The following is a 72,089-nucleotide window of genomic DNA, read 5'->3' on the forward strand; positions in this document are numbered from 1 at the left end:
AGTTTCTAGAGATGTGAAGGCAATGAAGCAGTGTAAAAAGGAGATAGCTAAAGCTAGAAGAATGCTGGGCTGCATGGAAAGAGGAATAACCAGTAAGAAAAAGGAGGTGGTGATGCCCTTGTACAGGTCCTTGGCAAAGCCTCACCTGGAGTTCTATGTTCAGTACTGGAGCCCGTATATCAAAAAGGATAGAGACAGGATGGAGGCAGTCTAAAGAAGAGTGCCCAGAATGGTATGGGGGTCTGTATCGGAAGACTTATGAGGAAAGGCTGAAGGATCTACATATGTACACCCTGGAAGAGAGAAGATGCAGGGGAGATAGGATACAGACCTTGAAAGGTTTTAATGATGCACATACTTCAAAACTTTTCCTTGGAAATTAAAAAGTAGAACTAAGGGTTCACAAAAGGAAACTCCAGGGGGGACAACTCAGAATCAATGTCAGGAAATATTTCTTCATGGAGAGGGTGGTGGATGCCTGGAATGCCCTTTTGGAGGAGGTGGTGAAGATGAAAATAATCAAAGAATTCAAAGGGGCATGGGATAAAGGCTAGAGGATGAAAATGAGATAAACGTGCAGAGGGGTAACTTACTGGTACATTAATTACTGCCCTTAGCAGAAGGCATGGAGATTACTACCCTTAATCAATATGCTTCGATGCTTTTAATGCAACTGCAACATTGCTCCCCACTTATATTCAGGGGCAAAAAATGGAATTGGATTCAGACAACTGAAGGCCCCAACTTCCATGGTCTGGGATACTGATACGCAAACATAAGGAAAAAGCACAGGACTGCATTTATGGCCAAATCCTAATGGAAACGAAGAAAAAGTGTATAGAGGTAACTTGGTGGTGCAACAGTTACTACTCTTAGCAGAAGGCATGGAGATTACTAATCTTAACCGTTAAGCCTTGATGCTTTTAATGCAACTACGGCTGAGGGAGGATATGATAGAGGTGTTTAAGATCATGAGAGGTCTTGAATTAGTAGATGTGAATTGGTTATTTACTCTTTCGGACAGTAGAAAGACTAGGGGGCACTCCATGAAGTTAGCATGGGGCACATTTAAAACTAATCGGAGAAAGTTCTTTTTTACGCAACGCACAATTAAACTCTGGAATTTGTTGCCAGAGGATGTGGTTAGTGCAGTTAGTATAGCTGTGTTTAAAAAAGGATTGGATAAGTTCTTGAAGGAGAAGTCCATTACCTGCTATTAAGTTCACTTAGAGAATAGCCACTGCCATTAGCAATGGTTACATGGAATAGACTTAGTGTTTGGGTACTTGCCAGGTTCTTGTGGCCTGGATTGGCCACTGCTGGAAACAGGATGCTGGGCTTGATGGACCCTTGGTCTGACCCAGTAGGGCAGGTTCTTATGTTCCCTACTTCAGCAGGGGGAAAAGGGGAGCTGAATTCAGACAACAACCAAGAGGATCCCAACTTCTACGTTCTGGGTACTGACACACAGACAGAAGGGAAAAAGCACAGGACTGCTTCTATGACCAAGTCCATAAGCAAAGCACATCAAGCAGCACTGTCTACATTTTCAAGAAAGCTCAACACCAGGTAAAAAAAATGTTGCTGGCTGCAATTTTTATGGGTCAGGGGGTAACTACATGAAGCAGCAGTTACTACCTTAGGAAGCTGGATGGACCATTTGGTCCTTTTCTGCCATCATTTCTATGTATGTAACATAACATCTGAGAAAACAGGCATGCATAAACATTAAATCCAAGACACTGCCACTCATGGATTTCTATGTTTTTTATCTACAAGTAAGTGAAAGAAAAGTTAAATATGAAATGACCTCTGTTTAGAGTGAAACATGGATATTTCAGGGCAGTTATCTGGAGATGGACCATTCTGCTTATTAACATAGTAAATGACAGCACACAAAGACCCAAATGGTCCATCCAGTTTGCCCAGAAAGTTGCTTGCGTGGTGACTGCCATGCCCTGCAGGCTACAGTTGTAAGACTTAAGAAATAATCATACGGCCAGCTCTAGACCAGATTGCACCACAACTGACCTCTCTGCTCACATGCTGACCCGCTGCTTACATGTGGCAACCCCTGAAGGAATGAAGGAACAAGAAACATTATCATCATCCAATTAGAGAGGAGTAAATGGAGGCACAGAAGGTAAAGTGATTCCCTGAAGTCACTCAAGGAATCACCCAGCAATTGAGCAGGGGTTTATAACTCTGATTTTGCTGTGAAAGTGAGGGGACTGCTTTGCTTGCTCTATTGATAACAATGCCTTTAGACTATCATTTCAAAGTGTGTTCACTTCATTGGATGCATTCATTTTATATCCCAGTTCACTATCCATCTCCATGTTTGCTCTTTGCCTCTACTCTACCTGTTCGATTCTGCAGAGCCTTTCTTTTTCTTGGTTACCAACCATGGCCAGGATAGGGACCGGTTTCTTTCCTGTTGCTGCTAGGTTCCTTTGGTTCTGAGCAGCAGTGGTTTTGAATCATATTTGTCAGATTAGTATTGGCTTTTGGACTCCTGAAGAAAAGATGGCAGAGTTTTTTACTAGGAGTGGTAGATTGGGATTCCGAGGAATAAGGTTACTCTCCCAGTCTTGATGTGGAACTAAGATGCTTCAACACTAGTTCCAAGCAGTAAGCATGCAGTGTGAATAGCACCATATATCAAGGTGTGCCTTTCAGGTCTAATTCGGCATATATCAATTTGCTACTGTGACTCTTCATTTTTAGGATGCATTGAAATAGCAACGCATTATCTCTGCACGAACACTGCAAGCAGCTGGAGTACTAACAGTCTATAGATTGTATTAATGACACAGAGAGTAATTTACTTTTCATTGTTTTTACCATGTCAGTTCAGGCTAGGCATCCAGAGCTTTTGTGTTGATAGAGATCTTGTATCTGTCAGGATGTGGCTAGCACAGCAGAAAGTTGGATCATTAAGAAGTTACAGAGCACCTCTAGAATGCTACTTCCCTACTTACACATTGACTTTCTGACATATAAAGTTATAACAGGGTGTATACATATGCATCCATGTATTTGCTGCCTCTGATACTGTCTTAAAATTGAATTGGGTGGAACTCTGTACTCTTCTTCCAACTAACTTTTCAATTGATATCATTGGTCCCCCTTTCCAGCTGGATCTTACAGTGCAAGGAACTGCGTGGCGCACTGCATATTTCTATCCTTCCTACCAGTGACGTAGCCAGAACTGAATTTTTGGGAAGGCTCAAAGTTAACATGGGCAGGTAGTAGGCATATAGGTTTGAGCCCTACTAGTTGTACTCTTATAGATAAAAAATGCCTAAGAGGTGAATTTTAAGAGCCTGGCTCATGCTAAAATCAGGAGACATGCACACAAGTTGGGCTCCCTCATGCCCACCGAATTTTAAAGGCTGCCAGATGCACACGTATTTCTCACTCCGTGCACATCTCAAAAGTTTTCAAAAAGAGGCGGGGTGTGCGTGTGGTCAGGACGGGACATGGGCGTTTTGGGGCGTGGCCAAGAGATGTGCACATAAATACTTACTCACCTGGGCATGCACCCAGATCCCCTGCCGTGTAAGTTTACTTCTACTAGGGACAAGGTGTAAGTTAAAAACTAAAAAGAAAGCCATTTCTCAGAGGTTTAAAGGATTTGGGGTAAATGGGAGGAGTGCAGACTATCAAACCAGGGGGATTTGGAGGACCTAGTTGTTAACTGGGCGAACTGTTAGACAAACTGGTAAAACTGGCAAAGGCGTAGAAATGCACCTTTTTTAAAATTCCCCAACTTTCACGGTAAAAGCGGGATTTACGCACATAGGCATGCGCCCACTTAAAATTGGGTGCACACGTGCTTGCGGTCAAGCTATATTATAACATGCGTGCATATTCACGCGTAAGTTATAAAATGGCTGCGATTCTGAATGCGTGTCGACACATATGTGCCAAAGAGCACCCATGCACTGGTTTGAAAGTTACCATCCCTGAGTGCACCTGACAATGGATTTATAAATAGTCTGCAACAGCCATCATGCATCATCAGTGACGCTTTAAAATATTTTAATTCAATTGTTTCAAGTACTTACCAACATTAAAAATAGCTTACTGATCTGTTTTAGTTTATTTTATATTTATTGCAGTTTATAAATACACAAAACATGTGAAAAGTAAACAAGAAATACTTAGCAGAAATATCAGATCCAATCATGTAATAAAACAAATATAAATGTATTCTTGGAAGGCTTCTTACTTCCATGCTCTCTTTACATACACACACACACACACACACACAGGCATCTCACTCCCATGCTCTCTCTCTTCCACACACTCTATCAGGGCCTCTCCCTCTCTTCTGGTTTTCCTTGCTACGATGGGTCTCCTCTTCTTGGGCCGCATGGGATGCACTCTGTATCAGCTCTGTGACAGGTCACCTTTTCTGGGGCTACACAGGATGAGCTCCGCGATGGCCCTGTGACAGGGCCTTTCTTCTCAGCGCCACCTCTTCCTACCAAATCTAATTTTACAACCTGGAAGCAGCATCCACAGCCCCTGGTGGAGAGGGAGTTTCAGCCATTGCTCAATGGCGACACCTAGTGATCAAACCTAAGGTCCACATTAGCCAGCTTCATTAAGAAGCCATCATTTCTGACTCCTGGACAATGACTGTTCTTGGGATAGCTAGGTGGGGGATATAAAAATAAGGAGAAAAACCCCAAGTAGTTGTAAATAAAGACTCAAGGCTGTAATAAGAGAGCAATCAAAATCCTGAAATTCAATAAATTCATCTGGAAGGTTGGGTATAAACAAGCCTGTGATGGTAGTAGCCATAGCAGTAATTTGAGAAATATAATGGAACCCAAAGGAACATTCTTTGTTTTCTTTATCAAGATGGATCTTGAATGGTCAGATTTAATGTGGTTTCTCATGTCATCGCTATAGACAATTTTTGCAGTCTGACCCTTTGCAAATGCTAGTTGCTTTAGAAATGTCCTCTTTTAAATTAAGGTCAGAGCTCATAGACCAAAGGTCAAAGAGGTGAGAAGACTGGGTCTTGTTCGATACACTATGTGATCACAGTATCTGTCAGGATAACTTAACTAAATGCTTTATGTTCTGGGGAATCAGCTATGATAACTAAGGCGAAGCTTTCAGATAGAATCTCTGCTTGGCAATGCTTTCCTCTTCATCTGTAAACAGGTTAACTCAAAATGAACCTGCTAAATACCGAGACAAGTAGTCCCTCCAGAGGTCTGAAATTGGAATGGATGAATTACTCTTCAGTGAGGCTACTGATGGAATCTCATGCCCTTGTCGAATACCACAAAGATGGAGACAGCATTTACCATGGAGCTAGTAGCCGCTGTTTGCAAGTGTGATTTGTGTTCTGCTCATGGAAATGTCAACTGGTATCCAGAGGGATAAGTCTGCAGAAGAGTGGGTGCAGGGACAGACAGCTTGGTTTTCAACTGTACCTTTTCATAGAGAAACCAGATTTGGTCATCAACCCACTTCAAAAGTGTGAAAAACACTTAGAAAAGATATTTATCACTATTCTGTTTTAAACACTTCCATGTCAGATCATCAAAAGTTGCCTGAACCCAAAATTGTCTATAAAAAGATGATTCAGTTTGTTTTTTGCTTTTAAGAACCTCACTTCCACTTCAGTACTGCCATGTAAGTATTCTCTTTTCTCTAGGCTTTGACTTTCTGTTTGCTTTATACGCTGTTGTCTACGTTCTATGTTTCTGCAGGACCACTTGGACTGAGAAGCTATGCCTATAGTTTTCTTTCAAGGATTCTGCCCAGGTGACAGTTCGCCAGGAAGACTGTAACACTGGACCATAAAAACAAAACTTACTAATTTTCAGACCAACCAAGATTGTGCCTTTGTCAGCTGTGGAGGCAAACAAAGTGAGGAGGACAGGCACTGCCTGAAAATGAACCGACGGGAATGGCAACACAGAGACGCTTTATGGATGCTTGGGTGTGTACAGTAACCTTCTGGCAGCCGCAGGCCAAGCAAGGGCTGCATGTTGGCTGATAAATCATTTCTTACGGCAAATGATAATTTCTGTGAGTTAACCTTGACTTCGGTTTTATGATTCTCCATTCATCACCTCAGTAATTTGCAGTAGCACAAAAGCCTAGTTGATGGACGTTGGAATCCAAACTCAAAGAGCTTCCTTCTAATGAAGCAATAGTGACAGTACTATAGGTCCAGGCTTCCTGATCATTAGGGACGCCGCATGCATTAGGTGGAACCTCTTGTTTGTTTTTTAGCAGCTGCATGGATTTGGGTGGAGCTTCTTGCCGCTGACCGCAAAAGGCTTGCAGGTGCCTACCCTACTTTACATAGGAAAGGAAAAGACAATTTCCCCGTGCAGGCAACATTCCCCCAGTGCTCCATACTCTTCCAGTTTAAATCCTATGGAGCAAATCCCATTCTACAGTTAATCTCTACAGAGCAGCATAAATAAATTAACTTACTGGATATGTCAGTGAAAGGAAGCCATTCAATTTATTTTATACTTTAATTGTAAAGCCTAAAGTACAATTGATTGAATCACAGCAAAGATAGATATAAACAAAGTAAGTACCTGTATTGTATGTTCTTTGTTCCATGCAGCATTTATTTATCATGGGGATTTTTCCCACAGTACTTCAGAGACAAAATAGACAGAGGTGATGTTAATACTGGGCACATAGAGCCTGTGACGTGAGTCCCTTCCTTGGTGACCTGGGTCTCATTCTGTGAGTTTGCATGTGTGTGTGTGAGCCTATGAGAGTGAGAGCCTACACATATATCTGTGTGTATGCAAGGGAGCCTATTGGAGTGTGAGCCTGTGCGTGTGAGAGAGCCTGTGGGAGTGAGAAAGAGGGATTATGTGAGAGAGGAAGTACATGAGAGAGCACATATATGTGTGTGTGTGAGTGTGTATGAGAAAGAAATAGCCTGTGTGTGACAGCATGTGTGTGTGTTTATGACAGAGGATAAAGTTTGTGTCTCCCTTCCCCTCTTCCCCACTAATCTACGAGAGGGTGACTGGAAGTCAAAAGTTCCCAGATATGGACAGAGGGGAATTTTTATCCTTACGTTTTAATGGGTGATATTTGATGTGTCTGCTGTTTTGAATTATTTTATTGGTGTTTGGTAAATTTTTAAACATTTTTATAAAATTTCAATTATTGGATGTTATTCTATTTATCAGCTGTTTTGAAATATGATTATTTTTATTAGTATGGTTTTACTATTATCATTGATGTTTTATATTTCTTGATTTTATTGTTTGATGTTTTATGAGGAATGGGATGTTTCTTTTTTTCCACTGTTGCACTGCATACAGAGTCTGACTTTTTGAGTTTTTCAGTTCAGTTTTTGTCTGCACATTTGTATTTTTACTTTATGGTCTCTTTATTCTGTATTTGGCGAGAATCTGTCTGTGTTCTGCATGGGTGACTGAGGTGAGGTATTCTGGTACCATGCAGTTTCTGTAGAGGGATCTATGGCAGTCTGAATTTTGCCTAATAGGAGGTATATTTGGATTTTAGCACCTGGTATAGTATATGAGTGTTGTCTGTTCATAGGTAAGGTTGTTACTGTTAGTCTGGCAGTTAGTGTGTTAAAGTATGGCAGGTTTCCTATAGGTTCTGATTACATTTTTGCAGGATTTTATATTATTATACAAGGTTCCTGGTAGTGGGGGAAGTTTGTATTGCTATTACTAAGGTAACACCTGAATCTGAATATTATTTTTCAATGGTAAATGGTAAGAAGAAATATCCTTAATCTGTTCTGAACCCTTTTTTTGGGGAGGGGGGGGGGATTTCTGTGAATGCAAGGTACTGGAGAACTTGAGGTACAGGTTTTATATTGTGATTCTGTCCTATCCTGTATAGACTCTGGACTTTACTCCCATATAAAATAATTTTTATTGATCAATGCTTTAGTTTTACTAGATGGATGAAAATGTCCAGAGGCTTCTTTGTCTATTTATTTATTTATTTATATAGGGGTAGATTTTATAAATCTACGCGCACGCGTACTTTTGTTCACGCACCAGGCGCGAACAAAAGTACGCCGGATTTTATACGATATGCGCATAGCCACGCATATCTTATCAAATCCAGGTTCGGCGCGCGAAAGGGGGTGCACATTTGTGCAACTTGCGCGCGCCGAGCCCTGCATGTGCTGCCCGTTCCCTCCGAGGCCGCTCCGGAGCGGCCTCGGAGGGAACTTTCCTTCTACCCCCCTGCCCCTCCCTGCCCCTCCCTTCCCCTACCTAACCCCCTCCCCCCGGCCCTATCTAAACCTTCCCCCTACCTTTGTTGCTAAAGTTACGCCTGCCAGAGGCAGGTGTAACTCTGCGTGCGCCAGCGGGCTGCTGGCGCGCCATCACCCAACCCAGGGGCTGGTCCGGAGGCCTCAACCACACCCCCGGGCCGGCATCACGCCCCCGACACGCCCCCCAGAATGCCCAAAATTCGCGCCGCCCACCCGACATGCCCCCGACATGCCCCCCTTGCGAAGCCCCGGGACTTACGCGCATCCCGGGGCTTGCGCGCCCCACCAAGCCTATGCAAAATAGGCTTGGCGTGCGCAGGGGTTTTTTGTTAAAGGGTTACGCGCGTAACCCTTTTAAAATCCGGGCCTTAGAATCTTACTTAGAAAGTCTTTCTGCCTAGAGATGCCACTGACATGCATGCCCAGCACCTTGCGCCAATGGTACAAAATGTTTGTAGTGGTGCCTCCTGCTTTATGAGCGGGGGTGTCCTGTCTCTGCATGAATGGAATTTGGAAAGAAGTAGATGTGGAGAGATCCATCAGAACTGAACTAACAGAGTGGTTTCCCTGATGACAGCTGCATGGGAATGTAGAAAAGAGATTATTTCTGTGACGTTTGTGTGGTTGTTCCTGCAGGGAAGGGGAAGCTGCAGATCAGGATTGAGTTAACAAAATCTCGGGGGGGTACAGCTCTTACAGGTTTGTGCCCTGGATTTTTACAAACTTAGCAACACCTCTGAAAGTAGGGGAAGGGGAGACATGAGAGGATGAGTTTCCTGATAAAGAGGGGTTTTTTTAAGAGACAAAGATGAACTTGCTAGAAGAGAACCTAAGGCAAAGAGTGAACAGTACATTGTCAAAGAATTATCCGAGAGTATATTAACAAAAGCATCATTTATTTGGTGTATGTATGCATGTGTCCTTAGCTACGCAACCAAAAAACTTTAACTCTCAGTGCAAGCATTCAGACAAAATAACTTGTAAAGCAACTGCTGGGCATCCGCCAGCCACATCTGCAAAAGGTCATCAGAAAAAAAGAGTTCCCGTCTCCATCCAAGGTAAATGTGGTACAAGCTGATTTATTGCCGTTTTCTGCTGGGGCAAAACTGAGCGGCTGTGGCAATGAATGCCAAAGCTGAATCACTGGGACGCACAGCCTGGCCTTCCAAAAAAAGGCATATCCAAGGTCACATTAATGAGAAGAAAGAGGAATGTAGGTAAGCGCCTGCGGGTCCAGTTACAGGATAAAGAGAGGCCTTGTACCGTCAAAACCATCCCCCCCAGTGAAAGGACTCAGCAGGATGCAACATCAGAGATGACAGCAAAGGAGCTCTGGCTCCCCGAGCGAGCGCTGTTTGCCAAAGGGACAGTATTTAAAGCAAAATCATCCTCCTTCTCATGTGTCCTTCCAGCACTTTCTGCAGGCAGCAGAATTAGGAGGCGGGCTGAATTGTACAGTGATAATGTCATCTTAAACAGCCCCCGTCCATTCCTTCCAAGGCTCCTGTCACCGTTTCACTGAGAAGCTAAAAAGTTCTCCTCGTTTCCTGCATTTCGGCTCTAAGTTTGAATTATTGGCACACTTGGGGGGTCAGCAGATGGCTCCAGGTCACCGGGGACCAGCTGAGTCCGTTCTGTTTAGCTTCCATCCCAGCGTTGGGCTTTGTACTCTCCCTGGCTACAGATCCCAGAATGTAACTGGCGCAAACACCAATGCTCGGCACTGTCAAGCTCACTGTAATCCAGAGGCATCCGCAGAAACGTGATAACGACACTGATAACGCCTATGACGGCGAGGAACGTCGCTTCCGTACAAGCGCGGTGTTAGGTAAGCAACTGCTTATTCCCCAAGACACCATAAATTATAAAACAGTGCTGTGGAACTGTAAAAAGCATTTTAACATATCCAGCTGTTTAAAAGCCAATGCAGTTTGCACACAACAGCTGCACATGCGTAGAGAATGCAATTTTCTGTCCTTGCTTCAGAGCATCTTATTAAGGCAAGGTAACAGAAAAGGGTGTGGCTTGTGCCACATGTCCCAAGCGGTTGAAGATGAGAATAGCCACAAAACACCTGGGGTTTGAGGCTACCACAGCACAAACCAAACCCTGCGGTCTAGTCCTACTTGCTTAAACTGCAGGCATAGCTGCTGTAAATGGACGCAGTACCTTATTTTTATCTCAGTAAAACTGATGTTAAAACCTGTGGGACATGCAAACATCAACATTTTTTATTCAGCTATAAATCCATGGTTTCTCTGTAAAATCTGTGAATCGTGTATTTATGTCCAAACTGAGGAAACGGCAGTTTGCTTAAAAAAAAAAAAATGAAATAGTTGGACCATCCTGGATGTCTCAGTGGCAATATTGTGGGCCGAGGACCTAGGTTTGAGTTTCAGGTGAGCTGGGGCTGGGGAAGCAGCGTTGTCTCAGCCATTGCTCAATTACCACACCTTGCGGCTGGACTCAGGGTCCACCTTACTGCGCTCCAAAGGGGTCCACAGTTTGTGGCCCCCTTCCCCTCCCCCCAGCCAAGGACTTTCACTTTGATGGTTGGGCTGAGTTGCGTGAGAGATATAAAATGGGGGATGGGACGACTGTAAAGTGAAAAATGGAGGTTCAAGCAGTTATAACCCAACGTAGCAGGAAGGCCAAAAAGGAGCAGAAAGAAATTTCTGTACCAAATAAAATAAAAATGCAAGATCTTGTTACAAAACCCCATGGTGTGTTGGCAGAAAATGCACGGCTGTGAAATCAACTTGCAGTCTGATGCAGCCATTTTTTTCCACACAGTGATACAAATCCCCATGCTCGCTGTGGAAGAACGCGGTTCGCTTCTGCGGTAAAATTATGTAGCCGCCCCCTAGTGTTCACTGCCTGAATCTTGGTGGTAGATCTCGTGAAACAGCACAGGGGCTGGCGGGGAGGACAACTAGTCTGGATCGTTCATAGTACTGGAATAAAAGAATCAAAATAGTGAAGAAAATTAGAAAATCTTCACTAGCGAGCGAAACAGCAAAAAATATTTGGAATATAATTCATTCAGAATTATATTCTATATCTTTCACAATCACTGATGGTCGTTGATTGCACAAAAGAGTTCTCGTTTTAAGACTCCTCAGCAGGGACATGCAAAAATGTTTTAAAATAAAAAGTAAAACAGATAGGCCTGTTGCTTTTATAGAATAATCTGCAAATGTCATCTTCTAAATGTGTCATTCTGAAATTTTATGAAGAAATAAGGAAAACCATCAAATGTTAGCGAAATGTTCACCAAACCTTTCATTAAATTTAAATGCTTACCTTTTGCATGTCACTGCTCATTTTCATATGTAATATGTATATTATAAACTTTACAGAAAATATTTCCTAGCATGAATCACATTTTTAATGTCAGATAATGTTACTGTTTGAAAAATGATAAGCACACCCCTATATTCTTTTTTTTTTTTTTTTTTTGCAAAATCATTTTTATTGCAAAGAAGTGCATTTCCACAAGCAAGAAAAAGTATACAAGATTCTATTGAATTTCCAATGGCATGACACCTTCTGCCACTGGAAACAGTTTTTCTAATGCTGCAGAGGCCATAAAATCTGTCAACCTGCCTTCTTTTGATGGCGGATATTTAGATTTTAGAAAAAATCTCTGTACAACCACATGCGAGATAACATCACATTTAAACTTCCCCAAATGAGCAATGATATAGCCTGATACCAGACCTCATACCATGGCATAGTAAGTAATGCTAATTTAGCATATATTGAATCTGCCAGTATGTATAATCATAGGTCTTTAACATTTAACATTTTCTTTTCATTTTTCTTGCTTCCGTGCAAACAACTTGTGAAAATTTGTGAAAAAATAAAAATTGCTTTAAAGAACGTGACTTGTTCCATTCATTTGATCAAGTTTTTGATCGTTTATATCTTATTTAATCAGCACTTAGCTTTAGTAATGGTAGTGAAGAAACGCCATATTTTTCTTCAGAGGCTAGTATGGAAAAGCCCGACACTGGATCCGTGTTTCGGCGCGTGCCTTCGTCGGGGGCCGAAATAACATGATATTGGAGCGGCTGGAGGTGGCGGCTTCTGCCGGTACTACGTTTCTTCCAAGAAACGTAGTACCGGCAGAAGCCGCCACCTCCAGCCGCTCCAATATCATGTTATTTCGGCCCCCGACGAAGGCACGCGCCGAAACACGGATCCAGTGTCGGGCTTTTCCATACTAGCCTCTGAAGAAAAATATGGCGTTTCTTCACTACCATTACTAAAGCTAAGTGCTGATTAAATAAGATATAAACGATCAAAAACTTGATCAAATGAATGGAACAAGTCACGTTCTTTAAAGCAATTTTTATTTTTTCACAAATTTTCACAAGTTGTTTGCACGGAAGCAAGAAAAATGAAAAGAAAATGTTAAATGTTAAAGACCTATGATTATACATACTGGCAGATTCAATATATGCTAAATTAGCATTACTTACTATGCCATGGTATGAGGTCTGGTATCAGGCTATATCATTGCTCATTTGGGGAAGTTTAAATGTGATGTTATCTCGCATGTGGTTGTACAGAGATTTTTTCTAAGATTTAAAGTTGGCTGTCTCCACAGTATACAAATATAAGTGAGTCTTATTGGATATTTAGATTTTCCATTTAGTGCAATCTGCCTTCTAGCACCAGTAAGTAGAACTTTTATATAGGAAACCTGAGTGCTGCTTGGATTTCATGAACCACTGCTCAGTTTCTTACACATGAAATGGAAGCCATATCTTCACTACCAGTGGCTGTCACAGCAGCAGAGTAGTCTGGACTTTGGTTCACAGTTGCATCGAAGCTGAACCAGCTCCACTTGCTACTTATTCCTTCAGTCCCTTCCTATCCACATCTTCCTCTCTCTCCCACCCACATGCAACATTCTTAAAAGTCAAAAGCCAAGTGCTGCCAGCAAGTGATAAAACTACAGGAACGTACGTAGCATGTTAGGTGACAGAAAGTCATTTCTCAATAACCAGCAAAATTATGAGAAAATCATATTTGTGATTTAAGAACAAGTATAAGTCTCAATGTAAGGTTAACAGCATCATTCTTATTTTTTTTTTTTAATATTACTAAGGTACACTATCAAAGAGGTATACATGAAAACACCAGTACATGGGTACAAGTACAGTGATTACTAGAGACTTCCTTCCTCCCAGGAACATTATAGTGGCCAGGTGCAACTTGAAATGGTGACAAACCCTTGTAGGCAGAGATCATACTTTTCAGGAAAAAACCTTCTCTGTCAGAGCTATTGAGTGACCTGGTTTCAGGAAGAAGAGTTCAGGCCAACACTGGATTTTTCATAGCCTTCTCCTGGTCCCTATAGTACTGATTTGTAATGGAAGAGGCCGGACGGCAAACACCACGATGCACTAGCAATGTATGATCTAAAACCAGCAATGATCAGAGATCCTCCCTCCAGTTGGCCTGGCAGCAGGGAATGGATCTTCCCCTGGAAAACCCCGAGGAGCCACATACAACCGCGTAAAGATTGTTTTCAACTATCCGTATCGCTTCATCTTACTGTTTATGGTACACCGAAGCATGTTATTTGTACTTTTCCTAATTAGTCTGGAAACAGATCTAAAGGCTGTGATAACAAAACGATACTTTCCTGTGCTGCCCAGCCATCTGTTGACTACAAGAGGTCGTGGAAGACTGACTTTCTGAAAAGTTCTCTTGAGCAGGAAATCACTACACAAACGTTCACTGTGCTTAGGCCTGACTGTAGTGTTCCCCTTTTGGATCTGCAGTGTATTCGTGAGCCAGTGAAGCAGGAGCCTGGGGAAGGAAGTCCTCCTACCCATTCCTAGCATACAATAAGCAGCGTTTCACTGCCTCCCATCTCTAACCTGCAACACACACGTTTGTGAAATCAAATTATTTCACTGCCTCAGGGTGTTGGGGTTGGTCTTATATCATGCCATACACTCAGCACTGCCACTGGATGCAGGGCTCAACAAGATGAGCAGAGATAAGTCCACATGGGGCCAGCAGAAATGATGAGCCCAAGTCAGGGCAACCAGCAAAGAGCAGACCATCCATATACATGGCCCAAGTGTAAAAACAAGCAAGCTGTACCTGCCGGATTGATGCATCGTCTGAACGTCACCCAGCAAAGAGCGGACCATCCATATACATGGCCCACCAAGCTGTACCTGCCAGATTGATGCATCGTCTGAACGTCACCCAGCAAAGAGCGGACCATCCATATACATGGCCCACCAAGCTGTACCTGCCAGATTGCTGCATGTCTGAACATCACCCAGCAAAGAGCGGACCATCCATATACATGGCCCAAGTGTAAAAAACAAGCAAGCTGTACCTGCCGGATTGATGCATCGTCTGAATGTCACCCAGCAAAGAGCGGACCATCCATATACATGGCCCAAGTGTAAAAAACAAGCAAGCTGTACCTGCCGGACTGATGCATCGTCTGAACGTCACCCAGCAAAGAGAGGACCATCCATATACATGGCCCAAGTGTAAAAAACAAGCAAGCTGGACCTGCCGGACTGATGCATCGTCTGAACGTCACCCAGCAAAGAGCGGACCATCCATATACATGGCCCAAGTGTAAAAAACAAGCAAGCTGTACCTGCCGGATTGATGCATCGTCTGAACGTCACCCAGCAAAGAGCGGACCATCCATATACATGGCCCAAGTGTAAAAAACAAGCAAGCTGTACCTGCCGGATTGATGCATCGTCTGAACGTCACCCAGCAAAGAGCGGACCATCCATATACATGGCCCAAGTGTAAAAAACAAGCAAGCTGTACCTGCCGGATTGATGCATCGTCTGAATGTCACCCAGCAAAGAGAGGACCATCCATATACATGGCCCAAGTGTAAAAAACAAGCAAGCTGTACCTGCCGGATTGCTGCACCGTCTGAACGTCTCCGCTCGGCAATGTAACATGCGGTGCACAGAATATGTTTAAAAACCACGGGCTTTGAAATGTGCAGTGCTGGAGTGAGGGGCTGTTTGTCGCTGGCTTTCACTCTAAATCAGCAGAGCGTCTGAGGACTGCAATGCAGACCCCCCTGCAGCAGGAGCTGATCATTAGACCAGGGATTCCCCTGGATTTTGTGCCTTGGCAGGTGAGCCAGAGAGTAAGGCCTCAGGGCAGGCAAAAGCGCCGAGTTGAAAGGACGCCCCTCATTATGGAGGACTCACCCCCCTCCCCCCTCCCCCCCAAAATGCCTACTTGCTCTCAGCTCCAGACTTCTCGCCCCAGCCAGTGAGCGGGACCTCGAAGCAGCCTGCAGCCAGCTGACCTCTGCCTGACTGCCCTCCATCTAATCCTGCTGCTGACTCCTGCAAACAAGGCAAACGTTTCAGCCCGGCATTTTAAGACAGTGGTTTGACAAAGCAGAAACAGACCGCGGGGGGAAAAAAAAATAGCTGGCACTGGGTGCTTTGTTTATCCGATCTTTAAATAATTCATTTTTATCCCCAGTCGGCTCATCACAGCGTGTCAAAAATAAACGTGTCTTTTTGGCCTATTGTTTGGTCCTTGGGATTGTCAACCGGGAGGAAAATATTACAGAGACCGAGGGAGATACACGCAAGAGAGTGACCTTTCTCTGCACTACCTATAACCAATCTCATCAAATTAAAGCACTGTATATTTTCCTTAATAATCTCTGATTAGGCTGGAGGTATGAGTGAGCACGACTACCCGCCGTTGCTATGCAGCGGGGATGCCTGCTTATCACCAGCAGAGCATTTGGGAATAAGTGAGCAAAGAGCTTTAATTTGATAGGGTTAGAATCCTGCAGGCTCTGGGGTGAAGGGTCACCGGCAGCGCCGCTCACACTGAATATGCAGAAATAAAAAAAGTAAATTGCGTACATCTGCTGCAGGCAGCAGGGAAAACGATCTCATTGGACAGTGTGAGGGCTCTCTATCTCTTTTGGGTTAGAGAGAGAGGTTTGAGGCATCAAAAGCTCGTAATTGGAGTAATTCTGAATTAATGGACATAAAAAACAATTTTGAAGCAGCTGGCTTCAGGATGCTGCATGTTTAGGAATTCTTATGGAGGACAAAGAAGTGTGCATGTGTGTGTGGGGGGGTAGGAATGCCGTTATTTCTAATGAACTATTTATGCGACATTTGGATTTCAGAACATGTAACAAGTACAGTAATCATAGTTTCTGTCCATCTGCCAGGCAGTTTAAAAGTCTGTCCGGAGGCAAGTCTTTTGCATTCCAGATAGAGAGACGGGAAGCTCGGTACAGTGGAGAGAGGTACATGTGCAGTTTACTGTGAGGGACGGTAGGTAGACAAGTACTGTAAATGTCATAGGCAGTGCAGGTGTGATACTCTAGGTAAGGAGAGAAGAAGAGAAGCTAGAGCAGAAGAGACAGGGTAAATCAAAAGCGAATGTGTATAGGGCACGCTGATGCAGTGATGGGGCAGTAAATTCATTCTGACTCGCCAGCTCCATTTCTAATTAAATCCAACAGTAGGTATTTGCAAAAAAAACCCAAACAAATTCACAATGAGGAAAGGCGGTGGCATTTATCTATGCAGCTCTACGAGGGCTGAAATGAGAGAAGGTGGAAAACATGTATGAAAAGAAAAAGAATCGATCAGACATAAACCAGTAAATGACGGGGCATGGACTTCGGTGGAAGCAGCCTAAAACAGGAGTCCACTTCTCATGGTAAATAAACTTTCAGAAACATGAAATGAATATTTCTCACAGCTTCTGCAAAACGTCGAAGCTTTCGCCTTGCATGTGAAACCGTATTTAATCCATGTAATTGATCAAGAGGAATCAATGGCATGGTTCAAGGTCTTCTTGGCACAAGGCACACAGTTGGATATGTGATGATGTCACCAAGATAATGTGGTGCCACGCTAGTCTAGAATGAAGCTGCCTATTTTTTTTCTTTGTCTGTTGATAGGAGCAACATTTTCCTTCTGTCCCCACGTCATCAGAAGCTTTCCTAAATAAAGCAAAGCATGGTATTGCTGACTGATGGAGGGGTTGGACATCTCTGGTCAACAAAACTAGTCCTGAGACCAGACCAACCTACAAAGAAAAACTTCAGAAGTGATTATCCTCAAGCCTTTATTCAGATGGACATCTTCCCCAAAGCCCAGACCACAAATGCAAGCCCTGGTATCTGAAAGCTGATGGCACAATATGGGACAAAATTGTTTTCTAAATCAAGGCCTAGGTTTCTTTCAGAGCACTGCTGGAGAAATGTAGTGCATCTTCTAGGAAGCAACACGTGGAGCTCTTTGAGGGATTTCATCAAGAGACTGAGTTGTGCAGATCTCAGGCTGATGGATCTATCTGAACAATTTGTTCTTTTTCTGGCAGCCCAAGACTGAATAGAGTTACTTGGAATACCCATTGTGTACCCTGGAAAATTTCTGGATTGCTAACTCCAACCTTCCAAAAATTAAATTACCACAACAGTTCCACGGGTACAAGAGCAGACAAATTCTTTTCAGGGTGACAGACATTTACCTCCCATCAGTACCACAGTTTTAAAAGACAATACTTTATTCATATGTTTTTTAATAATTATAATTATTATTTATTATCAGAAGCCACAGTAGGAATATGATAAGGTTAGATCTAGGAGGAAATTGTGGAAGGGATAGATTTGGAGTCTGGTGATGCTTTGCCTCATAACTAGTTTAGTTCTGGTGTGCATCATGGTGAAACGTCTTCAGTCTGTCTAGGCTTGTCTTCTACGGTTTATTGGAAGGTATTTGTCAACAATTATATGTCTATTAAAGACAAGTCAATCAGTCCATCTGTAAATAGCTAGACCTCTCGGGTCTCTGTATTGACAGGAGCCGTCAATATCCAATCCAATCATTCTCAACAAAACACGAAATTAAACACACAGTTAAATTGCTGCTGCCCTACATCCCCCAGGATACCTTCAAGTGTATCTGTCCCTCCCTTTTATTGGCTAACATTTATTCTGTCTAAGCAAAAAAAAAAAAAAGGTAACCGCATTGGTAGATCTCATCATAGAAAGTCATTTTAAAAAATGCACGAAAATAATAATAGAATTAAGTATTCATGTCATGCTCATGGTTATTAATTCTGGAAACCGTGAAACCAGAAATGATTACCAGAAATATTATATTAATTTGACTGTAATTAATAACTATAAATTCTGACTGTTCAGCTCGCCTAAACTTTGAATTCATTGCATATTTGCTTAATTTACAGCAAATCCTACCTTCAGTATTAACCAATATTTTCATCCATATTTAATTTGTTAGTTAAACAGTTGATTCTGTAATTAATATTGTAAAGTCCCCCTGCAATGGAGAATTCTATATTTGCAGTTATTTATCAAAGGCTACAGTATAAAGCAGTTTACTTGGCTGCACACTTTGAAAAGGAAGTACTCATGGCGTGGAGTACTTCTTATTACATTATTATACAACAAACCCAGAAATAACCAGCAATATGTAGAGAGAATACATAGAGTAATGCAGATGTGAATTTGCCTTAAGACATAGAATTTTTCGCTATAATAAAGGCACATACTTTTTTTTTTTTTTTTTTTTAGGAGTGCCAAACCAATATTATTTCCTCTTGGATTTTTTTTTTCATTACTTTCCATTTTGAGGCAAACTGTTAGAAATGGCCTGAGAAAGTGGACAATTATTATGCCATGAGCAACTGTGAGTGACCTGACACCTACCACAGAAACAAGAGGCATGGCCGGTTCGTAATAATGTGCTGATCAAATTATTTTGGGCCTTTTTAAAAAAAAAACATTCTACAGGAGGCATGGCTTTTGCCTTATGAAGACTAGGAGAGAGGTATACTATTTTTTCTTAGCCGTAATGTAACAGTTAGTTCCTGATTTAGGCACAGAATAGGAAATTAGTAAATCAGGCCCTTGGACTGGTTTTGCAACAAAGACATTTGTCTGGAGAAGTTTTCAGAATTCAAGCTTATCACCTGAGCAAGGAAATTTGAGTCTTAAATGTTCTGCACAGAGGTGCCTCAGTTCTGTGACAGTCAGAACTGTGGAAATTGTGCAGAGGGATTAGTCTCGTCTCTGCAGGAGAGCGTGAGGAGAAATGCCACCTGCCAGGTACTTCCAGGCAGGCAGGCATTTGCGCAGCTCGGGGAATTTTGCAGCATTGAGGCCTTGGCGAATTGCACTGGGCTTGCCTTCCGCGTGGCTTCCAGAAAAAGATGAGGTGCTTTCTCAAAATGCAGACTTACAGGTCACCTCCACTCCGCTTTATGGTTAAAACCATTTCTGTTTTGCACATTGCGCTAGTGAACAGTTAGCAATCACTCAGTAAGACATTTTATGACTGTGGGTGCTGACATCATCAGACAATGCCTTCCCGTAGTCTAGTGATGTCATCGCAGCTCCCAAAAGAACCCTCCTGGACTCAGCATTCTGCTATTTCTCCTTTTTACCTGCAGGGCATCGCTTCAAAGAAAGAACAAAAGTTTCATACTAACATTTTTTTTTTTCAGTTTTTACTGACTCTCCCACTTTACAGTTAATAGCTGATGCAGAGGCAAAGATTCCTGGTATTTTGTGCGCCGGACTGAATAATTTGAATCTGTACAGGGCTCAGCAGTTGGAACGGACGCGGCTTACTTGAGTAGGGAGCTGAGCATCATCCCTGGTAGAAGTCGAAAAAAGTTTGATGTGCTGCTCAAATGTATAATAATTTATAAAACTTCCCCCCACCACAAAACGTTTGTGTGTGCTACCCGTTCTCACTCGCACCTTACTGAGCTGTTAAATGAGCAGCAGATATTTTAGTTCTTGAGTTTACTGAAGCAGCAACCTGCATTAGACAAAATATAGATATAGATTTTTTTTTTTTTTTAGTTAACATGATCTGTTCTCCTCTATGTGTTGTGTGCCATCACAAATGGCAGCGAACAAAGACCAATTGGCCCATCCACTCTGCCCAGTTAAAACTAAATGGATTGGAGAAAAACCGATCATATAAAAATATATGGTGTGTGGTGTGCATTTTTTTTTTATTTTCCTCCCAATCACACTGCAATCTTGCACTGCTCTTAATGGCCCCAGTCAGCAGAGGGGTGGAAACGGAGGACAGTAAAAAAATATATATATTTAATACACATTACCTAGACTGTGAAGTGTCCGGTGATACATGGTGACTCTCCATAATTACACTGAATAATTTATTTTTCTAGTTTTCTACCTAAAAACAAGAATTTTAGGAAAAATGCCTCCACTTCATCAGTGTTGTGGTAACTCAATCTGGGAAAATATTCAGACATCTTAAACAGCTGTAGAAAAACATGAAGCATAAGGCAACTTTGTATCCTTCTCTGTCTCGTTATTGCTCGGTGTATGTATACCGAAGAGAATATTACTTGACGGATACTCAATTTGCTCTCATATATTTCTAGCTAGCTAATTTACATGGGAAGGAAAAGTCCTTACACGCAACATAGGTTGAACGCTCCCGTCCTTCGATATCTGATGCCATAAACTGAGATTCCTTTCGCTGACTGCATTAACGTCAGTCTTGACTTCTTTTGCTGCTCGTTTTAAGCTGTTGATTCCGGAGACGCTTTTAAAAACTCAGAGTAAGCCTCTGAACCTGCCCTTCAGGAAATCTCTGACAGTGCACCAGCACTGGACACAGAACTGGATAAAACTCCTCCAAGAGATCGCCAGTAGCTCACTGAGGAAGAGGAAGATAGAAAAACCACCAGGCCCTTAACAATCACACCATAGGTGACATCAAATAAATCAGGTGATGCATGCTGCAAAATAAATAATTATCTTATACTCAGGCGGAAAGGATCATACTGGCTACTAGGAACATTTCATTTCTGTGGCTGCCCATGCCTCAGGGTGCCAACATTTCTTTTTTCCTGCTATGTATTAAATGGTTGTATTTCTTTCTTTCTGTGTGTCTGTCCATCTCGCCGTTGATAAAGCTGCCAGTCAAACCCAGCTCAGGGAACTAAAGGATCACTTTGAGAAGGCAAAAAAAAAAAATGCATTTATGTACAACTTGATAGCGTTTATTCTGTCTTGAAAGGTGCGCAAAGATTTTCAGTCTCCCTTAGAAGTGCACGTCCAAAGATCTGCAGATAGTAATATGTATTTCTAATCACTAAAACAATAATAACATATTTCTAAGTTATGGTCTCTGAAGCCTACTCTTTAGCAGCAATGGCAATAACACAAGGAAGCCTGAATCCAAGGTTTTATATATGGATATGTGAGCGAGACTAAGAAAGAATGCTGCGGGACAGAATGTTTTCATTTGCCCAATTAGGGGCAAAGAGCATTGCTTTCTGCTAGCCAAGCCAAGACCATGACTAGTGCAGAAAAAGTATTTCATCTCACTCATCACCTGGTCAGGTTGGGGCACTCCTTTGCTTTTGCACCACGTGGGCCCTCCAGTTGTCTGAATTCACACCAAAGCACTGCAAATAATGCAGTGCATGAATGTCCCATCCAGGCAGTAACCTGGCCGGCTATGCAAAACCCATTCTATTTGTGCAGGAGCGTCGCTATTACGATCAGCGGCCAGCAACGTGTGCTGTCCTACTTACCAAAAATTACATTATCACAAAAATTGAAAAAACATTTTTTTAAAGGATCGTACTGTATACAGCCAGTAACACTGAGACCTTCTAATGCGCTGGCAAAGAGCGTGCCTCCACAAATGCACTGCCCAGTCAATATTTATGGTGCTTTGAGAAACGCAGCGACTTTTCAAGGGGGTCTGGGTGGTCATACAGTGCATGGGGTTATATATACAGAGAGAAAAGGTGCACCGGGCTGGACCCCCGCTGGAAGGTGATGGAGCATTATTCCCCGGCTTTTCCCATACCACCGTGCCCGCGTGTTGTACCTCATGTCTGGCGTTTTAATGGTATGTAGCTCTTTGTTTCTCTGGGGCTGAGTGCGTGATAAATCATTTATCTCTGTTGTGCAGTCCCCCAGGGGATGGGACAGGGAGAGGAGAAAAAAAAGTCTCATGCAGATGAAAACCTATTCAGCTGGACAGAATCTAAAACCAAATTAAATAACGTTCATCAGCAAACAGACTTTTCCTTGCTGATTTCTCAGCAAGGAGAGAAAACATTTATATAGAAAAACACACACAAATAATGTCACTTCATTTATGTTCAGAGGGATTTTATTGCAAAAAAAAATAAAACAATAATAATGCATTATATTTTATTTATTTAACAGCTTTTTTATACCGGTATTCGTGGGCACATCATATCGGTTTACATAGAACTAGATGAAATATTATATATATTATATATATATAGAGAGAGAGAGAACTAAAATTAAAACCTCTAAAAATGAGAAGTTGGAAATTATTATGCTTCCAAATTGAAATTTTCTTTCTTTTTCTTTCAGTTTGAGGTCGTATCAGTGCATTCACTTCAAAATAAATATGATTCCAAATTGGCTTCATGGAATTTTTAAATTTCCAAAAACTACCAGAAGCCTTGGAAATATAGAAAGGAAGAAAGAAAAGACTTCCAAGGTCCTATGTTTTGCTGATTTCAAAATAAGTCTTATAGATCTGCCATTCCACATGCATTCATTGCCCCAGAGCCACTCATGCTTCAGAGGATAATGAGGATCTCTTATATTGTCAGGAACCCGATTCCTAAAGCATGTAAAATCAGGGGAAAAAATAGAAATAAATTCACATTTTAGAAGGGTCCTGACCAAAAAGTGCAACATAGCTGTACTTGTTGAAATATCTCCCTGGGTGTTTGCAAGGAGAGACCAGAAATGAGGAGCTAATTAAATGGAGCGCTTTTCCAGAGTTGACGATTCCGTCCTTAGCAGGGAAAAGCCCTAATCTGGCCACAAAAAAAAAAAAAACTGGGCCATTTTTCTGTTTTTGCCTTTCTAAGGTGCCGTCCTCTAATGAATTTCTAGAAGAGGTTACGGTGTCTCTTTCTTCCTGCCCTCATGTCTCCCTCTAAACAGCTCTCAAACATGTTCTCCGCTGGCAATGACACAGAAACTTCTGAAAAGAAGGATCCGTTTGTGCAGTACCTTAGCACCATCTACTGTCCTCGACTGGTAAACTTCCATTTAAAGGGATGAGCTTAAAATGCGTGCAATAAGTATAAATATTCTCCAAAACACAGTGACATCTAAGAACTACATTAAAAGATGATTGCCTTACCTCCCCATCTATTCTATCATGTGAGCTATCCAGCAAACAAAGGCAAACCATCAGCCATCGTGACTTTCTCATAAAGGATAAAGTCGTATGGTCGTCATGCTAGCTGGAAATAATGGTTAACAAAAACAAAACAAGAATATATAATAAAAAAAATTTTAAAAATACAAAATCTGGAAAAAATATGTTAGAATCCAGCTGCCTTCCCAGACTCCTTGGTGGCAGACGTTCACCGTGCTGCGGAAAGCCGCTACTAGACGCTCTGACGGATGTGATACTAAGACCCAGTGAAGAGATGCTTAGGGCGTGTGGGCGCATCAATGGGCACAATTTGGTGCACATTGGCGGGAGAGTTGGGTACTCGCCCCGAAAATGATGTCACACACTCAAGATTACTTAGACTGCCTGGAGTTGGATTCATTGCTTTAGCAAGGTTTCCTGGTTCTGAACTTCTGTCTTCCTCAAGCCCTACAGCTTGGTTTCTGCCTTCAGCCTGGTACAGTCCTCAGCCTTGCCTCAAGCCATCAGTTTTGTGCATGTCTGACTTTACTGCCAGCCTGGTCTTTGTATGAACTTTTCAACTCAGTCATAGTCTGGCCCGTGCCAAGACTCTCACTCACCATTGGTGTGAGGCTCAAGACTGTACCTACGAGGCTGCATCACAGCAGAGAGGGGCTCACACATACGCAATTCCTTATAAAATAAACTTTTTGAAATATTTCCTCAAATGTTTCAAAGAGACCAGAAATGAGGGAATAACTAAATGGAGCACAACTGTAATTTTCCAGAGTTTCGGTTTTTTTGTTTTTATTTGATAACTTTAATTTCTCATAGAAGAATCCGCTGTTGCGTCCGTCGGTCGCAGACGGCTGCGACCGCTCTGCCTTACCTCTTTTTCTCCTCTTTCTCTCTCCTTGGGCAAGATGGCTGCCTCCGGTGCCGAGGCTCTTGGTGTTTCCAAACTAGCATGGGCATCCCAGTCCGCCATGCTCACTCCTGTGGCCTCCTAGGGCACAAGCGCACACATTTCTTACGTTCAAATACATGACAAGGCGGGAACCTCGGGGGAGGCCCCACCGCATGATGTCAGTACCTCCGGGTATATCTAGTCTCCACTTCCGCTACCACCTTGAGTTAGCAAGGACTTCGGTTTAGCTACTCTGACCGCTCTAAACTGCACGCTTAGACGCCGTTATCACTCTAAGGGCCTCGCTCCTGTAGAAGCTCTAGACACTCGCTCCTCGGGGGGTCTCTCGCTTCCAAATACTCTTTGGGGTCCTCTCTAACTAAGACAACCGCTCCTCGGGGGTCTTTCTCTCTTTCTACATTTCAGGATATTGGAATTTCGGGTACTCGCTCCTCGAGGGCCTACCACCCATTATACCCTGCACCACAGACCTTTGGTCCCACCATTCCACCATCAGGAAGACACCTTCATTCCTGTGAGTACCTCTACGATCCAGTGCTCCAACTCCACCCACCAGCTGTGGCGGTACCCACACTGCGGGCTCCTGCCTATCATGAACATCTGGGTGGGACTACACTTCTGAACCTGTTGAATGTGCTGGCACTTCGTGGATCAGTGCCTTATCTTCCTGCTATCACCATCTATCTACAGCAGTACAATAAAGCCTCTATCTATACTGTGTCTACTATCTGAGTTCAGCCTATTGCAGTGGTTCCCCACAGGGCCCCTCCCCATGGGCAGAGTCATCTCCATTGCGACCAAGGGTCCACAATGCCACAAACACATCTGCACATTACTCGGTGTCCTTTTGGAAGAACAAGAGTAGACAGAATTCAAAAGAGCAGCAGAACTTAAGACAATGTGGTCAAGCATCCCATACTTTCCAGGACAGGCCGTATTTCCGAGGACTAGTCCCAGGAATTTTTGACTATAAAGAAGAAGATGTGGAATAGTCACATTTTATCAAGCATCTTCGTAATGGTTTATCATTTGCTTTGTATGAGGCCCCAAACTCACAGTCCTCAAGGCTCCTCCTTTCCCTCATCTTTTGAAGTCCATTGAAGGGAAGGAGAAGCAGCTGCATCCACAGGCTGTAGAGACCATTGGAGGAAAACATGCAGTGGTTCCTACCTTCAAAGTCAGAGTGGAAGCCCAGAGAGGGGGCTAGAGGACATCCTTGTAGCCCACACTGAGGGGGTTGGAGATGAATGTCCAAAGCTGTTTCCACCTGCCCTTCCCCCAAAATATAACTATTCTCTCTCTCTCTCTTTTCTCTTCCCTTCCCTATAACCTGTTTCTCCTCTCCCCCTTCTTATCCTCCACCTCTTTCTACTGCCTACTCCCTCTCTCCCTTACTTGCTTCCTCTCCTAATGATGAGACCAGGGAGAACCCCTGTCTGCACCACTCCTAACATCAACACCTCTCTGATGTCTATAATGCTACCTGATTCAGGATCATTTTTAAAACTTATGGTCTGGCTGACTTCGCAAAGCACAGTGATGGCTGAAGAGGGGGAGAGGAAGAATAGGCAGTAGATTAAGGTGGAAGAGAGGAGAAAAAAACACTAGTGGAAGGGTGGTAGGAAAGGAGAAAAAGGCTGCAAGTGAGGAAGAGGGTTGTTAGGATTTTGCCTGCTACGTAGCCTTATTCTACCTCCTTGATACCTCCCCACCAGCAGAGGCCCTCAGTATGCCTCATCACTAGTCTTGCCAAGCTCCTCCTCACTGCCCTTGCCACACCCAAATCCCAGCCCTATGTTACACTGCCTTGCCAGAAGCTCCTTGTTTTCTCATGGTGTTACTTCTGGCTCTGTGGTATGACCCTTTTTCTTGCCTTGCCTTGTGGCCTATGGGCCTTCTGCCTTGCCTTGAGGCCCTCGGGCCTATCCTGCCTTGTTTCCTGTCTTGATGCTATTTGGCCTATTCTCTCGTATCCTGTCTTGGAGTCTTCAGGCCTATTCTGTCTGTTCTAAGCCTTTCTGCTTTCGGACTTCTGTTTCTTTGTTCGGTGTTTCCCATGTCTGCCTTGTCTAACTCCTGCCCTAGTCTGCCTTGTTGGTCTGTCCTGCCTGTAGCAGAGTCTTGTCCTTGCTTTGCCTTACCTGTGTCTTGTCTAGTTCCAGGTCCTGCTTAGCGACCAAGCTTTGTCTCCAGCCTACCTTTTCCTGCCTGCCTTCGTCTAAGCCTTGTCCTTCCTGCCAAGCCAGCCTTCCTTGTCCAAATCTCATCTCCAGCTTGCCTTGTCCTAACCTTGTCTCAAGCCTGCCTTGTCCAAGTCTTGAATGTCCAGTCTTGCCATGCCTACTCATGTTCCTGCCTGTGTGGACTCACTACTATGATGAACTGCCACTGCAGAGACGTACCAGCCCCCAGAACCTAAGGGCTCAACATGTGGGGGGAGCAGAAGACTGGCTCTTGTGTTTTTTCAAGTCCTGCCTTGCAGTCCAGTGCCCCTTCCCAGGTGGGTTTCCCTGATTCTGGGACTTGAAACAAGGGTAAACAAGTTGTATTGTGGGTAATGTTGTATTGTGGGTAGCTACCATCTCTTCTGTTTCCGAGATGATTTGAGAGGATTTTATTTTTATGTCATGTTAAGATGAGTTATATGATTTTTAGGATATGTTCAGACGAGTTTTTACCTGTTTCCACTGTTAACTGGCACCAATGTTCCTTGTACCGCCCCTGAGCGAATGTTGAAGTTTCATTGTAAACCGATATGATTTGTATTTTTACAGGAATGTTGGTATAGAAAAAATAAAAATTAATTAATTAATTAATTAATTAATAATGGTGGGTGTTGACTGTGGGTAGAAAAGAGATGGTGGTTTCATATGGGACATATGAGAGGTGGAGTTTATGAGTAGGAGTCATGAGAGGTTGGAGTTGCATGTGGGGTATTAAGAGTAAGAAGGATGAGAGATGTGTTGTATGTGGGATAGAGGAAAGGTGAGATTTTGTGGGTGGGTGGAAAGCAGGGTTGAATTGCCTGTAGAGGGGAACAGAGTTAAAGAGTATTGTGAGTGGGATATGACATATGGGAGTTGTTTTTGGAGGATGAGAGGCCATGTGGTTGAGTTTGGTGTACCTGAAAGGCAGTGTCGCAGGCAATAAGAGATGAAGATTGGGTGTGAGAATTTGAGAGATGAAGTTTGGATGTTGGAGGGTTTGACAGATGATAGTTGTGGGAAAAGGAGATGAGATACTGGGCGACATGAGAGATGAGAGGTGGGAAGGTGTGAAAGACTGGAGAAGGGAGTGAAGTGTCTTGTTTTCTTATTCATATGAAAGAACGTCTGGTTTTTTTAATTCCAATTAAAACAAAAGCAATCCCAAATATAGGTTTAAGCAAAACTTATGAAGTACTAACAATACTTACAAAATGAATGAATCTTTAATATGCCTTCAAACTGAAGATGGAAAAAAAAGAATTTTCCTTTCACAAAACCATTATACTGTATAATGATAAGCACAGTGTCTGAAATGTTTAAGAATTTTTAATGCAATCAAAGTTTCAAATGACAGAATAAATCAAAGTTGTGTGTTATTATATTCTTAACATCCTCCCCATACTCTTCTCAACTTCTGACACAATTCTCGGAGAAATAAGATCAACTTATCTGTTGTGATAGTCTTCACATGGCAACTGGAATACTCAACTCTGACATGGCGCCATGTTTTGAGGTGAACTCAGATCTCTACTTCAGTTATCTGTTTGCGTATTTCACTTTTTAGCACTAAAGTTTATTTTCCAGACCCTTGGCCATTCTTCCAGTTTCATCAACTACCATTTTGTTCATTCTTTCTGCCTTGTTAAGGTTTGTTCTTTTTGAATGAGGCCCTTTGGTTGATGCCTCTGGAGGTATGAAGGTGGACCGCATACAGACTTAAGAAAAAAAGGACCACGATGCAAAACTGAAGAATTTTGCCTATCCGGTTTTGTTGTAGGCGTGCTTTCCAGGATATCCACTCCAGCCAGTTCGTTTGCTCCTGTATTGCATACCCTGAATGTACTTAATTCACGCAGGATGTTTCCTCGAGCTAGCAGGGAGTGAATGACTGGCCTGAATGACATGCTTTGAGCTTTGAGCTTTGTGACGATGCTTGGGCCCAGAAAGAGGAGGAGGCAAGAAATGCTGGAGACAATCAAAGGCCCCTCCTCCTTTTCCTGTTTGGCTGATAGGAGCCGGTGAGTGTGGGGTTCAGGTCAGGTGGCAGAGAAAGTACAAATTGGTGATCGCAGGGTGGAGGGAAGAGAAGAAACCTACTGGGGATCGGGAGGGGGGAGTGAGTGAATGAACTGGGGATGGGAGTGGGATTCTACTAGCACACATCTCAATTACACACTTCCTACACTTCACAGTATTTCTCCCTGTGGCAAGGATATGCCTCTGTCACGAAGGTCCTTCTGCACAGGGCACAGCAGGTAGAGTTTGCTGCAAGTTCGCTCTCATAGGGTTCCAGCGCAACATATGACCCGGGATATGATGAAGCTGCTGCAGACAAATGGTGTTTTTCAAGGGGACCCACTAGAGGAGCAGCTCCATTAGCTCAGGGGCAGATTCCCTGGCTTGGAGTGGAAAGAGGGCAAGCTCAGAGCCCAGGATACCCCACTGGAAAAGCAACTGTGGTACAACTTCACAGGCTGTAAAAAGAGCTCCTGCAGGAGCACCAGAGGAGAGCTGATTTCTGCTGGCCTTGGTGTTTCCGCTATCTGGTACAGCACGTGCATCCCTGTCCACTGGAGTGGAGAGAAAATAAAAAGCAAGTAAGTAAATGAAGTGAAAAATATCGCCATGTATCAAAAATGCCTTTGCCCACCACAGCAAAAATTGTTTGAAAGGATATACAGTAAAAGATGCCCCTCTCCAGTGGTGTTAAATTGTTAAGCCAACTGAAAATGCAAAAGTAACCGGATTTAGATGGAGTTGTTTTTGTCTTTGCACAACACCATCCAAAGCAACATTTTTTTTTTTACTACTAGGAATGTAACAAGTCACACAATTGCTCTGCACATGTCTGTCATTACCTTGCATGTGACAGTCACACTGTCCCAGGACCCACCATGCCCGTAAAAAGGTCTAAAACTGCCAAAATGAAAATATTTGTGCCTTTCAGCTAGGGCCCACTGTTGCCCTGTAGCTAAAACTTGAGTAAAGTAAAATCCTTCTGTAGTAGATTATTAAAAAAAAAAATAAGTCAGCATCATTTTACCCCATTTGCAAAGCGGTGGAACAATAGCAAATGTAAAGGCATTTTGGCCACTATTTAGCCAACTTTCCAAAGGGTCCCGGTTTGTCTTTCTGCCAGTACTATTATAGAAGAATGGCAATAAAATTGGAATGAAGTCGGGTAAAGCTGTTTTGAATGGTGGAATTATGAGAGACTGATCTGACGGGGAATTGTGGATGTATATGGCATTCTTGAGATTAGTATTCGACTGTGAATAAGAATTTGTCCCCCGAGGAGATTGAGTGTGTTAAAGATTTCCTCTGAAGAAGCTCTGGTAGGGCGAAACAAGGCACCTTGTTGGGGTGAACATCGTTGGAATAGGGGGGTGAACATCATTGGAGTGGAACAGCTTATATATGTATGAAAATATGTAATGTTAATGTAATGAATTAGAGGTTTAAATACGGGTGAACAGTGTTGGAATTGTGGGGATGGAATAGAGTAACATATGAAATGTTCAAAATAATGAGTGAATACTGAAATACTAATTGGATTTTATGGGTGGGTTTAGATTTTATGTGTATGAATGAGTGTAAATGTGGACATGGGATATTAAAGGCATAGGGATATGAGATGTCTGGGGAATATTATAGTATGATATTATGTGATGTAAATATGACACTTCCACAGTTATAAGATGGATGAGGTTTCTCATCTTGGCTGATCAAAGTGTATATTTTATGCATATTGTGTGAATTGGTAAAGTGCAATATAAATTAATAAAAATTTGAAAAATATTTTGCTCTCTTTATATGGGATCATATACATGTTGTACTATATAATGAATTGTAGCATTATGTAAATGTATGATATTAATTATTAATGATTCCTATTGTGTGATGATATTGAATAAGGGTATTATCTCCAGGTAGTAGCCATCTTTCCCGCAAGGCTCCCTCTCTTCATTCGCATCCTCTAGACTTTATGGATCCACAGTGTTTATCCCATGCCCCTTTGAAGGTATTAACTTTCCATTGTTGCTGTTTGAGTGGCTCTCTGAGGGTCATGCCAATGCCCAAGATGCATTACAGTAGGCCTAATACCATATAGGTTCCAAGTATTTCTTGCTTTTTTGCAGGGTTTTCTGGCTGGCACCTCAGCAGTTCATGTAAATATAATAAACATATTGTACGTGATATTTTTATCTTAGAAAACTGTGCTTTGAATGCCTCTTTTCATGTAAATTTTGTTATAAATGCATAATTTTTAATTGTGTGTGAGGAGGGTGTGATGGGATGAGGGATGTAAGGATGTAAGGCTGTAAGGTTTTTCTAGGACACCTTCAAAGGGGCATGAGATAAACATTGTGGATCCATAAAGTCTAGAGGATGTGAATGAAGAGAGGGGGCCTTGCGGGAAAGACGGCTACTACCCTGGAGTTTCAAATCGTGACCCCTGGTTCTGCTGATTTTTTTCCGACGGAAAAGGTTTGTCGTTGTCTTTGAATCATTAAAACCTTTCAAGTATCTGAAAGTCTGTATCATATCACCTCTGCTCCTCCTTTCCTCCAGGGTGTACATATTTAGATTCTTCAATCTCTCCTCAAGTCATTTGATGAAGACCATCCACCTTTTTGGTCGCCTTTCTCTGGACTGCCTCCATCTTGTCTCTGTCTCTTTGGAGATACGGTCTCCAGAACTGAACACAGTACTCCAGGTGGGGCCTCACCAAGGACCTGTACAAGGGGATAATCACTTCCCTTTTCTTACTTGATATTCCTCTCTCTATGCAGCCCAGCATTCTTCTGGCTTTAGCTATTGCCTTGTCACATTGTTTCACCGACTTCAGATCATTAGACACTATCACTCCAAGGTCTCTCTCCTGCTCCGTGCACATCAGTCTTTCTCCCCCCATCGAATACAGTTCATTTGGATTTCCACTCCCCATATGCATGACTCCGCAAAAAGACAAACCTTACCTTCTATCCCGTCCGCAATGTCACTCGGAATAGAAGGTAAGGTTTGTCTTTTTGCGGATGACACTAAGATCTGCAACAGAGTGGACACGCCGGAAGGAGTGGAGAGAATGAGACGGGATTTAAGGAAGCTGGAAGAGTGGTCGAAGTTATGGCAGCTGAGATTCAATGCCAAGAAGTGCAGAGTCATGCATATGTAGAAATAAGGGCCAACATTCAGGTTGCAGGTGATACCTTTTTTAGTTTAACTCAATGCATCTGTGACAGGCCTTCAAAAACAGTGCTCCCTTTATCAGATCACGAAGAGACAGCACAGTTACACAGAGTTTATTAAACAGTGCAGAGTTAGCTAAGCCTGAAGATGGTCTGCATATGTTAGGAAGTTACAGGTGACATTTCAATTGTACATTTGGTCCAACTGGAACCTACAGTTTTCTGGCATATGCAGACAACCTCATGCCTAGCTGACTCTGAACTTTTTCAATCCAGTGTAATTATACTGTTTCTTCATTAACCTGGTGAAAGTAGCATGAATCTTAAAAGCTAATCGCAGATGTATTGATTAGTACAAAACAAAATATCATCTACAACTTGTTTGACCCTTATTTCTACACTATGTGAAACCAGATTTTCAGCAAGCCAAAGGTGCTTTTCTTGGGTACCAATGGGCACAGTTTTACTACTCTTCCAATGCAGAGGAGGAAGGGAGAAAAGGAGGTAGAAGCTAGGCCAGCCAGGGGTAACCATTATCACCTATATGCAAAGAAAAGAAATAGCATGCCATTCAGTGTTAGGCTTTGTGAAGATATCTGTAATGCCACTGAGGTGGTTATTGGTTCCAGTGCCTACTCATTAGAACTCCATCCTGTAGATCCCAACTACACATATACTCATAGAGGGTGCTCTGCCTTAATATATGGACATCATGGTAGGCCCAGGAATCTTGGCCATCATATTCGTCACAGCACACCTGAATGTTTAGGCCATGATAGTGCTTACAGTTCCAGTAAATGGTTTCCTGGGCTCTTGGAGAAATCAAACCCATATACGTGCAATCAATAACTCATTTATCCAATGAGACAGAGCAGTGCTTTGCAGCCCTCTCCTAGAGACACACCCAGCCAGTTATGTTTTTAGGATTGCACAATGAATATGCATGGAAACCAGGTATATGCAAAGCTATCGCATATATAATCATTATGAATATCCTATGCCAGGGATCTTGCAGTAATAATCGATTCTGACCTTAACATGTGAAAGCACATTAACCTTGAAATCAGAGAAAGCTATATAATAAATTGCATTTACTTAAAAAACTAAAGCTTCTCCTCAATTACAATGATTTTTGCTCTGTGCTCCAAATTTTAATTTTTTCTAATTTAGATTACTGTTAACGCCCTTTTAATGGGCCTTCCAGTGAGTTCTTTGAGACTGCTCCAACTACTCCAAAATTCCCACAGCAAGAGTAAAAAATGCCACAGGTGGTAAAAAATATGACCATATTACTCTTACATTGATTGCATTACACTGGTTATCGATAAAATTCAGGATCGATTATAAAGTCTTATGCTTATTACAGAAATCATTGCATAACAATAAGGTTGAATGGCTAGATCAGCCATTCATTTGCATACCTCTCACTCGGAATGTAAGATCTGTCAATAAAGGCTTGTTGACAGTTCCTTCAGTTCGAACTGCACATTTGAGCGAAGTAAGAGTAAGAGTTATTTCAATCGCTGGTCCTAAATTATGGAATTCACCACCCATGGAATTAAGGCTGCAAAAAGACTTTTCTGCTTTTAAGAAAGTATTGAAGGCATGGCTTTGTTAACTAGCCTATGAGCCTAATGTTTAAAATAAGGTAGTTATTTACACTGGCTGGCAAGATGTTTTGAAACTGGACTTTTATCCTAATTTTATCCTAATTTTGAATTAATTTTTTACCTCTGATTTTATAGTTTATTTACCTTTGCACTGCTTGCTTTTATTGATGTTATTTATTTGTATCTCCTGATTTTTTTGTAACTTGCCATTATGTTATTATCATTTTATTTTGTAAACCATTGTGGTTGACTACAGAAAACCAGTTTATAAACACATTAAATAAATAAATAAACCTCTACAAGAGGTTCGGAAAACAATGAAATAAAGGCTATCTTGTAGAAGCCCCTTTGCACCTCCCTCCTCTCTTGCTTAGCACAGGGATAGCAGATATAGTCAAATATGTGCAAGAATGGTTTCCAGAAAGGAGTAGACATGTCTGTAGACAGAGGATTAGCTGGTGCCATTCATGTCTCCTGCCACTCTCTGTTAGGAGCCAGCATATAAATATCTGAGTGATGTCATCACTTTTACCTCAACAGATAAGCCATGAGGGTGGTGAATAGAGGAGGCCAGGTACCTAGAGAACTTACTACACACCTGGGAGGTGAGTGTTCTGGACAGCCTGAAGGTACTAAGGCACTCTCTCATCTAGCTTCTCTAAATCTGGCTGGGCTCAAGTGATTCTGCTACAGGAGGCTCAATGTCTACTATAATGTACTTTAAAGAGCAAGACACACTATTAGCGCTAACGTAGATCAAACACATATCCATTTTTCGACCAAGCGGAAAGGAAACCACAGCACTCAACCTGCTCCTTTTACAAAGGCACTGTTAAATAGGAGATATCGTTTTTCTTTTTATTGTAAATTGCTATGATATATTGTATGAAAGGCAAATATAATACAGTTTAATAAATTAAACTAAACTTTTAGCTATACCAAGTAACCATTGATAGCATGAAAGAGTAAAATGGCAACTTGTTTCATCTACATTTTCCAATAGGCCCAGTCAAAGGAGAGAAAGAAAAAACGTTCCTGGCTTTCAAATCTTTAAAACAAATTATTGAGGGACTAACTTGTTTCTATGAAATGCTCTTTCACCTCCCGGTGCTAGTAGAGGGCCAGCCCGTTAAGCATGTGAGGAAAGAAACAGATAAGAGCACATTCACATCAATAGAGCTGACCTTCTGGACACTCCGATGGCACTATATGTGAAATGCAGGTCTATTCAGATTTGCAGCTTTTACAAAATTAAACTTCACTGCATTCTGTATATATATTTTTGAGCATTTTTTAAATAATAGTTTGATGTCTACAATATTATATTACAGGCATAGATATTTACTATATCATGAAAAGTTATTTGACAGCCTTTCAACCAGCACCCATTCAAAGTGTGCAAGACGTGAGGATAGCTACATGTACATACATCTTCCAGCAGCACACTTTATTCTGAGTTTTATGTCCGAAAAACTCATCATGGCATCCATCTCTGTCTGCCTCTCTCAGTCTTTCTTGCTCATCATCCTTCCATGCCCATCAGTTTCTGGTGACCACGTTTCGCCTCCAACTAGAGAAAGTGCCAAACACAAAAGACATTTCCATATGCAAGATGTGTCCCGGGAAGAATCAGTGACAATTACAGAGTGGAAATTTACAACTGGTCTGAGACACTATTAGCATGCCAGAAGTAAAACAAAAAAAAAAAAAAACCCAGACCAAATGAGCTGTGGTGTGAGGTAAAAGATGTCATGCGGAAAATAGCATATGATAGGAGTGGGATAAAGAAACAATGCATAAAAGAGCAGTGAATAACAGATGAGGTATCAGAGCCGGTAGAGAGAAGACAAGCACTTAAATCAAAAAGACATCATGATGAGAATGTTCAAGTCGAGGACAAGAGCCTTGATTGAGAGGTACGGTGGATGGTTAGACAAAACAAGCAGGGATTCATCACCAGAAAGTGTGCAGAATTAGAGAAACAGTCGGAGGGAGGTGAGGCGAAGGGAAATCAGCATACAGCAGAAGAGGTAACCACAGGGAGACCCCCAAGGGGCCATGCCAGGCCATCCCCGAGGATGAGGGAAGCGCCTTCGCAGGGACAAAAATGCACTTTTGTGAAGAAAGATTCTCCTACCAGATGTACATTTGGGACAGCTTCCAAAATTGTTCAGGGAGTTGCATAGTCTATGATTATTTCTGCCTGGGGATTCTGTACCAGTTCTCAAAGAAAAAAAGTGGGCACACTTCCTTCGAGAACTGCTAGAGAACAAGCACCTGAGAAACAATGCATGCAATTCTGAAAATGTTGTCGCCCCTGACTTAACCCCCATCTCTGAGCCTGCCTACTTTCCCCACAGGTAACAGCGCACATGTCATTGATCCCAAGGAAGGAGTGAGCCATTTTCACTCTCTATTTACCACAGTAAAAGGCTCTTCAAAATTGCCCTGCCTATGCCAAGACTAAATCAGGTACCAGGGTTGCACAAGGTTACAGCCAAGTGCATGAAAAGAACTTCCTGCATGCTCAGTTTGAGAAAAAGGAGCAAGGGTTAATGTGGCATTTACTCTGCTCCTCCAATGGGGATGTCCTCATTAGCAAGGATTGCATTCTTGGACATGGTAAGGGGAACGTTACATTTCTGGAGATGTCTGGAAGAAGTTAGACTCCTAGGTAAAGTAAAACTGGGGCTACTTCAGAAACTTACAGGACAGCAAGCAGTGAATGGTGGTGAAAAAAAACAAGACAGAAAGCAAACATTGTAATAGTGTGGAATATCACACTCATCCAGTCTGATTTTCAAGATATCCATGATGAATATGCATGAGAGATGTCTTCATACAATGGGGACAGTGCATGCAAGTCAATCTCAAAGTGGAGGGGGCAGCTTACCCATCCGTCGGTGTGCGTTCATCGGTCAAACTGCAGATCCAGCTTAGGCAGCCAAGGTGGAGAGAGAGGCTACAAAGGGAGAGCTTCCACCAATCAAAGTTCCTATCCACTAACCATGTGGTTATGCACACCCAATGATGGAAGGAAAGGATTCAACCAATCACAACAAAAGAATTTTTGGAAGGAAATGAAAAAAAAAACAAAACAAAGTCCAGGAATGACGGAAATGCCTGCCACTCCACTTTACAATTTAAACCATCAGGCAGCATTGTTTTCCAACTGAAAATCCATCTCGGCAGGTTAAAACACGGGTGCTATCAGCGGAAGAATCTACCTCCAGGACCATAAAGTGGAGGTCCTCAGGCAATGAATCCAATGATCCACAAGTGGTAACTCGGTCCAAGAATTTCAAATGCAACGTACATGTTTCCCAATATGTGTCTTAGCTTTAACTTGTAGTTGGTCCAAATAGAAAGATCAGAAAGGCAACAGATTACATAAATAAATCTGTGCACTGTGACAATTTGCAAATGTCGTAGAGGTAGGCAAGGATGTTTGAAGCATTGTCCTGCCAGCGTTAAATCACAGGCAGAGCGGTGTCCACATGCGGGATGCCCAGGCTCATTAACCAGAGTGGTGAGGTCACTGCTGGACTTGGGGAATTTTTTTTCCAGGCTCATTAGAGCATTCCGTGTGTTGATTTTGTCAGAGTTAATAGCGTCAGCCAGTAACAGAAATAGTTGGATATGTTCTTTGTAAACAGTGAAAAACGTTTCCTCCTGGACTTACACAAAAGGACTTGTTTGCTGTTGACCAAAGTTTGTTATAACAAGTATTTTTCTTCTGGTGTGTTAGGATTCAATTGTTTTGCAGTGACACTCTGTCAAAGTTACGCGAGTCCTGTGGCCTATGAATATGCCTCTCTGACTTGTTTAACATATAACTGTTTGGCAGCCTATGTGTTTTTCTAAATAAAAATTATTACCACAGGACTTTTTTCTTTGCATTTGAATGAAATATGACAGGAGGTTTCTTGAGCTGCACACCCAGTTAGAGATGTGTAGAAATGTCTGCATCAACCACAAAAAAGCGACAACTAATTTATGCCATCCTTTTCAGACATCATGGAAAATACTTTTTCATCTTAACCTTTAACCTGAAACTTAGAGAAACACATTACCACCGAGCAAATGATTTGCATTCCTTTTTCATCATTTATTCAGATTTATCTGACATCCGACAAAGAGATCTACAGTACGTAGCCTCAGAAACCTATGAATGACAACATCTGGATAATTTGTATTTTGTTTCAATAAAAGTAATCCCAGCTAGCAAAGAATCCAGTTTTCTCTTGGATCTATACACCCACTGGACCTCTGCATTATTTTTCATGAAAAATTGCCATAGTTCACTCCATATTCCAAGGGTTTAACTGGCTAACTCCAGGAGTTAGTTAAAACCCTGCTTCTGAAAGTTAAATGGAGGCTGCCCAGGCCTTCCCGGGACACACTCATGCATGGCCGGCAACCGCGGCCTAAATCTAGCTGGGCACGGCCACCTGATAATCCCGCTGGCTAATATCTGCTGCTTATTTTCGTCATCCAGTGACTTTCTTAAAACTGAACCACCAAGCAACAAGTTTTCATCTTTCCCTGAAAGGTTTTGTCTCAGGGTTGACTGTGTTTGCCCCCAAGTCTTTGCCTGCAATCTTATGGCAATGAAGGAACGAGCCGTAGCAAATTCTCATGGAATTATTTATAGGTGAAATGTACATTTTGGGCACTGTTACTCCCAGCACCGCACCAGCCAGGAGATTTCCAGAAAGGGGATGAAAAGGCAAGGCCACCGCCGAACAAAATAACCCCCATGCCTCAATGGTGCTGTAACTCCAGCACATCACGGAGATTTTCTTTTGGGTGTGGGTGTGTGAGAGGGGAGGGGTGGACAGTAACAAACTCCAAAGCACCTGGGAGCAGCCCCCTTGAGGGGCCATCACCCCTCAGAAGGCAGTAACCTGGGTTATCAGCGTCAGCCGCCAGTCAGAGCAAGGTTGAGATGGGTCGGCAGCCAAAGCAAAACGTCTTCTCCCTCCACTTCTGCGGGCTTCAGTTTTCAGCACTTTGTTTGATTTCTGTTCCGCCTTTCAGCCCCTTCACAGCGGATCACATTCAGGTACTGGCAGAAGCCCTGGATGGGTTGGGCCCTGATTCGCATTAACAACAAACGAGCACATTTGGGAATGCAGAGCTGCTAAAGCAGGAGAGATGGGACCTATCATCTCTTTCAAGGACTTAAGATCTCACAGAGCTTCTGGGGTATTTGCAGACGGAAGGAGAGAAGAGCTTTTTATTTAATCTGAAAAGCATGTTTGTGGTTAGGAAGGAAGCACTAGAGTCCTGCAGAGGTTTTCCCTTCTGATTGTTGGCTTCTGGAAGCAGAGCTGACACTGGATTTCCCCCCTCGAGCTCCTACCCGGGATGAGCAGTTAGTCAGGGCCTTCTGAAACTTTAAAAAAAAAAAAGAGAAGCGTTTCGGTGCTGGTTTTTGCAGGATTACCTTAATATGCAATGTGACAGCCTTGGCACCTGTGGGAATATTTATGCGGAGGAAGATGCCGAAATCATTATCCTTGGTGACCGGCCCACTCCTAAGTTTAGAGGGAGGTAGGCTTCAATGTAAGAGGCAGTGGCACCTGGCAACCTTTTTTATAAACAAAAAAAAATCTTGGTTTTTCTCTAAATGCTTATGACCGTTTTAAACAAATGTTTGGGACATTTTAGGCCTGGATGCTTGGTACACAGCAAAAATAATGTTTGTGGTACTTTAGAATACAATTTTTGGGCCTTCCCTTTGCTTCTGAGGCCAGGATGAGTGCTTGGAACATTCTCAGGAGAGGCTGATTATATATATAAAATAAAACTCAGTGGTGGCTTACAGCCTTATTAATATTCAAGTATAATAAGCCCCTGCCCCCAGGAGCTTACAATCTAAGTGTGAGAAAGCCAGTGACTTGCCCGAGGTCACAAGAAGTGGTAGTGGGGGAAGTGGGATTTGAATGATGCTTTCCCCCTGGTTCGCAGCCAAATTGTTCTAAGCACTAGGCCGTGCTTCTTTCCGCTCCACCTTCTTACATACGTGAACCTGTGGTAGTGTGAAACCAGGAGCCGGCTGGCTTACACTGAGAAAACAGAACAGCTTAGCAGTAACTTTATTCAGGATTTGCTTCGTACTCCAAAAGAGAGACGTAATGGCATTTTATATCAGAGGATACTTACTGTCGCTTTCCCAACGACAAAGTTTGCTTGGCTTTGCCTCATGCCTCGAGGCCCGACGCACTCTCACAATGCACAGTACCCTGCCAGGCATTATTGCCTAACCTTGCCACATGTGGTCTGGGGGTTTTCTCCTCTCAGGCACCGAAAAAGCCTTCAAATTGATACCAAGAGTTTTCTGCAGGCTTCACTTTTTGAAAATGCCTATAAATAATATTTCAAGATCTAATTTAGGTTCTGCATCAAAATGATTTAAAAGGCATCTCTCACTGGGGAAACCGTATTTCAGGGTTTTATTTATTGGAGTTTTTCAAAGTGTGTTTTTAATGCACATTCTGACTTTCTGCCAAGCCTTGCCATGAAGACGCTAATACTGAAGAAATCCACATTTTAAGACGCTTTATTTATTAGACTTTTGCTAGAGGTGTGGTTCCAGAATAATCCATCAAAATAAATCTTGCCCAGAACCGAAGCATAAATCTCAGAGATCATCACGCGTTACTCAGTCGGGTATCTTCTGCCTATTGCATGGCCTCGGCAGTGATAAAGCTTTTTGATACAGGCACTTCCAAGGGAAATTATTTGGGGAGGGGGTGTAAGCTGCACTTTTTTCACTTGATATAATGTGATGTGCTCAAGTTCATCCTAACTGAGATTCTCTGTGTTAGGGGTCGCAAACAGCAAATGAACTGGTTTCTTTGACCAGATGTATTCAAATACGTTCGATGACCTGAAATCCAGATCTGCACGTGGCTCTCAAGAACCAAGGTCGTTTACTCTGCCCTACTCCCATGCCTAGAGGGACCATGCAGTGCCATGTGCAAAGTGACAGCGTGAGTTAGCCCTGCCCGGGGTGGCACTATCATGAGGCAGGGTGAGGCAGCGGCCTCAGGCGGCAAAGTTTTAGAGCGGTAACAGTGCCCCTCAAAATATCCCTATGGCAGCCTTTTGAAAGGCATAAAAAGCGGGCACTGAGCCTTTATTTATGGACGATTTAGGCTTCTCCCCTCTTCCTGGAAATTCCCTGGGGGAGGGGAGAAGAGAGAGTTTCAAATAACTCTGGGAAGAAGTAAGTGATCCTACTGACTAGAAGTGAGTGTTGTGCCCAGTGACTCCTTCCTCAGGAGCTAAGTCCTTATAATTAACTCATTCCTGGAAGCCTATCAGACACTGTTGAAATTCAAGCTGCTGAATAACAGACTTTTCTTTCAGTTAACTGACACATTACCTATTCATCCCAGAGGCCAGTAGCAGGCAAAGGGTTGAGTACTAATGAGGTTTATTTACCAATCACAGAGTCTCTGAAGCCTAGAAAGAAAAGGGATGGGAGTCAGAGAGAACAGGAGACAAAGAGACAGGGATGTTATGAGGTAATCCTTACCTGCAACCTGTTTTTGGGCTGAGATAAAAACGAAAGGAGTTTCCCTATCTGCAGGAAGATTTTTCTAGATAGTTAACTTGGCAAGAAATCACTTATCCAGAGTACAGATGATTCTTGAGGGTAAATGAACTAAAACAAATATAGTCGTTTGTTACTTTGTAGAAACAGCAAATAAGGCAATTTTTGCATAATTTGTACTAACATACAGGCCGATACAGTACAGTGTTAGCCTGTCGTTGGACGCACGTTTTCCCTTACCCCTTATTCAGTAAGGGGCGGAAAATGCGCGTCCAACCCGCCGAACCTAATAGCGCCCTCAACATGCAAATGCATGTTGATGGCCCTATTAGGTATGCGCACGCGATTCAGAAAGTAAAATGTGCAGCCAAGCCGCACATTTTACTTTCAGAAATTAGCGCCTACCCAATCTACGGCAATCTAAACTATAAGAAATAAGTGGAAAAACTGTTGCCATTTTGTTCAGAATAGAAAGATCATTTTTATTTCATATTGGTGAGGATTTTGTAATATTTTATTTATTTTATTTATTTCAAGTTTTTATATACCGACGTATAGCAATCTGCCTTCACACCGGTTTATTTTGTCCATAAAGTAAAGTGATCTCCTGGTCTGTGTGAAGAATTCAAAAGTCTTTGTGGATTTTTTGACCATCTCGCCACTGCAACATCACCCAAGCACTGCAGAGAAATTCATCTAAAGCATTCGGCAAACAGGTGAGATTAAATTGAAAAATCACATGCAAATTTATGGAACTTTAGGGACACAAATTTTATTTTACTTGAACTGAGAATTGGGAAAAGGGGGAGAATCTGTGGTTTTCTGTTTATAAATTTCAAAAAGATAATCTGTCTATCTTTTCCGCTGCTAAGCTATCTTTTCTGCTGCTAATCTGTCTATCTTTTCTGCTGCTAATCTGTCTATTTTTTCTGATGCTAATCTGTCTATGTTTTCTGCTGCTATCTTTTCCACATCTGTTTTTTTCTCCTGTAGAGTATGAGTCTAAATGCGGTATGTAAATGCGCATGTTCTGGTTTTGCTTGCACTTTTTGTAATAATAATATCTTTTCATCTGTTCCAGCTTCTGCTCCCCACCTCCAGGAGAAATTTTAGTTGGTACCCACGCCCATTCCAAGTTATACAGCTGAGAGGTGCTGAGGCGGGTTTAAGTGGTAAGGGATGGAGAGTTTGCATGAAACATGAGCGTACAGAGCTAATACTAAAATCTAATTCCGCACACAAGGCTCTCAGCTCCCTGTGGCAGCTCAAATGTAGATTCTGTGGCACCTTTGTTAAATTACAAGGTCAAGTCATGAATTTACATATGACTGTAAACCTAATATACACAAAAAATAATTTATACTGAAAATCCAGGCTCTAAAGAGTAAATTTTCAAAAGGGGCATGTAACATCAAAAGTATGCACATTCACTGCACAAACCCAGACAGACAGACTGCTACTGACCCATTCCACCCTACCCAGCCCGTCTCTGACTTCCTCTTTCTCCCTCCGCAGACAGACACCAGCAAACTTTGCCTATGTCCAATAACCCACACTCCGAAGACACCAGCTCCTACCTTCCCCTCTACCTCTCCCTTGCTGCCAAAAGACAGGGCTAACAGGACCTAATTGAATATGTGGGCACAGAACGAGGGGAAGTCCTTTTTGAATAAGGCCCATGGTGTCAATAAGACCTAATTCGGCAGATACAGTACACACCTGCCAAATGCACACCAGCAAAGAAGATATACTTAAAGGGCAGTGAAGTACTGTATACAGTAAGGATAATTCTAGTCCAAAATCCAAGTGTTCTGTAGCATATTTAATGAAAATAAAGTATATTAGACAACATATTTTGTATGTCTTGCAAGATGGAATTGTCATAAATCACTGCGGTTTAATCACTATGGTAAGTTACTCAAGGATCTGAGCAGAAATGATGGTGTCACTACAAAAGCAAGTGCTGCAGAAAATCAATAGCGCGTTATTTATTTGGCGATTCGGGCTGCTGCAGAGAGAGTATTAGAGTAGTGCTATTTTGTCAATTCATCTTCCTAAATAATAGCACGTCACTGCATACATTTCTATTATGTAGGGTCAACAAACGAGGTGTTGTTGCTACTTCTGTATTGGACCAGCCCATGATGTTTGTGAGGAGGCTTTGAGAGTTCTCCTCCCTTCAGCAAGCCAGTAGGCACTGAAATGGGGACAAAGGACTGACTCTGCAGAGCCACTTGCAGGTATCTGAAGTCTATGTCTCTTTCTAGCCACAGTATCTCAGGGCTCCAACAGAGCAACCTCAGCACCATTCACATTTCTATTGAAAATGTTCCTCTGTTCACAAACTTCCCATATTGCAAATCAGTAAAGGTTTGGACTGGGAAACTTAAACATATTGGACCCGTTGATGGATATATGCCAACCTTTCAAACCTATATACAGTTAAAGCTAAGCATGAGAGATGAGGCTGTGGAACAGCTGATTGCCCTGTTAGCCTTAGATTTTGAAAGTGAATGGCCTGATCTTCTCAGAAAAGTCCCAGTTTTAATTGCACGCATCTCCCTTGCCTACATTTCTTTTGCCATACAAAGGATGCATTTTCTCTGGTGGATTGATTCCATCTACCACTGATGTCGCGGGTGCTCTTCCGATGGAGGACGTCCTCCAAAAGGCCCCGAGCTGGCTGGCATGCTCATACAGCCCGACACCCAGTGCACTTGTTTTCACCGTGGGCTATGAGATGTGACCTTTGCTCTTGATCAAGTACGCCTAAGAAGTAATTTGGCTTTTTTATTTGCAGAATGCCACACCGAAAAAAAGTCGTTAGTGGAATTGCAACTTGCAAGAGAGGTCGTCCACAAATATCCTGTCCCTGGAAAAGAAAATATTGATTGCTAACCCAAGAGCATAGGAAATGGACCGAATGTTATTCTTTCTGTCTAAGACTCAAAGATTATAGATAGTATTTATGTACATTTACAGTGAGCTATTTTCTTCTGGGGGAGTTCTACAAAAAAAAATTTTTAATTCTGTATAAGCAAATTAACATCCTGTACACAATGTTTAAAAATTCTGCAAAGTTCTGCATTTTGTCTTTATCAAACAATACAATATAAGAACTTGCCATAATCACGTCTTTGAGTAGTAATTAATTTAAACTTCAAAACAGGAAAAACGATCCTACTCAAGGAATACAGGAATAGTCCGCAATAGCTAGGGCTTCTGGTTTTTTGGGATTTTAATTTAGCAATTGCAGAGTCTAAGGGCAGTGCTGACGTCTTGCAACCGCCGATACTTGCGACAGCACAGCAGCGTCCGTGGTTGTGGCTACAAACGTCTGCAGTTGAAAATGCTGACTGCACTTCCCCCTGGGCTCCAACACAGCCTAAATGAAAAGCCCTGAACTGCAGAAGCCTTAACCATAAGGGAGTAGGACCATTCTCTCTCCTTCCTCCAGCGAATCCCCTCAACACTTTCTCACTTCCCTTCCCTCTTCCCCAGCTTCTCAAACCCCCCCCCCCCCCCCCCCGCCCAATGCTCTTACCCCTTCCCCCAGCTCATCTCAATACTCTCTCTCCCCATCCCCAACTATATGACTTGAATGCTATTTCCTTCACCAACCTCCTGGAAATCCTGCTCACAGAGAAATATGCACAAATGAGTCAAATGTGGTATTTTAGTGGCCAGACTCGGGGTGCACACATATAAGGGGCGTGCGGAGGAGGGGGAGGTTCATTTCAATATTTTTTTCCAACAGTGAGGGGTTGTCATTTCCTATTTCATTTTAACAAAACCACCACATGCTGGCGGGAGCCACTGCCTGTAGCCCCCTATCGGAGGATTTGCACCGCAATTGCCGGGTTAGATGGGGGAGGGGGGGAGAATCCCCTAGGAAGTTGCAAATGAAGGCTTGCGGTTCCATCTGAGCCCAGTCCAGGCAGGTTCTGGCTCAGCACATAGCGGAAGTTCAAAGAAGCAAGAGGAAATCACCAGAGCTGATGAAAAAAAAAAGCGCAAGCCAGGGCAGCACCGCCAAGGTGTCTTTTAAAAAAAAATGCCAATTCAGCAATATCCAACCGCACCTCTCAAGGATAGTTGCCAAAACGCGGCCAAACTGACCGGTCAACCCAAGATTTTCCTGCAAATATTACTGAGCTGCCCAGTATATCAGGCCCAGGTTGAGTATTCGTAGTCACCCTCTATAAATTGCATGTGTCACCTTGCACTAGCCTTTTTTTTTTTTTTTTTGCGACTCTCTGCGTGGTGATCTGATGCCACTACAGATGAGTGGGATAAACAGGCTTCTGTGTGCAGTTACAGAATGGCCCTGCCTGCATTTCCTCTGGAGTGTGGCCGTGAACGGCTTAAGCTTTCAGCGGTTAGGCGTACTGTCTCCAGGTGAAAAGGCTGCTTTATATCTTAATCAAATGCAAAGACGTCGATCCAGGGACCCTAAAGAGCAAGGAGAGGCTGAGAACCTGCAAGGTTTGATCTGACTGAGCCTGGCAGGTCACAGGCCCTTGGTCCTCCACCGGAAGCACCTGCCTTGTACATTAATGTGAGGAAACCGTCCTCCCACATCACTGGATCAACGCTGAGCAGCAGGCAAAAGAAACCTGAGCTGCTGAAGGCTCGCTCTTTAACAGATAAAAGAGCGGGGAAATCCATTGTCCAGTCTCGGATCCATCTTCAGAGCCAGCCAGTCGATAATTACAGGGCATAAGAAGCTAAATAAAAGGATGGGCTAGGAACCGGACCACGGAGGGCTAATTCCCTAGAAATGCCTCATTTTGGCCACATGAGCGTGTGGAAAGTTCATGCCTTCTGTTCCTAATTTAAAATGTTAGAACGCGTAATATGTTTTCTTTTTTTTTTTGCTTAGAATAACAATTAGCCCCTTGGGACAGGACTTTTATGATCACTCACTGGCCTGCCAGGGATAAAGGGCCCTGGCTTCAGCTTGGGTCGTGCCCGACTAGTGAGCAGTAGCAGCCAGAAAATGCCTTTATCTACAGGGGATTATGGCTTAATTAAAAGTAGATAATGCATGCAATTAAGCTATTTTACATCTCAGTCTTTGATTTAAATATGAGTCTGTATCTCCTCTGTCTAACATCTGAGACTACAGAGTATCCAGATCTATTAGCACTGTCCCCTTCCCCCGGTGATCTGGCGGCTATGGATTCCCATCCCCCTGCTGCATTGGGACACTAATGGCTCCCACCCGGAATAGGGACAGGGGTTTGGTGACGTAGGGATGGGGCTCAGACCCCATTGTCCAATTTAGATGTGAATAGATGCACTAAAAGGGACTACGGTATACTGGAGGAAAGTTAACAAGCCCATTCGCCACTTTGGCAAATCGAAATGTGAAGTCTTGAATGCAAACAGAATCATTTTGGATACTCAGCATCAAAGCATAAAATAAAACCGTAACCCTCGGCTCTGTAATTCCAGTACAGCACATGTCCAGAGGATCTTACCAAGCCTCTGTGCAATCCATTTGAAGCCAGTTTGAAACCCATTTCAACTGCATTCCATGATGGCCGAGACCATTCATTTAGCAACTGCAAAGCAAACTTAAAGCTAATTGGAAAAGATTGGTTTGAACCTTTTAGATGAGAATGTTATCAAATACATGTTTTAAACATGTGAATCTTTAACGTCATATCTCCCAGATAGGACTAATTACGGCCTGTATTCTGGGAACTTCCTAGGTGTGCAAAACATGAGCAAGGATTTATCTTTACAAAAAGAGTGACGTTTCCCTTGCTGCTGCCTAAATATACTGCCAAGGTATTGACTTTAAGTTGTCCCTACCTTCGCCTACATGAGCCAGTGATGGACATTTAAAAATAAAGTTGTATACATTGCTCCTGTATTAAATTTCACAGCGAAAAAATCTGTGACTTGCTGCTCAGTTTAATGAAGAGCTACTCTGTTTGTCCTTGATTGTTTGGAAAAGAATGCCTGTGCTATACTCAGCTTTAATTCAAATGTTTTAGAAAGCTTAGCATTTGTAATATTTGGTCGCAGAGGCTCTACTGCTGGGTAGCACTGGAGGAGAAGTAACCATCATTGACAATGCAGAAAAATAAAAATCCTTACCCCCCTGTTTTAGGTCTCTCAGGTGTTTTGAGAAATGTCGGAGGCCTCATTTGTCAAAAGATAGACATTAGAAGAGCAATAACGGAGTGCCAGGAGGGTCTCCCTCTCAGTTTCCAATCATTATGAATGCCCACAGCGCATTGCAAGTGATGTTGCCACCAGGTTCCGAGTTGCAGGATGATTGCGTGAAAGCCCTGGTAATGTTAATGGTTCTGGTGTTGGCTGATGTTGAGAAAAGATGAAATTGTGGAAAGGAATGACAGGAGCGCCGTGCTAAGAAAGGAAATAGTCAGCAAAGCTGAGAAATAGCATTGATATTGTGCAGGATTTCCCCATCGAAGCAGCTGCGTTCAGTTCTGAAACATGCAGACTGGGTCAGAAACACCGCAAACTCCTCAGGAGCTGTGCCCTAAGGGACTCAGACGCTCTTCCGGAAATGGAGGGAAGACGATGGAATAAAGCAGCAAAAATGGGAAAAACGATGCTCCAGTCTAGATACTGTACAAGGTGTGCATTTTGGGGGCACAAACCTCTCCTTGAGATTCCTTCTCCAAAAGTTGCATGATTGCATATGACCCACAAGTGTGCCTTTTCTGTTGCCGGATCCACCCTCTGGAACTCTTTTCCGATTGACATCAGACAAAGTGATTCGGTTAAGAACTTCAGTAAACTTTTATTTTTAACTTAGGCTATTTTTATGTGTTTTAACCTATATTAATATTACCTGTAATTTGTGCTATTTTATTCTGCTTGTTTTATTATTATGATACCTTTTTTTTTTTTATTTTATGTTTGCCTTAATTTTATTTCTGTTTTATTTGTTTGCTTTTTGGATTTATTATTGTGAATGTATTTCTGTTCATCGCCTAGGCCTATAGTGTTAGGCGATCCATAAATCTCAATAAATGTAAATGTACTCCACCTAGGGCTTACAATAGGATAAGATTTTCCCATTTTCTAATATTCTTTTATCCACATTTCTGTAGTATGCAACAATTTTAACTAAGGCATCTGATAACAGCTATGGATTTACAGGAATGTGTGTCCACGTACGGTAAAAGCCCCTTCATTCAGCCCTTCTCTATCCAGATTGCCCAACATCTTGGCTGGGAATTCAATGAGGGGGAGGGATGAGAGGAGGGCGGGGGGCGGGGTTGGATTAGAAAGCAGTGCTGCTTTTCTCTGTGCTGTGCTCCCTCCACTCTTGTACCACCCCCTTCCCCCTACATGGGACAGGAGAGAAGGGAAGGAGAGGAGGAGTTGGAGTAGGGAGCAGTGCACAGTTTATCTCTGCTTTGCTCTGTCCACTTCTGCATCATCCTCTCCCCTCTTGTTCCCTGCAAGGCACAGGAGAGGAGGGAAGGGGGTTGGATTAGAGAGTAATATAGTATTTCTCTGCTCTGTCCACTCCTACTGGGCTTGAAAAAGACACTTTTTAAACATGTCTAGGATGGGGAGGTTGGCTAGTTGCTCTACAGACCACCAGGGACATTTTTTCTAGGGCAGTGGGGTCTTTTACTAACATCTGTGGCCCCTTTAACTGCCGAGCATCAGTGTGCATGTTACCATGCTAGAGCTCCCAGGAGAAAGTTAACTGCTGCTCTTAAGGTGCAGTAAAACGTTTCTGGAATAACACGGCTTGCAAAGCTGAATGAAAGCCATGATATTCTGTTGGCAATGAGTTGCTTTGCATGCATTTGCGAGCGATGCGACTCATTAGCATGCCTGCATCGTGCTGGGTTTAGGGGCCTGCAAATTCCATGTATTACTTCTTTTCTTGCTGTGCTAATGTCTTTTGCTGCACTGTAAATACATTAGTGCAGCTTAGTAACCAGATCTCTTAGTTGACGATGGATCTATGTGCACGGATAGTAGAACAGTGGTTGCCAAATCTGTCCTGAGGGACCCTCAGCCAGCCAGATTTTCAGGATATCTGCGATGAAGATACATGAGTTAAATCTGCATGCAATGGACATCCTGAAAACCTGGCTGGCCGGGGTCACCCAGAGCAAGTTTGGGAACCACTGCAGCAGAAGATATAAAAAGCTAAAAAGATCCTATTTCCTCCCCTTGTTCCTTTATCTCCCTGTTATTTGTAACTTTATTTTCCTTTCCAATGATACTTTCCCCGTTCATTGTAAATCGATGTGATATGCAAATGAATGTCGGTATATAAAAGTTCTTAACAAATAAATAAATACATGTTATTAAGCTCACTAGGTGTTTTGTTCAAAGAAATGCTGACAAAATAACATAGAACATACTGACACAGCCTCCCATAATGGGCTGTGAGATTTCTTACTACAGGTGCTCTGGTAACATGTATCCCTCTTATTGATGCTAATCTAGTATTCCTCGGGCAGCAACCCAGTGGTCAGCAGATAAGGACAACTGGTCCATTCGGTCTTCTCCGGCCTCTTCCTTTCTTTGCTCTTCCCACTGCTCCCTGTCCCACGCGGGCCTGCCTGCTACCATTTCTGCTGCCCATCGCAGGCCCCCTCTCATGCCCTTCTCTTCGGGGCCTGAGAGCATGACTGCTGTGATATGCCCCATCCCCAGCCAGTCCAGAGCATCCGGGTGGCCTGGGACTGTGACGCTCCTTGGCAGCCGTGCTGCCACTCTTGGTACATCCGGCTGGCCAACTGAATGGTGACTTTTAGAAGCCCAAAGCAGATACTGAGCATCCGGTAGGTTAATCAATGTCAAAAAAAACCTCACATCCCGTAGGGCGTAAAATTCCAAAGCCAAAACTACTGTATGTGTGTGCCATCCACCACAGATTTTCACTTCTTTTGCAAAGTAGTTTGTGCCGCCATAGTTACTGCAACAAAATATAATCAGCGTTGCAGTAAATTCCCCTTTGCCTGCAGCATCAGAAACCTCCTTTTCCTGCTTTGCATGCTGCAACTTGGCAGAGAAGACCTGGAGGGGGAAGTAATTGGTGTCAGCGCCAGTGAACAGGAGCTCTGAGCATAATTCCAAACCAGCCCCAAGAGTTTCAGATACGTTTGCCCCCACATCTCCGTGCCTGCTAATATATTCACTTGCCTCTGGCTAAAAAGAGGTGCACAGCCCCTGTCACATCCTGAGATCGTAAATGAGGCCATGATCGATCCTGCCCGTGGCCAAATGCATGCTGCAGACCTTACTCGAAGAGGGGAGAGATTTTCTCTGCGTAAAAATGGAAATATTTTTCAATAAATAAGAGCAATGTTGTTCTTACTTTCAGAAAAGAAATCTCAGTGGCTCCGAAAAGCATCCAAGAAGTGAAGCACATCCGTGGTGGCACCCTGTGAGCATCAAAACCCGATAAAGCACTGGGGGGGAGGGGCACTGCTGGACAACCCAAAGGGGGACTCCAGGAACCAAATCTGAACCTTATTGGTTTCAAATTAACTCAGAGGGGCTGGCAAATGGTCTCTTGCCAGCAGGCGCTTCTAAGGTGCTACTCTGTCACCAGGATGAGAGACAGAACTGTCCTAAAAGCCAGGGCCAGTTACAGAAAGAGCCCATAGCCAGAACCTCAGCAGCTGAGACCTGCAGAGCTCGTTGTGACCAGCAAAGAGCTGGAGAGGTCTCTGTTATCAGTTAAGGGGCTCCAGTGTGTGCAACCACTGAGCCAGGTTCAGGAAGGGTCATCCGGAAACCCGTCCTGAGCCTTCCCAAAGAAATCCCAAGTGGATTTTCAAAGACCTCTAAGTGCATTTGGATTTTTATTTGAATCCAAGTCTAACTTTTCAAATGCTTTTTGGAGTATTCTAATTCCCAAATCCACCAGTAAAAATCTGACGTGAAAAGATTTGTGGATCCCATTCGTCTCAGAGCAAGTTGAAACGCATCTGCTTCCAGTTTCATTCTGAATTGCTTGCACCTCTCTGCGTAGAAACAGCAGATATATATTGTCTTGACTAAACTGTCATGTGTGGGGGCATAAACACCCCAACACAGCCGACCCGGGTCAAATCTCCCAGGAACTGCGCTGGATTTTCTCTCTCTTTTAACCGTCAGAGGCACCAAAGTTTATCCATCACTGGCACCGTCATCTAACTTCTATGACATATTTACAACGCCCTTTATCTCATGCCGTTTGCTTCCCAGAAGATGACATGTTATCAGCGTGCAAATTCCCTTTACAAATATAAATATGTCCACTAATTACCTTCCAAATTTCAGATCACACGTCTTCATTGCTATGTTTGCTCTGTGCGCAATCACTTGAAGTCACCGAGGGCATTACCTTCATTCTTTAAGCTGCAGAATTGGAGAGCTGAATTGCCTGTTCTGTATATTGCCTAAACTGATATGTTTGTACAATGACAGGAAGCTGACATTGTAATCACATTTTTCTAGTGCTTTACCTTAATTAGAAGTTATCTGAATGACAGCAGAGGAGCTAAAATCAAAGTTTGCATGACATATTTATCACATACGATTAATGAATGTGCTATTTACGGTGTTTTTATGATGTTTTGTTTAATTTGTAACTCTCCTAGAGTGCTATGTGCATAAGGTAGGGGAAAAATCAGAGAAAAGAAGTATTTAACAGCTAACAACACATTTTACACTTGATTGTGTTTTTTAAATTATGCAAATTAAGATACACTATATTTGCCCAGTGCAGAAATCTGTATTCCCCCCCCCCCCCCTCCATACACACAATAACAAATCAGTGCCAGATAGTGGGATGAGGACCACGGAAGCCAGGGTTCAAATCCCACCGCCGCCCCTTGTGACCCTGGGCAGGTCACTTCACCCGCTGTTGCCTCAGGTACAGACTGAGATTGTGAGCCCTCTGGGCACAGGGTGCCTGGAAGGCGGAATATAAACTTAATAAGTATGGTATTTATTTTGCAGAGCCTTCTGTGCACAGACAGGATAAACTGCCTGGAAGAGGCACCTCTTCTTCACAGAGATTGGTAGAGGCAGGATTATAAACCTGTCTATGTGCTCTTTAACTGCTGGACTGCACTACGCACCTCTGTGGTCAGTTCTGCTTAGCTGTGGTGCGTGGATCGCCTTGATCGGCCCTGGTTCCACCAAAAGCTGCTGCCATGCCGGAGGTCTCTTTAATCTCCAACGATTCATTAATCTCGTTAGGAATAAAAATCCCCCAAGAGCAGAATCCCCCACATTTTCCCCGCTGGAATTCTAGCTTTCATCAGGTTGCAGGCCAAAAGAGCTGAGGAAACCGGGCAAAAGCAGTGCACGGCGCGCTGCAAAACCCTGCAGGCGTGAATGAAGCGCATCGGATTGAATTTATCTTTATCAAAGCAACCGAAAAGGCGGATTTCAAAGGCCCTACGCTCACCAAAGCCGGGAGATGCGTATCTCGGCCCGGTGCGCGCGGCGCAGATTTTAAGAAGCACCAGAGTACGTGCACATCTCCCGGTGCGTGCAGAAATGGGAATGACAAAAAAAGGGGGCGGGTCACGGGCAGTCAGGGTACACAACACGAAATGTGCGCATAAGTATTCACGCACACAAGCGCGCGCCGGGGTCCCCTACTGCGTAGCTTTACTTCTGCTATGGATGGTGTGCAAGTAATGAAAAAAAAACAAAAAAACAAAACAAGGCCAGTTAGCGGGGTTTTTAAGGGTTGGGGGTAAAAGGGAGGCATCTTAACTAGAGGGGTTAGGAAGTCCTCTCCTTTACCTGGGTGAGCTGGGAACAGACTGGGGAAACTGGTCATTGCGTCGGCGCGCGTATCTAATAAAATCCCCCTCCCACTTGCGCACTAGAGCCGGCATTTGTGCACATGCGCGTGTCCATATAAAATTGCGCACACGTGTATGTGTGTACAGCCGATTTTATTTTATACGTGCATACACGTGCGTATGATCTAAAATGGCCACAAGCCTGGGTGCGAGCCGGCCCCCGTGCGTACATGTACGAGATGAGTTATATATCCTGTACTTCACTCATGTTTGGCATCCAATAAAATGATATAATATATTCCTTTCCTCAAATGAAATAGAACATGGAAGAATGTAGGGGGGCCTTGTAGTGGGAATATCCATTTATTTGAGAGACACAGCATGGAATTTTATAAAGATAAACTCTAACCGTAAATGTTCTCTTGTCAACATTTAATAAATGCGAAAAAAGAACGGGCATTGTAAACAGAAGAGTTTGCTCTTGATCTTTCTCTAGAATAACTTGCTCAAAGATGTCATGTGCAGAAGGCACATGTGACCAACCAATGTCACTTGGTGGCCTAGTTTGGAATAAATACACTGCACCCAACTTGCAAAATCTCACAAAACTTGGCATTGTACGCACTATTCTGATCATAAAAGGCTGCAACAATCGTAAGAGACTGTTGACGGGAATACTGGGTTTATTCTGTTCTGGATGATTAAATCTTTAAATACTAACAACCAGTCACAATCACAGCAATCTTATGAAGATAATTCAATGCTAATATTAATTTTCAACACTCAATACAAAATAAATTACTAACAACATTTATTTTATTTAAAAAACGTGTGGCCTGCTACCTCCTATAGAATAGTTTGGTGTGGAGAACACTTTAACATTCCTAATAAACAACTTTCAAAATGGTCATATTCTTAAATATGGGAAACATATAACCAAAATAAAATATTCTGAAAGCGTTCTTGCTATCCACATGTGACCTAAGCATATGCCTTTTGGCCTTTACCAAATTTTGTTAGGTCTTTTTCCAATCTCAGTGCTTTAGGGAGAGCGTTCCTTAACACTGGAGCTGCCTACGTCACGGCCCTCTTCCTTACGAATTCAGAACTATATTCCTGACTTGACAGGAGTTTTAACTGACCAGACCCTTCTGACCGCAATGAACAAGCAGGCTTGTTAGTCACTGAACACAAGTTCCCTGAATGCAATAATTTATGCACAATGACCAGCAGTTTAAAATGCAACCGACTCCTTATCGGAAGCCAATGCAATTCTTTAAATACCAGGGATATATGATCTCGATAACCCTTTACTGCCTATAAATCTGGCTTCTGCATGCCGTACGAACTGAAGCACCCACAGTTATTTTCAGGTAAAACGCCCCATGATCTAATTGTCTTATCACCAATGTCTGAAGCGCTGTTGGAAACAACTGTGGGGGTGAAAGTGACCTGAATGGTTGCACTAAACTTCAGTTTAAAGAATGCCATCTTGGCCATCAACCTAACATGAGCCTGGAGAGGAAGCCCTGAGTCCAATAGTAATCCCAGATTTCTGGCTTCCAAATGAACGGGTAAGCCAATCCCTCCGTGGACGATTTTCATATCAGTAGGTAGAGCTATTTTCCCAACCCATAGAATTTTAGTTTAGGTAACATTAAGAGTCAAACCACATGATCCTAGCTGATCCTTAATTTTCCCTTAACAGTTTCACAGAAAAAGTAGGCGGGTAGAGCTATTAATCACGTTCGGAATATAAAATTGTATGTCATCGGCATAGATGAAATACAATAACCCCATTTTTCTCAGGAAAGGCCCTATCGGGGCCAAAAAGATATTAAATAATACCCTGTGGTACCCCTGAATGCAGTACTTTCCAAGAAGAGCAATCCTTCCCCAACTGAACTCTCATTTTTCTCCCAGAGAAATGATGATGAGCAGATATACATGCTCTGCATTCAAGTGCTGGATCATTCTTTGTGCCCATGGAGATAAAAGGGAAAGCATTACATCATTTGGTCCCTATTCAAAAAGATTTGTCCAGCTAAGTTTGAGACTCAACTGGGCAAACCTGGAGACTAAATATCTCTCCCCACTGTGACCAGCTAAGTTTTTGCTGGGTAAGTCATCATTACCCGCCTAAAGCTTAGCGGGGAAGAAAAGGGGCGGGGCTTAAACTTATCCAGGTAGCGCTCGATATCGGTTTAGCAGAGTAAGTCTGGCTCTGGTCGTGGTGGAGAGCAGATTTAAAGTTATCCAGGTACTCAGCTTTATTAAGCGTAGTTAGATGTGTGGTGACCCCCTGGTCAGCCACTAGATGGCCCTACATCCCTGCAATAGGGGCCAATGTAATAAGCAGCGCTAAGCCTACCATGGGTTTTTACTCATGTTTTAACATGGGCTTTTCAGCGCTAACATAGCCCTAGTTTGTAATAAAGGCTTTAATGCCGGGAAAACGAACTCTAATTAGCTATTACCCTGCAATGCAAGGAGAACGCACTAAGCAGGAGACAGCCTAGCGAGTCTTCCACTGCCGTGGGAAATTTAACACTTGCTCAGAGGCAGGAGTTAAACTTCCTGTGAGCTGGATTAGCATCTCCTTCCTCCCTCCCCAGCAGGTTCTCGGGGTCCTTCATTTCTCCCTCTCTCTTACCTTAGTCCATCAATGGACTCTTGCATTTTCCCAGGGGAAAAAAAAAAGCAGGCCAGGAAGAGAAGGCAGCCCCCACCGTGCTGAGAACTCCTGCTACTCCCTTACCAATCCCCTTTCAAAAATTCTAAAAGGACAGCCTCTGAAAAGGGATTGGTCCTTTCCCAGGCAGGTGACAGTGAAAGGACCAATCAGCAGACAGTGAAGAAGAGAATAAATTAATAAAAAGTGTCAGGCAAATATCTGAAGGTTATTTGCACCTTCTTTTGCCCTTGGTTTGCCTCAGACTTAAATCTGGCTTTAAGCATGAAGAAAGGGAAACATGCAAGAGATGTGATGTGGGATGACTTGCACCTTTCTGCGTTTGACATGGAGTTCAGGACTGCATATCCTTTATTAGAGGGCAAAAATCCCAAAAAATTGCAGGTTCTCTATTTTCTAAAATCACACTAAATATTTACATTAAACTTACATTTTATGGCTCTTGGTTTAGAAATTATTTTACCTTCTCCTGTACCTCTGCCACACTACTAATAGCTCACTTCATTGGTCCGAGGCATGACCTGGTCTGCAGGATTAAACGCATTTCTTCAAGCAACTGATACTGCTATACAAGTTTGTTTTAAGGGGTTGGGTTTTTTTTTTACATTTATAGGCTTTCAATAAATACAAACTTAAAACTGCATACATAATAATAAGCCTTTGTCTTGCTGAATATGAAGACTGTGGGCTGCCGCTTTACAATAATTTATATCTGCTTTCCAGATCACTGATTGACCAAAGTGAGCATAAAACATTGAGCTTCCAATTAAACATAAAATCTCTAAAATTCAAAATAAATAAAGACAACAAACTCAAAACACAACTACCAAATACAACGATCACTTCCAAGTTAGTAGAGAATAGTGAATTATTCCTTTACAACCCGTCCACTAGCTCCTGTTCATTCTACCCTCTCTCTAAATTATGAATTCTGTCACCAATAGCTGGAGGTTTCACAGGGGGGCTTGTATCACAGAAAATGTATTTGTTGATCTTGGGATGCCTGCAGGCCAGAAATCTGGGCTACAAGTTAACCCTTCCCTCCAAAAAAAATAGAAAAAGACAAGATAGAAGAGATACAAGCATCTGGAATGAGGTAATTGGGCCCTTGTGGGCAACATGAGAGACAACATTAAAACAAAACACAACATCATATATTGTACAATTGTACTTTCAGGACCGGAATCACAGAGATCTGCACCATTAAAAATCTCTAATTATGATTACCTCTGGAGTATAGTTAGATGGTTTTCATCTCAAAAGAAAAGGGATTTTGCCTGTAAACCTGAAAAACCGATAGAACTTATTAATTAGCATGACTTCATTAACAGAATGTTTGGCTGTGATGAAGCCTACAAGTTATCTATCGGTCTTGCCCTTCAGTAAGTCTGTGAGGTTGAGAAATGTTTTTGAGACACCTGTTAGAAGCATTCACTCATTTGGGTTTAAAATGCACTCAATGTTGCTGCAGGAAGGATTGTATCTCGGTATATGAAATGTGCAATAGCAGCTCTTGCTCCAGTTTAGGACAAATAATAAACACAAAAGTTTGTTAACTTCGTGCGTGTTGATATTCCAGTTGCCATTGTTTTCAGGTGACATAATGGCTTCTGGGTAAACTAACTCCAATCCAACAGGGTCACTTGGAGCCAGCCCTGGTTTTTAAAATTGCCGCCCATAGCAGCTTGGGGTTTGTTGTTCTGCCTTATCAATATCAAAATGCAGGAAGAGAAATCCTAGAGTTTGTGAAGTTTGGAGCTGTATGAACTGGGGCTGATTCTCATTGCTTTTGATTAATTGGATCCAGTTGAGAGATTGGATTCTGGGTACCATAACCTGGTGCAAAATGTCAAATCATGGCAGAAACACTTCAATAAATGCATATAAAATCAGTAGGATGCAACATTAAAGGATGTGTCTCTTGGGCGACTGGCGATCAGCACTGAAGGTGCAACTGAAGGCAGATTAGCTCTTCCCAAGGGTGCTCAGTTTCGGGAATATCTGTCACCTAGAGGTTGCTTAAAACACTTGTTGTCATAAAGATCCTTGGCTCCACCAAGGGCCTTCTCCCATGCCTTCACTACCTAGCATTAATGTAGCCAACTGGGATGCCATATTCCAAATGTAGTGCTTAGTTATGCATCTGAAAATATTGCGATTTTCCCAGGTGCAGAGAAGGGATGCTTCAGGTCCCATTTAAATCAAGCTTTTTTGCAGAAAGGATAAACTGGGCAACTTGAGGAGCACAACCTTTTACTATTGGAAGCCAGACATGAAGAACAAAAAAACGGATCTGCTCATTCGGATTTGCTGACTACTTCTTCCTAGCAACCTGGATGGTCACTATCGGAGACAGGTTGCAGGGTTCAATGGACTTTTGGCCTGACCCAGCATGGCGTCTCTAATGTTCAGTACAATACTACAGGCACCTCTTGCTTGGTTTCTGGCTTCCCCCACCCCCTTCCCGCCCACTAAGGAGTCTCTGGACTTGTCCCATGTATTCTTGAATTCTGATATGATTCTTTCCACTGGGAAAGTATTCCATACATTCGCCAGACTTTCTGGGAAGAAATGCTTCCTTACATTACTCCTGTGCTCACCTTCTTCCAGTCTCATAGGGCTCTTTATGAAGGATGCAGCTGCTGACCCCTACATGCACAATATTATTTCTCTGTTAACAGCATCGACACTGAAGGGGGAACACCGCACCGTCTTTTTATGTGCACAGAATAAGCTCCACTGTATCCCTGTTCCATTACCGCCCGGTTTGTTCTTAACAGACCCTGGTACGGTCAAGCAGTTCTGCATTATTAACAAATTGTAGAGAGCAGTAACGATGAAGTCATTTAGACTTGGGATTTTTTTTTTTTTTCCGTAAAGTTTCACATCAAACTAGAAGAAAAGGAAAAACTGTAAGAACATAATTATCTCCAGGCAGCAGTTCTCCCCTTCTGCTAGTTCTTCAGGGTTTTCTTTTACAACGTGAAAGTTCTCAGAATTAATGCTTAAAACACTAAACTATGGGATGCGCGGTCGTTGGCCCTTCTTCAGGGATGCGGCCTTTTTATGACATATGCGTGCCTATGTGCGCATGTTATAAAATAGCCTGACTGCGCGTACAATTTTAAGTGGTCACGCACATAAGTGGGGGGATTTTAAAAGACACGTGCGCGACGATGCCATTACCAGTTTTCCCAGTTTGTTCCCAGTTCACCCAGGTAAGGAATAGGACTTCCAAACCCCCCCTAGTTTAAATGCCTCCCTTCTCCTGTTGGGCCCCAATCTTTAAAACCCCGCTGATCTGCCTAGAATTTTTTGTTTTACGCCATCCATAGCAGAAGTAAAGTTACGCGGCAGGGGACTGCGGCGCGCAAATTTCAAATCTGAATCCAGGAACACCCAGGCCCCGCCCCCTTTTTTAAAAAAAACTTTTCATTTGTGCGCGCATTGGCAAGGTCGCGCGTATCATCCGGGCAGCTTTTAAAAATCTGCTCGGCGCACGTCGGCCCAACATATTCGCACATCCCTAATTTTGGCGCGCGGCAGGTTTTTAAAATTCACTTTTTACTTATCAATTCTGAAGCACTATTAGATGTTTGCAGACAGTTCCTTCCCCAGGGATCTTACAATCTACTCAAGACATACAGATAAGACACAGGATGCTTCAGGTAAGTTATTTACTACAGAAAACATGGTTAAAATCAACAAGACTGTGATCAAGGACGGTTGCATATTTAAAACAAATTGGAGAAGGTTCTCGTTTACTCAACACGAATTCATTGACAGAGGATGTGGTTAAGACAGTAACGTTTGTAATTTAACTCCTGGGTCGGAGATGGAATAAAAGTTACCTCAACTCTGTCTAAGGTGATGTCAGTGTGGTCCCAGATCTGGGGGATCCACCCTGGACCCCGGAGGACACAAGTCCGAGAACTACTCAGCAGGATCTCCAGGCCAAGGACCACACTGAGGCACAGCACCGTCGACTAACACTAGTCCCAGAAATGTGAGTTAACTTGAATCCACCTCTGACCGGGAATTACATTTCCAGCATTAAAAAAAATACTTCTGTTAACACAGCTCCCTGGCATTGAGGAGGAATAGCTGATGCCTTCGTTAACATTGGATTTGGATGGGAAAGTGCTGCCGTGCACACACACACACTGCTGTGTGCCAAACCCCTTATTAAGTCAGAAGTAAAGCTGTACAAGCAAAACTGGGCACAAAAACTGAGCCCCAACGAATATAGGCAGCTTAGCGCACCTGGTTACAGCTGCACCTCAGAGCAGCCAAGCGTAGCTGTTTCAACAGGAAATGCCTATATAAGACACAAAGGCAATTTGGGGAGCCATTTGAAAAAAAAAAAACCATAGTTCTAACAAATCCAAAGGGTAGGGCCACCCTGACTTTAGTTATCAGTCCAAGGTTAGATACTAGAAAATGAAGAGCCTTTAACAACGACATAATCTCTCACTGAAGGTGATAAGATGCAATCAGCAGGCGATGGAGTCTACAGAAGATAATGGACAAAGAGTGTGAATGTCACAAAATTACAAATTAGGAACTGTGGAGGAAGGCCAAGAGAATTGAAAACCAAATTATCCTCAGCCTGCAGAAGAAGGGGTAGGATGTTCCCATTTTACTTGCCCGTGGTCACCCTCCTGATTTACAGGTAACTGAGAACAGACAGGAAATGTGCTTTATTTTCTCCGGGATTTCGGATGTGCCTCATCGATGCAGGGCGAATATTCACTGCACACGGGATAACACATGGAACCCGCACATGCAGGTTGCCTCGCACGCACCCATTAGAAACTGTAATTTTGAAGCGGAGTAATTTTATTCAGTGCTGTGAACTCTGGGGCTGTAGAAATTATTAACATCAGCATTTATTTTTTTATTTGAATTTTTATTAGCATCAACAGTGTAAGTGGTTACATCCAAATGTACCACACAATGCACAACAGCTAATACCAGGAGCAGGGTACACAGATGAAAGAATGAGATAACCCCCCCCCCACACACACACAACGCACCCTCCCCCCCCTCCCCCCAAGTTCGTATGCTTTCCAGATAGCCCGAAACTTAGAAAGTGTATTCTTTAAGAAGTGTTGGCAACTTTTCCCTTATATATATATATTGCGGAGGAGAAGGTCTTTTCCAGCGAGCTGCAATTGCACATCTTGTCGCTAGGTTGATTTGGAGGACTTGGTTCCCCTTGACTCCCATACGGTAAGACAGAGGGTCCCTACCTGGCTTGGAAGGGGGAATATTTAAAAGCTGGAAAAATCAGGAGGAAGTGACGTCATCCCGGGGCAATGGCAGCTTAAGTGCCTAGCTCGCCGTGGCAGCACTGAGAAACGGCATGGCTCTAAGATAAAAAGGGGCCCCGCTGGCCACAACGAGCAGGCTAAGCAGGGGAAACACCCGTGCTTTGAATCGGGGGAACCGCGGAGTGCAAAAGTCTGCCGGCCGTGAGTACGGGGCGGAGGAGGAGGGAGTCCCGCGGGAGCCCAGCACTTATTAAGATGGCGGCGGACCGCGTGTTGGAGGTCGCGATCGCGGCGGCTCGATTCCCCAGTGCCCCCCAGTCGGCATCAAACTTTTAATATTGCAAACTCCACCGGAGCCCCAGCACTGCAGGGAGGATCTTTTCTTGCCGAAATTGGCAGCAGGCAGGGGAAGAAAGGCGACGGAGAAGCGCGCTCAGCGGGACGAACAGGGAGCCAAAATGGCGGCGGACCACGTGGTTAGTCCCGGGGAAGAGGTAACACACTAAACCACAGCAAAATTAAAGACCCCAGTGACCCCGGAGTATAGCGACAACAGTGGGGAAGAAAAGTATTTTTCAGCCTTGGATGGTGGAACCGACTGTCAGGCTGGGTCTGAGCTGCACGGCAGTGGGTGAGAGTTGGTGTGCAAGAGAACCCCCCGGGGGGGATACAGCAGGCAGAGTGACCATGAAAGCAGGCTACTGAGACGGCGGCTATGGTGTAAAGGGGCCCTGAGGCTGGGGTAGACCGGTATAGCAAAGGCAAAGCAAATGGCAACCCGCAAAAAACCCATAGACTTGTCAGCGTTTGCCTACAGCGACTCCATGGAAGGGGAGAAAGGAGCCCCGAGTGGGGATGAAGTGGACACCGTGGCAGCCGAGCCAGCTGCTATTGGAGGGTCTCATTTGGGGGCACATCTTGAGACTAGCCCCACCAAGCAGGAATTGCAGACATGGTTGCAAGATATGAAACAAGAAATTATACAGACATTGAAACTGGAAATAAAGGAAAACATGGGGGCACTCCGGGTGGAGGTAGAAGAGCTTGGAGAACGCGTGCACGTGGTGGAGCAAAGTGTGGATGAGCAAGCTACTACCCTTGTGCAACACAATAAGGATATACAACACTTGCAGCAGGTCACAGAGGACTTACTCACTAAATTAGAAGACCTGGAAAACCGGCAGCGCCGCTGCAATATTAGAATCCGCGGTATACCGGAGGGAGAAGAAACCATCGATTATGGACTGGTTGTGCAAAACATATGCAGATCCATTTTGAGTTCAGAAGCGGAAAAATCGTATGGGCAACCAATTCTTATTGACAGAGCCCATCGCGCGCTGGGAAAGCTGGTTAACAACAAACCGAGGGACATTGTGGCATGCCTGCATAACTTCCACACTAAAGAACTGATCATGAATAAAGCAAGAGGCATGGGGCGTATAGTGTGGAAAGGAGCGGAGATACAAATCTTTAATGATGTGTCGGCGGTGACGTTACAAAAAAGACGGGCAATGAAAAGTATCACTGAAACCCTGAGAGCGGAGAATGTCCGATATCGGTGGCTGTATCCGTTTGGCGTTATGTTTACCATCAGTGGAAATTCCTGTGTAGCAAGGAGCCCGGAGGGTGCAGAAAAGTTCCTACGACAGCAGGGCATCGCAATCACCCCGCAGCCGGCGGGGCAGCCGTCATCAAGAGGCGTTCCCATCCCCCGATGGCAAAGAATGGGAAAGGGTGGCAAGCGGCTCCGGCGTCAGGAGTTTGCTAAGGAAGGGGGGGGAGCCAGTGAGGGATGAGGCGGACAATATGATGTATTGGAATTAATCTCTTCAGTGTTGGGGGGGAATCCATGTTCTGGAATTCTAATAATGTTGTTATGGGAATCGCAAGTTGACCGTGGGTTGAGGTACTCATGGGGTATAGTAGCCCAGTTTGGCAGTTTAGGTTTAACAAGTTAAGGGATAGAGGTTGCATATGGTTGTGGTTACGCTGGGGGGCTTTATGCTGGTTTAAGGCTTAATACATGCAATTGTTTAAATTATGATATGGAGCCACAAGGGATGGGGTCATTCCTCCTATGGTTTGGGTGAGGATGGGTTCCTCACGGATAGTGGTAGGGGTTGGGGGGAGGGGGGGGGGGGGGTGGGGTTGGGGGATGGGGGATGGGGGGTATACCAGGCTGGTGATTAGGAAACAGAGGGGATGGGAGTACTTCTCAATGTATAAGTACAGGCTGAATAGAGGAAGGACTGAATGGCTAAATTAAATATAGTGTCTCTGAATGTGAAAGGGCTGAACCACCCAAGGAAGCGGCAATTGTTATTCAAAGATGCCAAGGCGCAATAGGCGCAGATCTATTTTATACAAGAAACGCATATGCTGAAGCGGGATGAGCGATTACTGCGGGATGCGGCATATCCGCATGTTTTTCTGGCTTCTAATTGTGAGGCGAGGAAGACATGTGGGGTGGGAATTCTGTTGAGTAAAGACATGAGGGTCGAGATTTTGGATACTAGAAAGGACCGACAGGGCAGGTACATCGCTCTAGTGTTAAAGGTCGACAATATTGTGATGACCCTCATTAACGTCTATGCCCCTAATCAAAATCAAGGGATGTTCTTTATACAACTGGAGCAAGCACTCAGTGATTTTATTCAGGGTGCAGTACTAGTTGGTGGGGATTTCAATACCACACTGAGCCCTAGTCTGGATCATAGTGCTGGGCGAGGTGGAGGTAAAGGACACAGAGAGAGGCTAAAACTCCTGATGGAGCACTGGGGGCTTATTGATATTTGGAGACACCGACATCCTAGGGTGAGGGATTATACCTTCTTCTCCAGAGCGCATGGGGTCTACTCCCGCATAGATCTGTGGCTGGGTAGTAAGAAATGGGTGGTGGACTGTGAAGAGTCGCAGATAGGCCAGATTGTTTGGTCAGATCATGCCCCAATATCTGGGACTTTTCGACTGACGCAGGAAGAAAGGGGGATGAAATATTGGAGGCTCAATGATAAGCTTCTTACAGATGTGAAAACTTATGAGTCTCTGCGACTAGACATTGCAGAATACTTTGAGAACAACAATAATGGGGAAGTCCCCTCTCGGACGGTATGGGACTGCTTTAAATCTGTAATCCGGGGGCGCCTGATAGCTAGGGGAGCAGTGAAGCTGCGGGAAGACAGGATGTACAAGCAGGAGCTGATGAAGGTCATTGGGAACTTGGAAAGAGACCATAAGAGAGTAGGGGGATGGCGGGTCCTCCGAGAGCTAGATCGAAAACGTAATGAACTACGGGCCTTATTAGATGGGGAGCTTATGGATAAGTTGGACCATAGACGAGGGACCCACTTTTTGGAGGGTAATAAGCCGGGTAAATGGCTTGCAAGGCAATTGAAACAACAAATAGCACAAAGTACCATCCTCAAGGTAAAGGGCCATAATGGTGGCATTCTTATGGAAAACACGGGAATCAGGAATCGGTTTGCCCAGTTCTATCAGCGGTTATATACGGAAGAGTTAGATGTGTCTGCAGAACAAATTGATGACTACTTGGGGACAATTACTTTACCCAGTTTAGAGGAGCATCAAGTCCGAATTCTGGATATGCCAATTACTAGGGGGGAGATATCTGATGCTATTACCAGTTTAAAAATACACAAGGCCCCTGGTTTGGATGGATTTACCGGGCTGTTTTATAAAAAATTTAAGGATTTGTTGGTCCCACACTTGCAAACGGTGTATAATGATATCCTTGAGACATCGGCTCTCCCGGATACCATGAGCCTGGCAGGGATCACGGTGTTGCCCAAGCCGGGTAAGGACAAAACGTTGTGTGGCTCCTATAGACCAATCTCCCTACTTAATATTGACTTAAAAATCTTAGCTAAAGTACTGGCAAAGCGGTTGAATATGGCCTTGCCTTCCCTTATACAGCCCGATCAATCTGGGTTCATACCAGGCCGGCAGGCGGGGGACAATGTTCGTAAAGTAGTGAATTTGATGTGGGCCGCACAGAATCGAGGGGTACCCTTGGTCCTCATGGCGGTGGATGCGGAAAAGGCCTTCGACCGGGTGCACTGGGGGTTTCTGTTTGGGGTACTGCGTAAAGTGGGCTTAGGTCCTAATATTCAGCAATGGCTCCGAGCAATGTATACTCATCCCAAGGCCTGTGTTAAAGTGAATGGATATTATTCAGAGGCGTTTGCCTTGGGAAGGGGTACCAGACAGGGGTGTCCGCTATCCCCTCTGTTATTTGTGCTATTTATGGAACCATTAGCTGCTATTATACGTCAAAATGGGGATATAAAAGGATTGGAAGTAGGGGGAGCTTGTGCTAAGGTCACGCTGTTCGCGGATGATCTTCTGTTTACAGTGGCCCATCCTCAGAGTACCCTACCGATTCTAGTCCAAGAGCTGAACAAATTTAGTGGGATATCGGGATTCAAAGTTAACATGTCTAAAACCGAGATTTTGAATGTTACATTGCCGGCGGAGCAGATTCCGGTGTTACAGGCTAACTTTCCATTCAAATGGGCTACGAAGGGCATAAAATATCTAGGGATCACACTATCTGCAAAGTGGAGGCAGTTGTTTCATCTAAATTATGTTCCTTTGATGCAACAAATGACTAGAGATCTGGATATATGGTTTCCATATAGGCTGTCCTGGGTGGGGAGAGTAGCAGTGATTAAAATGAATATATTACCCAGATGGTTGTACCTTTTTCAAACACTGCCGATAGAGGTCCCCTCGAAATTTTTACGGTCACTGCAAACCAAGGTCTTTCACTTTATATGGAGGAGAAGGCCACCGCGAATAGCGAGAAGGGTGCTGTACTGTCCTAGAGAGGAAGGAGGACTAGCAGTTCCCAATTTTATTAAGTATTACCACGCGGCACAGCTCCGGGTTATACCGGAATGTGCTGCTGGGCGATGTCTCAAACTTTGGGCTCAAATTGAGCAAAGTCTGGGGGGGGGCACGCCTCTCCATACGAGGGTGAAAGGGCACCCTAAAGAGGTAGCAAATCCCTTTACGCAGGTAACGTTGAAAATTTGGAAACAATGCCGGGGGAGGCTGACGGGGACAGAGGTAGTAACCCCCTTGTTACCAATTGGGCTATATCAGCAACGATGTGCGGTTTTTGAGGGGGGGGGTTGGTCTGGAGAGGTGGAGTAGGTGGGGGATATTGCGCTATGGCCAATTGTTTCAGGACTCTCGCATAAACTCCTTTGAGGAATTACAATGTAAACATGACCTCCCCAGAGGGGAGTATTATCGGTACCTCCAGATTCGACACTGTATTCAAGACCCTTATATTGGAGTGAATGTGAGCAGACAATGTTCGGCGTTTGAAAGCCTGTGCAGTACACGGGATGACTTAAAGGGGACTATTTCAAATATCTACGTTTGGCTCTCTGAAAAAGACTTGACCGGTCATTGTTTTCAGCAGGCCTGGGAAAAGGACTTAAATCTGAATTGGACGGCGGCACATTGGAATGCTTGCTTTCTTCAGGCCTCCAGAGGGACTATATCGGCAAGTATCATGGAGACTAATTACAAAGTATTAACGAGGTGGTACCTGACACCGGCCAAATTGCATAAAATGTACCCAGCACAAGCTGAACAATGCTGGAGAAACTGTACGCAAAAGGGGACATACTTACATGTTTGGTGGGAATGCCCCATTATCTTACCATTCTGGAAATGGATTCGGCAGACGCTTATACAGATGCTACATGTGCCCCTGTCCCATGAACCGGCATTTTTTCTGCTGTCCGATTTTCCAGAGAAGTGGCCGAGGAGGGTGAGACAATTGGTGCATCACGTGTTAAGTGCGGCGCGTCAGGAACTGGCGGCCCATTGGAAGCAGGACAGGCAGCCGGCTGTGGAGTCAGTTATCCACCGGCTATGGCTTATGCACTCGTGGCTATATCTAAGGGCCACACAGCAGGATGCCGTGGCAAAGCATGTCCTCATCTGGGAGCCCTTTCTCCATTGGTATAATGCACTTTGAGCATCGGGAGAACATTGGGGTTGTAAAGGGCCAATTGGGGGCGGAGATCCGGAGAGGCTAGGCTCTATGGACATGGTGACATTGAGGGAGCTCCCTGGGGCTATGAAGGAGGCAGCCAATCTCAAGGCTCCCATCCTCGGAGTAAATATTAGCTGGTAGGGGGGGGAGGGGGGGGGAGGTGGGGGAAAACCAGAAAAGAATGGCAAGACATTGGTTGTAAAAGCTTTATTGTATATTTCAGTGGTTTGTATTTGAAGTGAATATGGCTATGTTATTGATCTTGTTGCCAATAAAATTTAAAAAGAAAAAAAAAAAAAAAAAAAAGCTGGAAAAATCAGAGTTGATGCTGTCCAAGGCGGGTTCTGTCTTATGCTTAGCTGCGAAATAAGTATTCACTGCCAAATGCAATGATCTTTTGGCCTTCTTCCAGGTTAGGCATTACCTTCAACAGGCTGTAGGGACATCTTCTCTAAGGGCTGCAAAAACAGTTTTTGAAGCACTGGGTGTTATCTGTCAGAGTGGATTTCTGTCCCACACAATCTCATATAAGAAGTGGCCTAATATTAGGCTCGGTATCCCTGCTCCAGTCTACTCTGCCAAGCTTCCCAGTCCCTTTAACCTCCGTCTATTCTGCTTATTTCAGGTAAGGCTGGCAGCACTGCCAATCCTTTGTTCACATTTCAGTGGCTCAGTTGAGACAGGTAATTACAAGCAATTATGAACCATTCACCAGCATTTACCAGTCAATCAAAGAAAATGTTTACCAACCAATTAGTTCTTACATATCTTGGGCTCTCTCTGGAATGACGGCATCGTGGCAGAGTCTGACGTTTGGCTATCATTACCTGCAGTTATGGTTATAATCTTATGCTCACCGTTCTGTGTGCTAAAGGGACTGGCACATCTGTGCACTCGTAGCCTAGGGGAAGGGAGAAAAGGTGAGAGCGGTACATGCGACAGTCATACCATACTGCCAACCTCTGAACACTGAGGTAAGATGTTTCAGTGCTCTCTCTCATTTAAGAAAGGTATCAGAAATCATTACACAGCATCCTGGGAAGGAAATATATCGACACATTTGCTCAGACTCTGAAGTGGCAGGTTGACTGATAGAGCAAACTTGGATCTCGGCCTTGTCCTGGAGGCACATTTAACCGGTCTGGGTTTCAGGATATCATGGTCCATGATGGCAGAAAAAGACCATCTGATCTGTCCTGTTAAGGATACATCCCAACTGCCAGCCACAGCATGCGACCACCGGCAAGATTTCTCCTTATCCAGGCCAATCTTTTTAGTCTTTCTCTTTTGTACTCCACCGTCTTGGGTAGAAGAGCATACAAGGTCCTTCTCTCCACACCTCACCTTTCCTGTGCCTGAACACAAGGCTCTGTAATAATCTAAACAGTAATCAATACCAGCATGGCCATTGCCCAAACATCTGGCCTACCAGGAATCTTGCCCAGCCTGCCAGACAGACCCAGTGCCTGTCTTTCTACCAGGACTTCCACTTACGGCAGAACATGCAGCCTGCCAGATGTAATAAATACCAACGATGAGAGGAACTATATCCTCAAATAATATAAAAAGGATCTTGCTACACAGCAAAAATAATATCAAAGATGCTACTTAAATGACCATCATATAGACACAGGATTGCACAAATAATTTGGGTCTTGATCCCTTCAGCATACACACAAGTAATGAATATGCATAATATAAATTTCCATATACTGTGTCTGCAATGTATGGAAATCTATGTCCTGCATATTGATTATAGGTATCTGGAAAACCTAATCCATTCGGGATGCTTCCAGGGCAGGGTTCAGAACTGCTGCCTTATAAGATGTCATTCACCATTCACGTATCCTACACTAGGAGAATCTCATCATGCAGACAGATCACAGAGCTGCAGAAACCTGTACAAAAATGCACAAATGTCACATGCACACCTGCACACAGCGCACATGCGGTGTCTGACATGAATCTCATCTAGGAGATTGTCCTTATCTGTCACAACAATCATACTAAAATATGTCCTAGATCAGGGGTCTTCAAGGACGATCTGACAGTCCAGTTTTCAATATATCTGCAAATATCTCTCAAGCATATTCACTGCATAGATTCTGAAAATCTGACTAGCTGGGTGGTCCTCAAGGGCCAGACCTAGACCCACTGTCCTAGATAATAAAAATGTCTGCTGAAGTTACTGCCTTCACCATTCAGTCACATGGCTATAGAGAAGAAATGCAATGTCTCATTAGCTATAATTATATATTACTCTATTTAAACTGCCCAACTCACACCCATTTTCAAGATGTTGTATTTTCTGTTTGACATAATCTTTGGAAGAAGTGAGTGACTTGCATTCCGAAGATATCTGTGCCTTGGCTCCACTTAAACATATTAAATAAAGCTGAGTGGGAGGCATTTTGCCATAGCAATGGTAGTGAGGAAAAGGCTGAAAACTTGCAGTCATTAGCCCTAACTCGGATCCAGGTAGTCCCCCCGAGGTTCAGGATGACTGGATCACAGCCACAGAAAATAAAAACCCAGGGAACTGGGGAATCAGTGACCACCTCTACAATTGCACTGGGGTCTTTGCAACCTGTTTCTGGTTTAACTTCTTTGGCACGCTGGCAATGTGTGACTGAGATCCATTAAAAACCCTGCCCACAGCTGAATAGCCAGAATTTGAACAAGGCTTTAAACATGGGGATCACAGTATTTTAGCCCCTCTCTAATAATATTTAACTTTAAAAATGTATATTTCACCTCTTCCAGCAACCACTAATGCAAGGCGGATAACAATAATACTAGTGATATGCAGGATCACTCAGTGCAATCTGAGAACAGAGCTTTGTTTTATGGCACTCAGGGTCCATAAATTAATATAGAAATATAATGTATTAATAATCATTTCGATTTGTATGCATACTACCCATGCTACCACCTCTAGGATAGATGGTCCGGCAGCACCTTTCTGATTTCTGGATGTTTGTCAAGAAGAAAAAACTACCACCCTCATAAGTACTTTTTAATTGCATCTCAAAAAAAACTTTAAAATTACTTGTTCGTGATGACAAAGCCCAGTATTTTACAGTGAGGTCGGTGATTACATTGGGACACTGATTGGAGTCGTATTGTATTTTCGGTTGCCCTGTACAAAAACCTCGCTGTCTCTTTTCTCCATTGTGAGAGGATCATCTGAGCATAATTAAATATTTATCCAAGTTCATTTTTACAAAGTGGTGGGTTTTTTTATAGAATGGATTCAATTTTCACTTTGTTTCGTGCTTGTTCATAGTTAACATAAGAAATGCCAGGCTGTGTCAGACCAAGGTCTATCGAGCCCAGCATCCTGTCTCCGACAGCGGCCTGTCCGGGTCACAAGGCCCTGGAAGATCCCATAACGTGGCTCGATTTGAGTTCAGTGTCTGTTGCACAAGTGTGCGGCGTGGCAGGGCCGTGGAACTACTTTGGGCATGAAAGCTCCAGCCTCATTGATCGTTTGGATCTGTGCACCGGGTGCACGAACACAGTGCTTGCTGGGAAAAACAAACAAACCCTACCCTGCTTCTGCAAGTTTGAGATCACTCAGTACTGGGAGTTAGGTGGGCTTTGGGAATTATCAGATTAGGAGAAATAAAGGTTTAAATGAACTTGGAGCAAAGCTAGAAAAACTGGATTGAAGCTTTCACATTTTCTAAGCCCTCCCAAAGTGCCCTAAATGTTCAGAAACAGCTCCCCTTACTCTCCTTTTTTTTCCCCATTTCAAATGGAAGAATTAAACACAAAATTCAGCTCCTAGGGAGCCCCATTAGTTCCAGGATAGGAAGGGGCAACCCCTACGCAAATACATTAGGATAAGAGAATGAGAAGAAAGAACTAAAGCAGCAGGGAGGCAGTGCAAGCCAACAGGAAACGGGGCGGGACCATCGGCTCATCCCCCTGGGCAGAGCAGACCCGCGAGCCTTTCTTCCGGCCCCTGGCGCGGCCTGAAGGCATTGCCATGGCAACCAAACCCGCCAGGCCCCGGCGCGGAATCTCTCGCTTCGTCCCGCGTCACAACCTGACACGCGGGCGCGCGCCCACCCTGGGGGGGGGGGAGGGGACTGGCATTTGCTTTGCCTTTGCACGGATTTCTGTAAAAATGAAAAGAAAAAAAAAGCACAACTGGAGTGATTTTCCAGGGCCTTGTAGAGAAAAGAACAAATGCGACCCCCCCCCCCCCCAACAAAAGCAAACAAAAGGGACCACATCACTCCAATTTTAAAGTATCTCCACTGGCTCCCTATAAAATATAGAAATCCCTACAAAACTTGTTCTATCATACACAAATCCATCTACAAATCCTCCCCTCTTGACCTCAGGTTCCCTTTACAACTATATTCATCTTCCCGCCCGTTGAGAGCTGCCCAAAAAGGCTCTCTAAAAACACCTCCATTCAAATCATTTTCAAATAAAAGAGCCTTCTCCACAGTCGGCCCGAATCATTGGAACTCTCTCCCTTCAGACCTTAGACTTGAACGTTGTCCAATTACTTTCAAAAAAAGACTCAAGACGCTTACGCCTAATTCGGACTTAATCCTTCCTACACACCTGATGCAAATTATCATGGTTGTTTTTTGTTTTGTTTTGGGTTTTTTCCCTACCAAACAACCATAGATTTATACTCATAATACTCTAGTCGCATTTAGTCGCCTGTTACATGTTTGACTACCAATCTTTACTAACTCTGTTACTTAAGGATTCTATGTCATTATGAGTTTAATTGTTTTATATCCCAGTTCTTATTTCCTGTTCTCTGTAAGACTCACGTCAGTCATTTCAATAGTTGTCTGTAAACCAAAGTGCTTAGGGATTCTGTCTCTAGAACCTCGGTATATAAAAAATGTTAAATAAATAATAAATAAAGAAGTGCTTTTACCCCTGCGTGTCAGTTTATATTTTGACTCTGGGGGCAGCAAAAGTGTCAGGTTAGCTCCCATGCAAAGAGAAAGGCAGGAGCTGCTGACAGGTTGAGAGTGAGACGAAGCCAAGGCCTTTCCATTCCTCTTGCTCAGTGCTGGCTCTCCCCAGCGAGCAGAATGGGTGCCACAGTCCTCCAGCTCGTCCTTCCTCTCTGCCAGATCCCTGAAAGGATGTCTGCCTTTGGGGCCAGACATAGGAAAGCACTGAGTGCATAGGGCCCTTTGTGTGGCAATTCTGTGCATGCTGACATGTGGCCACTGTGCTAACCACTCCAGCACAAGGCGCTTTTTGCTAAACAAAGAGAAACCCATTCTAGAGTTTGACTATGAAAGAGCAAGCTGGGGAGTATATACTGCAAATTCTCTATTTTTCCCCCCTTTTGCTGATCACTCAGATGCTGGCGGT

The 72,089-nt window shown here is 43.5% G+C and overlaps 1 long non-coding RNA gene across 1 annotated transcript; it reads right to left on the minus strand.

Moving 5' to 3' along the window:
* Positions 1-27,929: 27,929 nt before the first annotated feature.
* Positions 27,930-36,410, minus strand: LOC115075352. The gene is made up of 3 exons (XR_003852474.1): positions 36,303-36,410; positions 34,839-34,979; positions 27,930-29,180 (listed from the first exon to the last, which is right to left on the minus strand). It is a non-coding gene; the product is annotated as an uncharacterized LOC115075352 (long non-coding RNA).
* Positions 36,411-72,089: the final 35,679 nt, after the last annotated feature.

The sequence above is a fragment of the Rhinatrema bivittatum genome, chromosome 13, assembly GCF_901001135.1.
Source record: "Rhinatrema bivittatum chromosome 13, aRhiBiv1.1, whole genome shotgun sequence".
NCBI classification, from domain to species: domain Eukaryota; kingdom Metazoa; phylum Chordata; class Amphibia; order Gymnophiona; family Rhinatrematidae; genus Rhinatrema; species Rhinatrema bivittatum.